The sequence below is a fragment of the Populus trichocarpa genome, chromosome 3, assembly GCF_000002775.5.
Source record: "Populus trichocarpa isolate Nisqually-1 chromosome 3, P.trichocarpa_v4.1, whole genome shotgun sequence".
NCBI classification, from domain to species: domain Eukaryota; kingdom Viridiplantae; phylum Streptophyta; class Magnoliopsida; order Malpighiales; family Salicaceae; genus Populus; species Populus trichocarpa.
Genome location: NC_037287.2, coordinates 3,427,195 through 3,499,283, shown reverse-complemented (window position 1 = coordinate 3,499,283; position 72,089 = coordinate 3,427,195). Strand labels below are relative to the sequence as shown.

Genomic DNA, 72,089 nt, shown 5'->3' with positions numbered 1-72,089 from the left:
TTTTTTTGTTTTTTTACTTCAAATTAATTTTTTATGTGTGTTTTCAAATTATTTTGATATGCTGATATGAATTAGTTTTCAAATTTTTTTTAGTTTTTTATTTCAATATTGATATGAATTGGTAAGTTTTTTTAAATAATTATTTTACTCAATAAAAAATAAATAAAATATAAATATTATTAAACCTGAGTCAAAACTTTATTCAAAATTAACTCTGTGTATACACGTTACTATTTTATTTTATATTAAATAATTTCACAATTGATATGCCTTATTCCATTATTTTATGATGTGACTACTAACTTCTGATTTTTTTTCTCATTCATTTTGGATATAAATTTAAATTTTAAATGATATTGATATTATTGAAAAAACAAAACAAAATTTTGGTTATAAATACCATAAAATAACATTTATTATAACCCTAATCAAACTCAGTTAAGATAAGGTAGTGGCGAGAATGTTAAGTTAGACGGAGATCCAAGGGAGCAAATGTCAGCCCACAGCCCAAAAAATATTAATCATTAGTATTATTATTAGTGAAAACCTAAAAAAAAGCTAGGTGTTTTACTATTTATTCTACCATTCATTAACTATTTGCTTTTTTTTTTCCTTTGAGTTTTTTTATTAAATTAGTACTTTGACTTGATTAACATTGAATGGAGTTCTCGTGTCTCAATATTGGATTGATATTTATTTTTATAAAAAATAATTTGAATTTTTTTGATTTTCAAATGATTGAAAATAAAAGAACTAGAATGGAAATTAAAGAAAAAAAATGCAGCCTTTTGGTTAGGGATGACACTTTAATCCGAGCTCGATAAATATCAACATGAATGGATAGGTATTGTTTAGACCCAATAGATAATAAGTAAGGTATAAATATTGTTAAACCTGACTCGAAATCTATCTGAACCTAACTTAAAATATGTATTTATATTATATAAAAATATTTATAGAATATTTGGATTTTTTTAATACAATATGATATATACATACCTTAACATTGACATAAAACACACACACACACACACACACACACACACACACACATATATATATATATATATATATATATATATATATATATATATATATATATGTTAACTATTTTATTTTTTTATTGATTAATAAATAATAATAGATAATGAATACCCGAACCTTAATGGATAATTTATAAATATCTAAATTTTTTACCCAATGAATAATAAATAGGGTATAGATATCAAGAAATCCAACCCGCTGGTACCCATTGTCATCCATACTTTTGTTTTCCATATAAATAATTAGGTATAAAAATTAAGGAAAAAAGAGAAGAAGAAGAAGAAGAAAAATAATGAATCACATGAGCTACATTAGATCTACATAGTTATCACGCGTCATTGTAAAAGAAAGCCCACCATCAAGACTATTTCAACGACATTAAAAACAATTATCATTAAAGCTTGAAGAAAGTCGCATGCACCTCTATAATGTGTTGACTTTCCTCACTTGTCTGCACATGTGGTAAGTAGGAGTGTTCACGGTTCGGTTCGGTTTGGTTTAGACTCAAAAAACCAACCGAACCGAATTACAACATTTTTGTAAAAAATTAACCGAACCGGACCGGAAACCGGTTCAAACCGAACCGGTCTGGTTCGGTTAAATTCGGTTTTTTAAGGAAAAAACCGGGAAACCTAATCCCATGGGTTTTTTTTGGTTTTTTTTTAAATTGGCTTACGGTGGGCAGGAATTCACTTCAAAGAAAGACAACCATGGTATATAGCGATTGTTTATGCATGATCAGCAATGTTCTTTCCCCGGCCAATCTGGTCTACACATTGTGAACTCCAAGTTGGGGTTCTTGCAGTCCAAACTAGACCCCAAGTAGCTTTTCGGCATAGTCGAATCGCTTTCCTGCAGTATTAATTAAGAGAAGTGCATGTCACCTCTTGTAAGTAACCAGTCAAGCAAATCCATGTAATTAAACTATTATCCCCATATGTTAGATTTCTGGAAATTTTGAAAAATCTTTAAGGAATTCTAGACTTTGGGATGATACCTCCATTAGTTGTCCAGATCTTTGTTGTGACGGGAACGTTCCTTTTCTGTGCCCATCCATGTCGTTGGAGTTTGTTTGCGGCCATGCTTCCCTACCACTGAAATGTAACATATATAATTGAATTAGCTTGAAATTATATTGACACGGTGCACAACAATATCTTTACTTGTTGATGGATGCGGAGATGTGGGTTATTTACTTGTTGATCAGCTAAAGAAGAGATAGATGCAGAGAAGATGTTAAGTTTGGTGTGGGCGGCGGCTACAGAAAAGATAGAGCTAGAGAAAAGATATATGCGGAGATGTGGGTAAGAGGCAGAGAAGATGAAAAATTTAGGTTTGGTGTGGGCGGCGGCTGCAGAAGTAAATTGTAATGTTAGGTTTAGGTTTACACTTTATTGTACTAGTTAGTATTTATACTAGGTCAGTAGGTCGTTTCTTCTGGCTTTATTTTTATGGGTAGTCGGTTCAGTTCACCGGTTTTGGTGGTGAAACCGAAACCGAACCGAACCGGAAAGAGTTTTGGTTTTGGTAATCGATTTAATAGGTTTTTTATCTCGGTTCGGTTTTCTCGGTTAATTTTCCATCGGTTTTCTCGGTTACTCGGTTTTTTTGAACACCCCTAGTGGTAAGGTTTCTATGAAGTAAGATAATTAAATTCAATTATAGTCATGACATAGGATACAGATTTAGAGAGTTTACCTGGTTCGACCATGACACTAAAAGATATAGTCTTTTCAGAATTTTTATTATAAAAATATTAAATCAATGTTGTTTTTAAAATATTTTTTTAAAAAATAAATTAAATCAGGTTTTTACCAGATTAATTTATTTACAAACACACCTACCAAGTCGGTTGGCCCCATAAATTTTGTTTTGGAACTTAAGCAAGTACAGCATCCAAGTCGAAAAGTCACCATGATGACTTATCAAACTTGACTTAGTTTAATAATGTAGAAAATTTTAGATGTATAGCTCTAAGTAGAAAAGCAATTTATTATCTTTAGCTAGAAAAATATTGTTAAACCCGACTCGAAATCTGTTTGAACCTAACTTAAAATATATATTTATATTATATAAAAATATTTATAGAATATAGAATATTTAGATTTTTTTTAATACAATATGATATATACATACCTTAATATTGACATAAAACACACACACACACACACACACACACACACACACATATATATATATATATATATATATATATATATATATTAACTATTTTATTTTTTATTGATTAATAAATAATAATAGATGATGAATACCCGAACCTCAATGAATAATTTATGAACATCTAAATTTTTTATCAAATGGATAATAGGTAGGGTATGGATATCAAGAAATCCAACCCGCCAGTACCCATTGTCACCCATACTTTTGTTTTCCATAGAAATAATCAGGTATAAAAATTAAGGAAGGAAGAGAAAAAAAAAAGAAAAATGAATCATATGAGCCACATTAGATCTACATAGTTATAACACATCATTGTAAAAGAAAACCCCCCCAACAAGACTATTTCAACGACACCAAAAAAAATTATCATTAAAGCTTGAAGAAAATCACATGCACCTCTGTAATGTGTTGGCTTTCCTCGCTTGTCTACACATGTGGTAAGGTTTCTATGAAGTAAGATAATTAAATTTGACTAAAGCCATGACATAGGATACAGATTGGGTGGGTTTAGCTGGTTGACCATGACACTAAAATATATAGTCTTTTCAGAATTTTTTGTTATAAAAACATCAAATCAACATTGTTTTTAAAATACTTTTTTTCTAAATAAAATTAAATCAGATTTTTATCAAATCAATCTATTTATGAGCACACCAACCAAGTCGGCTGGCCCAATAAATTTTGCTTTGGAACTTAAGCAAGTCCAGCATCCAAGTCGAAAGGTCGCCATGATGACTTATTAAACTTGACTTAGTTTAATAACTAGTTGCTAAGGCCGTGTGTTGCCGTAGACTTACGACATGTTTGTACATTATCGTGGATTTGTAAAAAAAAATATAAATTTGAAGAAAAATTAAACTACAAAGCTAAATTTTCAACCAGTTTAATATTAAAAAAATAAAATAGACAAAGATAATTTGAAAAAAAATCATAAAAAAACAAAAGGAAAAAAATCATGTAGGGAAACACTGCAACAATCTATAATGTTTTGTGAGGAAATATACAATTGTAATTCTCAATCAACTCAATATTAAAAAAATAAAATCAATAAAGATAATTTTGGAAAAAAATCATAAAAAAACGAAAGGAAAAAACATTATGCAGGAAAACACTATAGCAATTTATAGTGTTTCATAAGAAAATCTATAGTTGTAATTTTTAACCAGCTCAATACTAAAAACAATAAAATTAATAAAGACAATTTTGAAAAAACTTATAACAAAAAAAAAATCATGTGGGGAAACACTTTAGCAATCAACGGTGTTTTAAAGAAAAAAACTACAAAGTTAAATTTTCAACCAGCTCAGTATGAAAAAAAAAAAAAATTCGACAAAGATAATTTTGGAAAAAAAATTGATAAAAAAACATGTGGGGAAACACTGTAGCAAGAAAAAATCATGTGGGGAGGCACTGTAGCAATCCACAATGTTTTTTTTTTTCAAGAAAAAAACTACAAAGCTAAATTATCAACCAACTCAATATGAAAAAAAACTAAAATTGACAAAGACAATTCTGGAAAAAAAAAAAACCACATGGAGAAACACTGTAGCAATCAACAATGTTTTAAAGACAAAACTACAAAGCTAAATTCTCAACCAGCTCAATATTAAAAAGATAAAATCGACAAAAATAATTCTGAAAAAAAACAAAAAAAAAACAGAGAAAAGAAGAAAATTTTGGGAAAAAGCAAAAAATAAAAAATAAAGGAAAAAACATGTGGTGAAAGCTAAAGTTAAATTCTCAACCAGCTCAATATTAAAAAAAATAAATTCAACAAAGATAATTTAAAAAAAACACGTGGAGAAATATTGTACCAAAACAAAAACCATATGGGGAAAATACTGTAGGAATCTACAATGTTTTTTTTATAAAAAAAACTATAAAGCTAAATTCTCAACTAGCTCAATATGAAAAAAAAAACCGAGAAGGACCATTTTGGAAAAAAAATCATTAAAAAAAAGAAAAAAAATCATATAGGGAAACATTGTTGCAATCCATAATGTTTTTTTTTTAAATAACAAAGTTAAATTCTCAACCAGTTCAATATTAGAAAAAAATAAAAAATAATAATTTTGAAAAAAGCATACAAATTTGTTTTAAAAAAGAAGTCAATTATGAGAAAAAAAAAACATATAAAAAAAACAAAAATATTAGTATAATGGAAATAAAAGGCGTGGGGAAAGCTACAGTACGTTCTCCATGCCTTTTAGAGTATTATTAATGTAGAAAAATTTTGTAAAAATGTTTTCCTCTAAACCAATAATAATAATGTAAAATCTTATAAAAGAATTTCCATCCATACCATTGAAAAGTTTTTTTTTTTTGTATTCACAAAGCTAATATATATATATATATATATATATATCTCGAAAAACCTAAATGGATCAACACAAAGATAGATTTTTTGTTTTTTTGGTATGAAATTTGTATTTTAAAATTTTACAGATATAAAAAAATATATTTTATGATGAGATTTTAATAATTATCCCTCTAAAATACCATACTATGTTTATTGAGTTTAAGTTTAAAATTATTCTTGTATATATATATATATATATATATATATATATATATATATATATATATATATATATATATATATATATATTAGCATGGGTATCCGGACCAACTTGCGCGTACGTCGACTAAAGTTAACGACCATGTAAGCCTCTAATGACCATCATATTAGCAACCACATAACTTAAACCTGATACCACAGGAGAAGTAAATCCCTTAATCCTAATTTCTTACCATTGGATCACCTACTGAATGGTTATTCTTGTGTTATATTGATTTGATTTATTGTGTTTTTATAATTTTATTTTTGTTTATTATGACCACCTCCAATATATTAGTCTCTGTTCGTGACCTTGGATCAAGGACCGACACTAGCATGTTTTTATGCTGATGAATGCCTTTGTTTTTTCAATTTGCTCTTCAAATCTCTCTCTCTCTCTCTCTCTCTCACACACCTTTTTCCTTTTTGTTTCTTAAATATCATTAAGGAACTGCACGCAACATTAAAAATAAATAATAAAAAAAATCACCATTTTCTTTCACTATCAGGTCGCATAGTGTGAGCTATTGCGTAGTCAACAGGTGAATAATTAATTCTTAATTATATTAAGATCCTCGTGTGTTTAACTATGATTACAGTCTAGATTAATTCCCCCACATTGATTGAATAATGCAGATATTTGTATGGGAGTTGGAAATTACATATTTTGAACGGTAATGATTTAACGATTGGTTTTTAAAATGTATTTAATTTTGAAATATATCAAAGTAATATTTTATATTTTTAAAATTTTATTTTTAACACCACCACGTCAAAATAATTTAAAAATATAATTTTTTTTTTAAAAAAAACATAAAAATAAACGGATTCTCAGGGGAACTTTTCTAACTTTCCCTTAATCAAATTTCTTCACGTTTCTTCTACAAATCTAAGGCCAAACATCAAGAGCCATAAAAATATATATCGAAGTTATATTTTTTATTTTTTAAACTTTATTTTTTATACTAGATTTCTATATGAAATTTAATTTTATATAGAGATCCTGCATAAGTTTATGCTACCATCCACGGCAGGCTAGGAAGTTTGAATTTTTCCCTCAAGAAACAGAATATGATTAGTTACATGACCCGCGCGATACCGCGGGTTAATTTTTTTTTGTATAAAAAATACCAAGAAAAAACTAAGATCTAAAAGTGTTAGATCTTTCTGCAAAGTTGTATCCAAGAATCTTGGATTTGGCTGTAACGTCTGACCCAAAAATAATATTTATAATATTAATAATAACATTAAACTTGCATGACCCAGTAGGTCTAGCTGCAATACCAGACCCAATAGGCAATAGCCTTGGATGCGGGTCTGGCTGCAAGGTCGTGTCATAAAAGTGTGATAATTAAATAAATAAATTAAAAAAAACCAATAGAAAGAAAAAAACTAATGAAGAAAAAGAAAAAAAATCTGAATTAACTGGGTTAACCCTTGAAATCAGGTTAACTCGTCAAACCTTGGATTTGTGTCGTGAAAGTTCGATAACTAAATAGAAAAAAAAATTGACGGATAACCCAGAATTAACTGGGCTAACCCGTCAAACCAAGTTACCTATGAAACCCGGGATCCGTGTCATGAAAGTTTGATAACTAAATAGAAAACAATTGAACATTAACAACCTAAATTAAACGAAAAAAATTAATTAAAAACAAAAAAACAAAAACAAACAAAAAACATAAGCATGTTAGTAATGAGGAAAAACAAAAAAAATCTAAATCAACTGAGTTAACCCGTCAAACCCGAGATTCGCGTCATGAAAGTTTGATAACTAAATAGAAAAAAAAATCGACGGGTTAAACGGAAAAAAATTAACAAACTAAACTAAACAAAAAAAATTGATTAAAAAGGAAAAAAGCAAAAAAAAAAATTCGGGTTAACTCGTCAAACCAGGTTAACCCGTCAAACCCGAGATCCGTGTCATGAAAGTCTGATAATTAAATAAAATTATTTTTTCACATTAACAAACTAAATTAAACAAAAAAAAATTCATTAAAAGAAAAAAAAAACACAAAGAAAAAAGCAAAAAAAAAACCCATAAAAGCATAAAAAAATAAAAACAAAAATTTTTTTTTAAAAAAAAGCCTTTCAATCACTGATGACCAACCTTATTAAATTTTAGTAAAAGCATGACCAACGGAAAATTAAATTTTAGTAAAAGCACAACCAACCTTATTACCAAATACATTCCTAGATGAGTCATTGATCCACCTAAATCCAAGCAAGCCTTTAATTCTAAAGCTTTTATTTTTTCTATGCTTTTCTTTTATTTTGTTTTTTTAAATGACATTATTTTTGCATTTTTAAAATAAAAAATTCAAAAAAAATTATTTTAATTGACTTGAGTTAACTCATAACAACCCATAAACGATGCTAAATTTAATTATTATATGTTGGCGCGGGTTACACTATTGGAAGAACACTACCTCTCTCTCTCTCTCTCTCTCTATATATATATATATATATATATATATATATATATATATATATATATATTATTTATTTTTTATTTTCTTGATCCGGTTTTCTATTAAAAAAAACTTCTCAAAATTCTTAGTTATCATTCTTTTTTTTTTCATTATTACTAATCAACCTATCAAGTTAAGAAAATTTAAATTGATTACAGCTAATCATTTTCATTGATAGTTATTATGATTATTAATTACCCTACTAAATTAAGAAATTCTATCGAAATTTAAAATAAAACGATGTTAATAAATTAATTGTTTTGATTTACAATATATTAGTAGTCTCTCTCTGTGACCTTCGATCAAGGACCGACACTATTGTTGTGGAAAATCTCCATTTTCTTTCACTCTCAGGTCGCATAGTGTGAGCTATTGTAATTCCAAGAGATATGAGGCCTAAAAATTTGTTGCTTAGTCAACAGGTGAATAATTAATTCTTAATTTTATTAAGATCCTCGTTTGTTTAACCTATGATTACAGTCTAGATTAATTCCCCCACATTGATTGAATAATGCAGATATTTGTAGAGTAGATTGGAATTTTAAGATTTTAAATCTCATTATTGTTTTTCAATGTATTTTTTACTTAAAAATATATCAAAATAATATTTTATATTTTTAAAAATTTATTTTTGATACAAACTATTAAACGATTTGAAAATATAAAAAAAATTAATTTAAAAAAAAAACCTTTTTTAAAACACAAAAGTAAATGGATTTTTTGGAAAATTTTTCTAACTTTCCCTCAATCAAATTTCTTCACGTTTTTTCTACAAATCTGAGGTCAAACAACAAGAGAGGTGTTGATTACTTCATAAAAAAAAATACATCAAAATAATATTTTTTATTTTTTAAAATTTACTTTTTACACCAATACATCAAAACAATTCAAAAATATAAAAAAAAAATCACTTTAAAGCTAGGAAAAATATAAAAATATTTTAAATTCTTTTTAAAACACAAAAATAAATGGATTCTTTGGAAAACTTTTCTAACTTTCCCTTAATCAAATTTCTTAACGTTTCTTCTACAAATCCGAGGCCAAACAACAAGAGAGGTGATGATTATTTCATGAAAAAAAATACAATGAAATAATATTTTTTATTTTTTAAAATTTATTTTTTATATTAGTACATTAAAATAATTCAAAATTAAAAAAAAAAATCACTTTAAAGCTAGGAAAGAGATACAAATATTTCAAATTCTTTTTAAAAACACTTAAAAAAACAAAAATAAACAGAAAAGTTTTCAAACTTTCCCCTAAATCAAATTTCTTGACGTTTCTTTTACAAATCGGAGGCCAAACAACAAGAGAGAGGCAAGCATGGTCCCACTCGTAAAATGGTGTCGTATAGGCCAAGCCATCTAATGCGACAGGCCATTGGAGAAGAGGACTTGTTTAATTAATGAAGGTTATTATTAGCGAAGTGGACTGGCCGGTGCTTCCTCTTTGCCTCCTTCTCTCCATGCCACGTGTCATTGCTTACGTCATTTATTTTGTTTTCTGTTTATATATGAAAAATATCTCAAAGTCATTCTTGAAATTAATTATTGAGAGGGTAAATTCATCATTAATTTCTTGAATCCCAGATATAGATATTTTTCTCCTTTTTTTTTTTTGGATTTAAAAATATTTCTATAGAGCTTGTGTATTTATCTCAATTTTGATGGTTTTTTTTCTTTAAACGAAAATAATGGGAAAAAATATATTAATTAAAATACACGTATTTTTTTTTAGTTTAACGTGGGTATCCGGGTCAGCTTGCGCGTACCTCGACTAATCCCACGGGCCCTGAAATTTACGACCATGTAAACCTCCAGTGACCATCATATGAGCAACCACAAGGCTCGAACCTGAGACCACAGAGGGAACAAACCACTTAGTCTCAAGCTCTTACCACTGGGCCACCACCTAGATAGCTAATACATGTATTTTTTAGTCATAGAGTATTCAATGTTTTTTTACTGTATTTTTTAAAATACATTTCGGTATGTAGAACATGGAGGAGTACATGGAGGCATACTCTTGTCTCTTTTTAAAGTGTTAAAAGAATCCTCTCTGCCTACAGAAGAATCTAGAAATTTAATTTCCTGCATAAGTCTATGCTACCATCCATATCAGGCTAGGAAGTTTGAATTTTTTTTCCCCAAGAAACAGAATACGGTAGTTTTCATGGTGGACCCAAAACATTAAGTGTTTTTTTTATTTAAAAATATATTAAAATATTATTTTATTTTTTTAAAAATAATTTTTAATATTAATATATTAAAATGATACAACAGCATAAAAAATAATTTAAAATAAAAACAAAACTTAAATTTTAACAAAAACACCATTAGATGAGTTATTGGTCCAACTAAATCGGAAGCCTTTAATTCTATAGTTTTTGTTTGAAGTAAAACATGTCAAAAAAAGAAGTTAGCAAAATAGGACGGTCAGAAGAAAACTAACGACATAAATAGCATATTGGTTCACAATTATTAAACGCAGGCCCGTTTGTTGCTGGAAAGTATTTTTTGTTGAAAAGTAAATTCTAAAAAAATAAATTATTTTTTGATATTTGATAGTATAATTAAAAATAAGTTGGAAAACACTTTCCAGTGTTTGATTATGTCATGGAAAATGAATTGGAAAATAACTTATTAATGTTTTATTTTTTTCAAGTTTATTAAAATAATAAGAAACAAATCTTACAAATTAAAAAGTTTAATGAGAATGAAATTGAAAAAAAATATAATTTCATCAATTATCTCAAATAAAATAAATAATAATCAAAATAATAGAGATCAAATCTAAAAAATAAAAAAATTCAAAGATGAAGAAATTAAAATAATAATAATAATTAACATTTTATAAATTATTTCAAATAAAATAAGTAACAGTCAAAAGAATAAGGACCAAATTTGATAGATACAAAATTTTATTTAAAAAATAATAAGGGAAAAGCAAATAACAATTATAAAAATGAGGACTAAAGTTAATATAAAAATTAAATTTTAAGGGATAAAATTAAAAAATAAATATTCAATACACACACACACACACATATATATAACAATCAAAAGTTTGAGGACCAAATTTGATATAATCAGCAAATAATATGATATTTCTAATTTTTTCACAACTTCTGGAAAATGTTTTCCGTCCAAAAATAAAAGGAAAACACTTTCCTGGAAATCAAGCCAAATTTTTATTTGACCGGAAAGTGTTTTCTGTTGACCAACTTTCCTAATGACAAACAAACACAGGAAAGTTTGGAAAGTGATTTCCCGAAAACCACTTTCTGGAAAACAAACACAGCCTCAATATGGTTTATTGGGTGAATTCAGAAACCAACTAACTCTTTATTTGGCCCATGTTGATGTCAAAGAGAAATCAACTTGGATTTGATTTGGTTTAACCCGGTCGACCTTATGAGCCAACCCATAACTCTAGGGGTGAGCATTTTCGGTTCGGTCCGGTTTTGGGCTAAAATAAGTAATCGAACCGAAATTATTTTTTTTAAGTGTTTGAACCGAACCGACCCGAAAACCGGTTCGAACCGACCATGTTCGGTTCGGTTCGGTCTGGTTTTTTTCTTTCCAAACCAATGTAAACCGAAAATTATTTCTGAGTTTTTTCACTGATTATATTTTTTCAGGGATTCTATTTTCGTTTTATTTCTAATTTTACAGATCTGTGCTTTCTGTGTGTTTTCTGAGAAATCTTTGCTTTCTCAACAGGTATGGTTCTTTTTTAAATTGGTTGGGCATGTATGATATCCAGAAATTCAACCCCGATTTTCTTTTTGTTAGATCTTTACCTAAAAATTAAACTTTGCAAAAAGATACACAAAACAAAAGAAAAGAACAGAAGTCATTTGACTGGAGAAAAAAAAACAAAGAAAATATCAAAAGATATCTGTTATTAAAATATAAAATCATCAAAACATTATTATTTGAAAAAGAGGAACAAATCAAAGAGGAAGGGCCAAACCCTTACACACTAGTTTAAAAAATCCCCTTTTTTCCTCCAATCTTCCCTCCACTTCGTTTTGGAGCCACCACCACACACCTGTAAAGAAAAAACCTTAAACTTGCTCTCAATGGCGACCGATCCAACCCAGTTGCACCATCTAAGTCTCCTTCTCCAATCAAAGAGGAGAGATGCATAGAGAAGAGGAGGGGAGAGATGCAGAGAGAAAGGGAGGGTGAGGGGAGAGATGCATAGATAAGGGGGCGGTGGCTGCTCTTGTGTGTAGGGAATGCAGCACCAACTCAGTCTCCTTCTCCAATCAAGAAGGAGGGATGCATATAGAAGGTGAGGGGAGAGATACATAGAGAAGGGGGGGCGACTGCTCTTATGTGCAGGGAATGTAGAGAGCAAAGTTTAAGTTTTAGGTTTAGGGTTAGAAAAAGTATCCTATTTATAGTTTTTTTTTAAGGGTTGATCTGGTTGAACCGGTTCGGTTTATCGGTTTCAGACTTTGGAAACCGAAACCGAACCGAACCGGAATTTTTTTGTAATTTTTTAATCGGTTAACTCGGTTTTTTTTCGGTTCGGTTTTTTCGGTTATTTTTTTCCGGTTTTCTCGGTTTAATCGGTTTATCGGTTTTTTTGCTCACCCCTACATAACTCGGTCAAAATCTTGTTTGACTTTTATTTTGTTTTTTGTTTTTTTTGCAAAACAACATCATTTTAGCATTTTTAAAATAAAAAAGTTGGAAAAATATTGTCTTGATTGACTTGGGTTGACCCATACCAACCTGCTCAACCTATAATCCGAATCTTGAACCATGCCAAATCTAATTACTATATATATTTGGGTTATATTGATGGGACTTGGGAACAACACAACCTATTGAAATATATATATAAAAAATTGTTTTTTTTATTATCAATATTTATCTTTTCTATTAAAAAAAACTTCTCAAAATTCTTAGTTATCAAAACAATTGGTTTACTAACATCATTTTATTCTTATTTGTTTCATTATTACTAATCAACCAAATAATTATAAATTCCTCAATTTCCCTCCTTAGAAAGATTGTGGAAATAATGATTAAAAAAAAAGCATAAGAATAAACAACCCATATATATCCTTTTTATTGGGATGTAAATTGATTTTTGGCAACGGAAGGGATCTCTTGGACTCTTAGTAGTAAAAGAATTGGAGATTTCATATTTTTGAGATCTGAATTTCAGTACCTTTGAACATTCCTTTGTAACCATCGTCTGCTTTTCATGTATATAAGGTATTGGCTTCCGAGCTTTAATGTCATCGTCTGCTTTTCAAGATAAAAATAAAATAAAATTATGTGCATCAAAAGAAAAAATTGGTGTCAAATATTATACTTATTTATTTTTTATTTTTATGGAAATAATTATTTTTGAATTTTTAAATTTCATTGCCATTAACATCTTTTTATCAGTTTATTGGTTCGTACATTTTAAGATTCATTTCTTTTATTGTTTAAAAAACATCTTTTACTTTTCTCGATTAAGAAAATCATGTTAGAGTGAAACACACTTACAATACTGTTTTATTTTTCTACTATTTTAAAAATTAACTTGTAATCCTACACGTCTTTATTAACGCATGTAATCCTAGCTTTATTTTATTATATGTAAATATTGATTTTTAAAAATTTTATCCTTCAAATCAAGTTTATGATTTTTTTCAATAATAGTAATAAAATTAATTTCATTTTAGTCCTTCTTCTTTTGATTTTTTATTTGTTTCCTTTTCCTTAAAGTTTCTTATGGTTTTTAATTTATCATTCAAATCAAATTCATGGTTTTTGCAACAACAGCAACAATAGTGGTAGTAATAATACTAATAATTTTAACTATTGTGATTTTAATAATAATAGCAGCAGTAGTAGTAGGAGTAATAATAGTAATAATGATACTAATAATGTTACTAATAATATTACTAATAGTGATAATAATGTTAATAATAGTGGTAATATTAATAGTTTATTATGACAGTAATAGTGGTGTGGTGGTGGTGGTGGTGGTGATGATGATGATGATATTAATAATAATAATTGTCACAACTTGAATCCCAGGTCTATGATTGACAATGTATATAGGAGCGGTACCAATAGGACACCACAACTACGCTAAGTCTCAGAACGAACATATCAAAAGAACAAGTTATTTAAAAAATTACAGCATTTCATGATCTTTCAAAATATTATATTATTCAAAACTAATGAAACCAAATGATAATTCAAAATTTCTTATCAGTAATTAAAAAAAAAACAATAATTCATAATACTCATTAAATTATCAAAATTCAAACTTAATTAAAACAAGGTAATAGTAGAACGTTTAAGACATCAAATCAAAACTAAAAAGAAAGCCTTGCGAAACAAGCAAAGCATATCGATCAAAACTGAAAAAGTAGGAACACTTAACAAAGTCCACCTGCTAATAGAAATTAAGAACCTGAAATAATATTAAAAATGAGGGGTGAGTTCAACTAATTTAGTGAGAAAATAACATTTAATATACATTTTAGATATTAATAGTTTGCAAGTTGATTTATCTTGATATGCATATACATATTAAGTATATTATCATAAAGCAGTGAAATACATGTAAGAGATTAGATGACACTCGAAGGTGACCAGATGACACCTGAAGGTGACCACTATGGGAGGATCGATCACCACAAGTTGGTGTCTATCTCACCAGCTAGATATACAGAATACTATATGCACATAGGCTAACTACTCTTCGTTAGCATGAAGTTATTGACAAGTCCTATATCAAGGCATAATTGACAAGTCCTATATCAAGGCATAATAGATATTCGTATAATTATCAAAGCAATGTATATTATATCGAATAAAATTTAGTTCAACAGAATGCGAATGCAAATTCAAGAATAGATGAGTACTCAGAAAAAAAGAGCAACATATATAAATATTTAAGAAATTAACTGGTCGTACTCATCATATAATCAACATACATATTTATTTATATTACATGCATATTAAAGATTATTCCACTCACTCAAAAAATATAGAACTAAAAGTAATATTAGATAAAAGACTCGAAAATCTTATTGAGAATCGTTAAGAGAACCTACAATAAATATACAAAATATACTAACGAAATAACACAAATAAAAGACTCCAATGCATAAAGGAAAAGGTATAGTCTCCTAAATGTTGGGACTAAAACGATAATTTTCCAAAAGCAAGGACCAAAATGTAATTTTACTAAAATTGGAGGACCAAATTGTAAATACTTAATCATATTGAAATTCCACCCATAAACCACCCTCAATTCTGTCCAGAAACATACCAGGGACCGAACTGTAATTGTTTTAAAGTTCAGGGACTAAAATGTAAATTCCTAAAATTAGGGGACCAAACTGAAATATTCCAAATAAATTATCAAAATAAGATTCATTACCCTTGACCTCACAAGAATACTGCCCAGAATTACAAAATACATTTTAGGGGTCAAATTCTAATTTTTCAAAGTTCAGGGACTAAACTGTAATTTTCATAAATCAAGGATCAAAATAAAATTCCATCATCTTCAACCTCAAGACCATTCTGTCTAGATTTTTGAGAAAAGTTTAAACAAATTTCTTAATCCATAACAAATCAATTAAATAAATCAATTAATAAATCCTTATTTCTAACAATACACCTAAAATCAATCACTTAACCTTAAACTCATAATAATTATGAATCAATCTTAATAACATAAACTTCAAATCATGTAACATATATTATTAAATATAAGTAAAATAAGGATAATGTAATTGATGATGCATTATCTGGGAGGTTTGTTCTTCTTTCTACTTTAAATGCAAAATTGTTAGGATTTGAGTATGTGAAATATTTGTATACCAATGATAATGATTTTGGTAACGTGTATAATGCTTGTGATAAGTCAACTCATGGATAGACTTGATGATTATTTGCTTAGAAAAAATAAACTTTATGTGCCTGATAATTTTATGCATGAATTACTCATACGTAAAGCTCATATGAGTGGTTTAATGAACACTTTGGTGTTAGGAAGACTCTATAGGTTTTGCATGAACACTTTTATTGGCCTAAAAAGGAAGTGTTGTCCAATACTCATTTACATGTACCCAAGAAATCTTGAGTCAATATTTTCATGGATTTTGTTTTAGATTTACCTAGGTAAATAAAGGGTATAAATTTTATTTTTATGGTTGTAGATAGGTTTTCTAATAATGAAACATTTTATATCATGTCATAAAACTGATGATACAACCAACATTGCTAATTTATTCTCTAGAAAGATGGTACAACTTTATAAGATTCCTAGAAGTATTATTTTTGATCGTGATGTCAAGTTTCTTAACTATTTTTAGAAGGTTTTGTGAGAAAAATTTAAAACTAAATTTTTGTTATCAATTCTTTGTCATCTATAAATGGATGGTCAAATAAAAATAGTAAATATAACTTTAATTGCTTTATTGTGTACTATCATTTAAAAGAATCTGAAAAATTAGAAGGATTGTTTGTTGTTTATTGAATTTACATATAATAAGAGTGTGCATTTTACTATAGATCATTCACTATTTGCAATTGTTTATGATTTTAATCCACCAATCTCTTTGGATTTGATTCCTTTACTTGTTGATGAAATGATTAGTTTTAATGACAATAAGAAAGCATATATGATAAGATAAAGACACTCCACAAGAGTGTTCGACAACACATAGAAAAAAAAATAAACAATATGCATCTAAAACTAACAAAGGTCGTATATGTGTTCCTTTTTAACCAGGTGATTGAGTTTTGGTGCGCATGAGAAAGGAAAGATTTCTAGCCAATGGGATATTTAAGTTGCAATCTAGAGAAGATGATTCATTCCAAGTTCTTGAATGAAATAACAATAATGCATATAAAGTGGATCTTTTATGAGAGAATGGTGTTAATGCTACTTTTAATATTTCTGATCTTTTTATATTCAATATAGATGATGATTTGAGATTGAATCATATTGAGGAGAGGAAAAATGATGAGAATCGATAAACATCATCAAAAGATCCATTAGAAGTTCAGATTGGGTCAATTATAAGGTCAAAAACCAAGAAGATTAAAATGACCTTCAATGAGATAATTCAAAATATTTAGGTCAAGTTAAGTTTCAAAACTTTAACAAAGGATGAAAAAACTTTAATTAATATGATTTATGCAAAGGAATGAGGTCTTTATTAAACTTAAACATGCGACAAAGCTTGGTAGCAAAGGGGGAGGCGATAATGTTAGTTTCTTTATGGTTTGTGGACTTCTTAAAAGGCAACCTCCTTATTCTATATGGAAAAATATTTTTGACAGCAAATGGTTTCTTTATTTGGCAAGAAATCCTAACTTTTCAAAGCTTCTTAGTTGGCAGTTTGGAATTAATTACTTCACAAGAATTCCTTATTTTATAGTAAGTCAAAGTCGACAATATTATCTTTTTTTTTCCAAAGACATTAGAGTAAACAATTAAGGAGTTTAACTTGCAAAGTTTTCCTAATTGTTTAAGGTCACAAAAGGTTAGTAATAATTTAATTTTACAAGTATTGTATTAAGTCGATAATCTAAGTTTTATACAAGGAAAGTTTAACAGCTTCTTTCTCTCCAAAGAAAATATATCGCAACATGTCATTTTACTTAGTTTTGGGGTTTTGTTATTTATTTTATAACTTTGGGTTATTTTTAATTAGGTCTTAATGTCACCTTATTAGTCCATTAGGGTTTGGTTATTTTGTAAACTTAAATACTCTATTTAAAGGGTCAAAATGATTTAGCTTGATTTTTTTTTCCAGAATAATATTGTATGTGCAAGGTTACTTATACTCTTAGTTTTTCATTGAATTGTTCAGAACTTGTCAAATATCAACTATATTTGTAGTGTTCATCCTTATACCTTGATTTTTCGGTAAAGTAATAATTGGGTTGGGTTTTTATGAATATGATTTTACCTTTCTTAGGTTTTTTTTTAATCTTGATCATGGGTTCTAGGGTTCCTACCCTCCAAGTTTGCATTACCCTAGTTAGAGGGAGGAGAGAGAGGGGATCACTAAATTCGATGGTAGAGAGAGAAAGTCATTGTTAAAACTGATTCCAGCCACATATAAGATCGATCATCATGTCAACGAGTTTCATTCAATGAAAGAAGTTTAACTTGGGTGTTATTTCACTTTAACATTACTTGAATGAGTAGATCTAACGTCGAAAATTTTTTGGGTTTCAGGTTGATTTTTTGTTATGGATTGAGTTTTGGGTTGTTTGAAGGCATAAATAAGTTTATCTAGGTTTTTATATTATTTTTAGGTGTTATTGAGTCAAACAAGGATTGAAATTTTTTTTTTATGGAAATCCACTGCCCTGATTTTTCGACGACTATTCATCACCAGATTCATGGCTTATAGATGACGTGTCATCTATAAGCTCTAAAAATGCGTTGTCTACATGAGCTAACAACATATCATTTGCATATATAGACGACACATCGTCCTCCTATGCAGATTGTACATTGTCTGTGTTGTCTTTTCAAAAATAAAAATAAAAATAAAAATAAAGGTGCATGATGCATCATCTATCCTCTATTATTTGGGAACAAAAGCCTCTTTACATGGATAGGCCCCTATGCCTGGCCTGATTTTTTTTATGTGTTCTTCATAGTTATTATTCCTAACTTAGGGCAAGGACTTAGGATGAGCCATGAGTTAGGCGGGTTAACTAAGAAAAAAATTCCATTTCCTTTTTTTTTTTTTATAATAAAAGATCAAAATGACATCGTTTTGTGTTTTTTAAAAGTCAACGGGTTTTAGACTAGGCTTTAACCAGATCAACCCTGGCTTTTGAATGAGTCATGCCATGTCAATTACTCCCTTTATTTTTTTTAAAACGTAACCTGACCTAGGCCCTGGGTCAACCGGGTTACGGGGTCAACTTGTCATACTAATACGAGTTTTATAAATATAGTATTTTCAATCCTTTAAACTTAAAAAAATATTATTTAATCCTTTTTTAATATAAGTCTGTTTTTTTTTTATTTGGTGTAGTAAAAACATCTTCTTTATCAAATTTTTTTTTTAAATAGGATTTTTTTTAGTCCTACGAGCTACCCATATTTTTTTTTTGAAAATCTCCTTTTTGGTTGTTTGGATATAAAAAAAATCTCATGCACCTAATTGGTGTATAATTGAATAAAACATAATTCCAGAAATAAAAAGTTGTTAGATCGTGTCGAATGCATAATCTAAATCATAGATTTGATAGATTAACCCGAGTTGATTTAGTCTTTTGTTTCCTTATTTTAATTCAATATTTTTGTTTTTTATTTCATTATTTAATGTTGAATTAATTAAGAATTTAAAATTATAATTTTTTACGGTTTTTTTCATGGTGTTAATATGTTTTATAATCCAAGTCATAAATTTAGTTGATTAATTGAGGTTTATCAATAATGTTTTCAATTATATTTTTTTTTTAACGTGAACAAATTCTCAGAACCCTTTTACCAATAATTAACTTATTCGCAGAACCAATTCTCTCCGGGCACAATGGGATCTCCTTCATAGCACATGCCACTCGAGCACTCCCTGCCGTGTCCTCCAACACACGACACAAACTTGTAGGCAAAACCGAAGGCGAGCCCCAACATCTGATAAAACAAAACAGATCGGCAGCATGCCACGTGGCAAAAAACAACGGCCAGATTCATTTGGACCCCCCACCGATTTATTATTTATTATTTATTTATTTCCCTCTTGGTGCATGGGTTTCTCCTGGCCTTAATAACGCGCTCTCTAGCCACGAGGAGACAGAGAGAGAGAGAGAGAGAGAGAGAGAGAAGGAAATCAAGGTTTAAGCAGGAAGGAGAGGTCAGGATTTCTCCCATATCTCCAAAAGGGAAAACCCAACAAAAACACTTATCCTATCCTTTCTTTTCATTGAAAAGCTACCTAATCTCACCAGATTTTCCCTGCTCTCCCCTCACTCGTCATCAATGGATATTCTTAATTTATATAGCTAGTTTGCTCTCTCTCCCTCTCCTCTACACGCTTCCTTTCTTGGGTTTTCTTTAGCACTGATAACAACACCTCCATCAGGTTCATTGTTTTCTGGGAAAAAAAAGGGGTATCTGAAATTGTGTGCTGCCAACACATACAGAGGTTTTTTCTTCATCTTTTTCCTCCTATTTCCAGTGCACAACACGCAGCTCTGGTTGAAGAGGAAGAAGAGAGACAATGGCGCCAAGGTCAGGGAGGGGGAAATCAAACAAAGCTAGAGCAGAGAGGAAAAGGAAGGAGGAGAAATGTGATTATACTCCCTGTTTTTTTCTTTTTTTTTAATTAATTATTCCGACATTGATATATGTTATTATTATAAATTAACTTGATTTGCAGCTGTTCCTAGTGTTGTTGATGTCACCGTAATCACCCCATATGAATCGCAAGTTGTGCTCAAGGTGGTGCCACTACTCCTGGTATTTTTAATCATTTAATTTCTTGAATATTTTAAGCCCTCTAAATTGATTATCTGGGCTCCTCTTGAAGGGCATCTCCACTGATAGGATACTTGATGTGAAGAAGTTATTGGCTGCAAGTGTGCAAACATGTCATCTCACAAACTATTCTTTATCTCACGAGGTGTTCTACCATTTCTGTCCTCTGTAAAGCATGTGTAGAGAGAGTTATTAGTAATATTATTTTTAATTTTTTTTTTTAATTTTTAGGTGAAAGGGCATGGGTTGCATGACAGAGTAGAAATCATCTCCTTGAAGCCCTGCCTGCTCAAAATCATCGAAGGTAGGTGAAGCTCCTTGCCAAACAACACCCTCTCTCTCTTTGTTTTTTCTTTTTGAAACAAATTTAATTTTAGAGGAATTTACAACTTTCTTTTTTTTAATAAATACATCCAAAAGAGCAAGGAACACTGAGCTCTAATTGTCGTATTCTCCATCCCATCATCCCAACCAACTGTATTAAAATAATTTGGACACAAAAAGACAGTTCTCAGCTCTCATTGGAGACTCCCAAGGGAGAGGTCACCATAGAAGTTGCAGGAAATGTAGGGACATGCACTGAGCTCATGTCACGTGAGGTGGGTCCATGATAAAAAGGATCTTGACAAAATCTCATGTCCTAAATCCTAATTAACTCAAGGGAAAACTCAAGGTTTTTTTTTTCTTAATCTTTTAGATATTGAACTCATAAATCTCAGATGATCTATCACTTACTACACGTTTAGATACTTAGATACCTTCAAGTTTTTGTTCTTGTTTTTTTTAAAGATTTTTTTGGGTATAAAGAGAGGATACTTCGAGACTTGGAATCTCTTTTTTTTTAAGTATTTTTTTATTTTAAAATAATTTGTTTTTGTGTTTTTAAATTTTTGTGTGTTAATATAAATTTGTTTTTTTAAATAAAAAAATATTATTTTAATATATTTTTAAATAAAAATTATTATTTAAAAAAAACTATAATCATATTCCTAAAATACAAACCCAAAAATATCTTTAATTTCGATTAGTGTCTTATGATTTTTTGTTCCTAAGAAGTGTAGTGTGATGATAAAGGGTTTGAGATCTGTATAGCAGGTCTCGAGTTATAGTTAGGGTGTGCATCTCTTATAAGAGCCTGAGACAGCCGGAGTTTTACTCGCTCATTTGGATCCATAAAATACGCTTTTCAGGGAGTGGGGTTTTCTTGAATTAAAAAAAAAAAAATCCTATAATTTTTGTTTACTTTATACACACACATTGGGATGAATTTAACTTAATTTGTTTTTTCAAATTAAGAATATATAAATTATTTCCATTTGCTCAGTGATTGTTGCAAAATAAGAGGAAAAAGGAGGTTTTGAGTTTGAATCCCATGTTTACCGATTCATGATTAATTTCAAAAAAGTAAGTAGGGAAAATTATATTTTCATCTCTATAGATTCCACTTTGTCTCCTATATTTAAATCTTAGAAAGGACTATATTGAAATTTTGTAAATACTGGTCTGGTTCTGAGAAAATTAAAAAATAGGGATAAAAAATAAATATACAGGGAATAAATATTAATTCCCACATGTTTTTTATTTTATTTCGTTTCATTTTACATGTTTGTTTTTTCTTGTTTTTTTTTAAATTGACTTTTTTTTTGTTTTTGTGTTTTTTTTTAAATTATCTTTGCTAAATTATTTTCCAGGAATTTAGCTATGTTTTTTTTTTAAAAAAATATTATGAATTGCTACAATATTTCCCTACATGATTTTTTTTTCTTTTTATGATTTTTTTCTTCTTTTGTTTTGTTTTTTTTTTTTCTAAAATGGTACTTGTTGATTTTATTTTTTTCATATTGAAGTGGTTGATACTTTAGCTTCATAGTTTTTCTAAAACAAAATACTGTGGACTGCTATAGTGTTTTCCCCACATGTTTTTTTTTTTAAATTATCTTTGTTTAATTTATTTTTTCAATATTGAGCTGGTTGAGAATTTAGCTTTACCTTTCCCCACATGTTTTTTTTCTCATTTTTTCTTATTTTTTTTTATTTTTGGTTTTTTATCCAAAATTGTCTTTTTTTTCCAGAATTGTTTTTGTTGATTTAATTTTTTAAATATTGAATTGGTTGAGAATTTAGTTTTATAGTTTTTTCTTCAAAACACTATGGATTGCTACAGTGTTCCCTATATGATTTTTTTATGTTTTTCAAAATTATCTTTATCGATTTTATTATTTTTAATATTAAGCTGGTTGAGAATTTAACTTTGTAGTTTTTTTCTTAAAAACATGATGAATTGTAATAGTTTTTTTCCATATAACTTTTTTTTATAAAAAATTTATAACAACATAAAAACAATGCCACAAGCCCACAACATCACATCTGGTAGGTTATTATAAAAGGTAGCAAGATTACATATTAGGGCAACGACAAAAAAAAGAAGAAGAAGGTTGTTACATGCAATGCATTTCACATGTCAAACCCTTGTTAGCATATGCTTCCCATTTTCCTTTTTTTTTTTTTAAAAAAAAAATCATGAATTTCACATGTTATGGTTTTGCAACTAAAATAATTTGTATAGAAATTATAATTTATTAGTGTAACTAGTGCTATACAATTATTAAAAAAAATGCAAGTAATTTAAACCAATTGAGTCAATAAATTTTTAAAATTTTAGAAAAAAACAATTAAGTAATTGAAAAAAAATAAAAATCTAAAATGACAAATCTCATACAAAACTGAACAATTAACTAGAAGACAAAAAAAATTAATTACCTAAAAACCAAAAAGACTTGAATATCATAATGAATTTAGATAATGAATTCTTAAAAATGTTTAATTTGAGTAAAAAAAAAATAGATAAAGTAAATCTGAGTAAATGTTTTTCCCCAATAATTATCTGACAATTTTATATCTGAATTTGTCCAGCGAGTGAAAGAAAAGAAAATGACTAAAACATTACCCGACACTGTGAGTTAATTTACACACCTTGCCACTGTGCTTTTGTAATTGCAGAGGACTACACAGAGGAGTCACAAGCCGTAGCTCATGTACGGAGGCTGCTGGACATCGTAGCCTGCACAACCAGGTTCTCCAACAAATCCAGGCGACCGTCACAGTCAATATCACAATCCAAACGGTCTAATAGTTCTAGGTCTCCACGGACCAGTACTCCTGCAACGCCACTGTCCGACGATGCAGCATCCGAAACGACGTCGGTGTCGGCGGCGATGTCGGAGAGTATGGACATGGCGGCGATTCACCCGACGCCGAAGCTGTCTGAGTTTTATGACTTCTTCTCCTTTTCTCACCTCCCGCCTCCTATTCTCGGTAATTAATTAATTGCATTTTTAGCTTATTTTCGTAGGCTTATCTTTTTTATCTCTCTCTCTCTCTCTTTTTGTGTTAATCAGTTGTTAATTTTATATTATTGATGATGTTGCAGATTTGAGACGATGCAGTGAGGTTAAGGATGGAGAGGAAAGGTCACGACCGGGTGATTATTTTGAATTTCAGGTTCATCGTCTTCTTTATTTTCACTTTTATCCTCAAGTTTTGAAATTCTGTAATGTTATCCTTATAGTTTCTAAAACGTTCCAACATGACCCCTGACCGTTAAATATCTTCCTTTTGAATTTAGTTTTTTAGTAGGGAATGAGCATTTTTGCATGATATTACAAGGTAATATGCGAATTTGAAATGAGAGAAATGTGATGAAAAATATGAAAGAAGGTTATATTTTTGTTAGTTATTTAATAGTAAAGGCTGACAAAGCTAAAGCTTTTTTAAAGTGCAGAAAATTTTAAATTATAGGGTAGAAGCATAACATTGATGAATCTACAATGGACTAAGATTTTCAAATAAGGACCAATTTGTAAATAAAAATAAATTAGGGACTAATATATATATTTTAAAAATTACAGACACTATAAGATAATTATAAAAGACTCCACTTCATTACTAATTTTTTACTAATTTTTTTGCAACTAAATAAATGAATATAATAAATCATCTCATCTCATTACATTACATTATATGATAACAAACATGTTGTGAGTGCGAAAAATGTAGATTACTTGCTTAGAAATTTAACTTTTCATGAGCTTATGGCTCATCAATCCTTTGTCTTGGCAACTGAAGCTGCATTAATGTGATTGATATATTCCAGGTTAAGATATGCAATGGAAAGCTAATAAAGGTGGTTGCTTCAGTAAAAGGCTTTTATGCAGTGGGAAAGCAATTTTCCCAAAGCCATTCCGTGGTGGATCTTCTTCAAAATCTCAGCCGAGCTTTTGCCAATGTTGGTTTGCTTTCTTCCAAGTTCCAGCCATTCTCTTTTGTTGCATTTGTTTTGAAATCAATTGGCTTGCTATTTGCCTTCGGTTTGTAATTGATGGATGTGTTGCTGTGGTTACTACAGGCATATGATTCCCTTATGAAGGCTTTTGTAGAGCATAATAAGGTCAACTTCTTATACTCATTTAATATAATATAGACTTTTGCCATAGACATCATTACTGTTTTGAAGGCAAAACATATGTGACATCTTGTGATTTTGCTTCTTCCTTTCCAGTTCGGTAATCTTCCTTACGGATTTCGTGCAAATACATGGCTTGTTCCTCCATCTGTTGCAGACTCTCCATCAAACTTTCCATCCCTTCCTGTAGAAGACGAGAGCTGGGGTGGCAATGGTGGAGGGCAAGGAAGATATGGTGGATATGATCTTCGACCTTGGGCCACTGATTTCGCGATATTGGCTAGCCTACCATGCAAGACAGAGGAGGAGAGAGTGGTGCGAGACCGGAAGGCCCTTTTGCTTCATAGTCAATTTGTTGATGTTTCAATTTTTAAAGCTGTTGGAGCGATACAAGGTGTTATTGATTCCAATCTTCAAGCAAGAGATACAATTTCAGGCTCTTTCTTGCTTGAAGATCATGTAGGAGACTTGTCCATAGTTGTAGAACGTGATGCAGCAGATGCAAGCTTGAAGACTGTGGTCAAAGTCAACGGCAATCACTTATCTGGTATCCCTGCTAAGGAAATTGCTCAAAGGAATTTGCTTAAAGGGGTAACCGCAGATGAGAGTGTAGTTGTTCATGTAAGTATAGCTTCGTTTCCTTCTTCACCCTTCAAAGCACTATCATTCCACATTTACTCGCATTGACATGCATGCTGTAGGACAACCTGCTATTACAAAATTGGATGTGTATCCATGGAAAAGCATCTCTGACAATAACAATTTTGGGTTCCATCTTATTTAAGGAAATAAGCTGTCTTCCATTTCTGATCTTATCACTCTCCCCCTCCCCTTCCTCTCGTCCTTGCTTGCACATTTCTATTTGTGCTGCACGACTGTCAGCATGAGGACTCATCTTTCCATTCTAAGTTCATCATTACCGCATTTTTTGCACAGTTGCATTATGCCAGGTGGCATTAAGTTTTCTTCCTGAATCGACATCCTCTTTAGCTTCACCTCCTTGTAGTGCTTCCAAACTGAAACTCCATGACCCCCCTTTAGTACAGCCAATTAATATTTGTTGCACATGACCAAATGATCATCTCAACTGGGTTAATGTCTTCATTTAGAACGGGAGAAGCAAAGTTATATGTTTTTATTTGTTCTGTATTTCAAAAGTACATAAATAGAGACTGCTGAAACAACAGCTTTAATTTCTGCAGGATACCTCTTCATTGAGCACTGTCATTGTAAGACTTTGTGGATACACTGCAACAGTGAAAGTTGTTGGCAATGTGAAGAAGAAAAAGTTTGATGCTCAAGATATTGAAATTGATGATCTACCAGATGGAGGAGCTAATGCTCTTAATATTAACAGGTTTGAACTACAAGCTAGATCTCTAGTCAACCTAATATCAGTGTTTGGAAGATTGAGCCCTGTTGGATGCACATAGGATACACATGCTAATACTCAGAAATTGTGGAATTAATGGGAACGTATTCTGGTAGCCCAGGTCTTAATCTGTTATGAGTCTCTTGTTTGAGTTGATTGTATTCAGAGTCAAAGTGTTAGTGTTGTTTCTGTAGATTATCGTGTAAAAGATATTTAAATGCTTAGGATCCCTGTTGAAAGGACAGCAAATTAGATTTATGATATTTGCTGCTCAGGATCCAATTGGAGAGCTGCATGCTCAGATTGCTTTCTAGTCCTAATTTGATGACCAAAGCAAACACATAAAAGCAAAAGCTTGAAACATCTCTTAAGAGCATGTTTTAAACTCCTGCTTAAGGAATGAGGAAAACATAACACTACAAAAGTGAGTTAGCTTTTCTTCCTTTAATATGTGAATATTTCCATGATATATAAGTGTCCATTCTTCTAGCACATGGTACTAGACCCCGCAAATTGCTAGGATATTCAAGAAAGAAACAAATGGCTATTATGTGTCCTTCACTTGTCGAAAAATTTTATATAGTTTCTTCTAGCACATGGCACTAGACCCTGTAAATTGCTAGGACAATCAAGAAAGAAACAAATGGCTATTATGTGTCCTTCACTTGTCAAAAAAATTTATTTAGTGTCCCATCCTTCGGTTTCCTTATCAGATCTGAAAATTTTCGTCAGACATTACAAAAATAAGTTTCAAGTAAAATAACTTGTTTTCAAAGACTATGAAAGTTGACATTAAAAGAAAAGATAATCATGCTATTACTTTATTTCAGGAGTCAATTCTACGTTTACTGAAATCTAAAATTATTTAAATGCATACTTAGAATACAAGATTTTTTAAAGCAAGTACTCTTGATTCATGTACATGTTTTCATCATGCACTATGGACTTAAAGGGATAAGCTATCCAAACCTTCTTGCAGTTTAAGGGTGCTGCTGCACAAGTGTTGCAGTGCTGAATCATCTCTAGGACAGTCTTCTCACTCTACTTTGGAAGAGTTAGAAGCATCTAGATGTCTTATTCGGAAAGTAATTAAAGAGAGTTTAACCAAGCAAGAGGAGAAGCCAATTGCTTCAGAAAGGTCTATTAGATGGGAACTTGGCTCGTGTTGGTTGCAACATCTGCAAAAGCATGAAGCCTCAAAAGATACCAATTCTAAAAGCCCTGAGGATAATAGTGAGAACGAACAAGCTGTGAAAGGTCTTGGAAAGGAATTCAAATTTTTGAAGAAGAGGGATATGAAGCTTACTGTGACTTCCACACATGATAGAGAAGAAATTGAATCTGGCCTGTGCAGCCAAGCTATGGGAATTAATGCCGGACAACATAGCAATGATGAGTCCAACATTGGGTGCGAATTGAGGAGATTGGTTTCTGAAGAAGCCTTCTTGCGTCTGAAAGAATCTGGAACTGGCCTTCATTTAAAGGTTGACTTGTTTTGTCATTTTCATTGTTGTTGTTGATGTTGTCTTTATTATGACCTAAGTTTTCTTTATTGTTATTTCTGGGTCCAACTGTATTTTCTTGCAACAGTCAGCAGATGAGCTTCTTCAAACAGCATACAGATATTATGATGAAGTTGCATTGCCTAAGCTGGTAATATTTAATTTATGCAGTTTCTTACTTTGCTGAGTTTTAACAGTTTATAATCCAGATCTTATAATTTATTAGGTAACGGATTTTGGCTCCCTTGAACTTTCGCCTGTTGATGGTCGCACGCTGACTGACTTCATGCATTTTAGGGGACTGCAGATGCGCTCTTTGGGACGGGTGGTGAGAAATCTGTGTGTGTGTGTGTGTGTGTGTGTGTGTAGATGCAAGTTTTGGGCAAAAGCCACAGTAATATCCTTGAAAAATTCTTCAGTCTTATGCTTAAGTAAGTCGTTTTGATTTTGTTGATTCTAAACTTCTTGCAATCAGGTTGAACTTGCAGAGAAGCTTCCTCACATACAATCACTTTGTGTTCATGAGATGGTTACTCGAGCTTTCAAGCACATACTTAAAGTGGTTATTGCATCTATCAACAATATATCAGACTTGTCTGCAGCCATAGCTTCATCCCTAAATTTCTTGCTTGGAAGTTGTGGGGTTGAAGGCAGTGATCAAACTATGAAGGATGACCATGCTCTCAAATTGCAGTGGTTGCGAACATTTCTTTCCCAGAGATTTGGTTGGACACTGAAAGATGAATTTCAGCATTTGAGAAAGCTTTCAATTCTTCGTGGACTTTGCCATAAGGTACCGATTGTTCTTACTGCTGTTGGCTGCTGCATATGTCCCAATCATGGTTTTTACAATAAATTCCCCTGCCAGGTTGGATTGGAGTTGGTTCCAAGAGATTATGACATGGAGTGCTCAAACCCCTTTAGGAAATGCGACATTATCAGTGTAGTTCCCGTGTGTAAGGTGTGAATTTGTGTTATAAATCTCTCAAAAATTCTGAGCACATAGAATTTCAACCTAAATTTGATATATGCACAATGCTTCACAGAATGTAGGATGCTCTTCAGCTGATGGACGGACTCTGTTGGAGTCGTCGAAGGTCGCTCTTGATAAAGGAAAGCTTGAGGATGCTGTTAATTATGGAACGAAGGTAATAATATCCCATTGAATCTGTATGTTAATGCTATATGAATTCCTTTATTCATTTAGACATCATTTCGTCTCAAAATATGTACTGCTTCCATTCAAGGCTCTAGCAAAGATGATAGCTGTATGTGGTCCCTATCATCGGACTACTGCCAGTGCTTACAGTCTTCTAGCTGTTGTTCTCTACCACACAGGAGACTTTAATCAGGTAACTAATATTCTCTTTAGCATTTTCTTTGGTTTTAGGGATTTGATTTGTTTCCTTTACGAAAAGGTATATCTATAATTAGAGTAGTGACTGAAAAAGATATAATAGAATGATGCTTCAAATTGGTTGAACTGCACATGAATGGTATTCTCGACTTCTATAGAATGGTTATTTGAAAAGGCTTCTATAGAATGGTTATTTGAAAAGGTGGGAAGTTGAACACGGAAGCAGCTGGAGTTTTGCTAGATTTTTATGAACATGTTTGGTACTTCAATTTTGAAGCGTTCATGCAATTCAGTAGAAAGTTCAATTGTTTTCACTTCTATGAAATTATTGTGAGCTTTAACCACATCAGACAGTTTTTTGGCATCTCTGTCTATCTTATTGAAATATTATATGAATCTAAAGAAAGCTACTTTTTGGTTGCTTTTATTTGTTAGGCTACTATATACCAGCAAAAGGCTTTGGATATCAATGAGAGGGAACTTGGTCTTGATCATCCAGATACAATGAAAAGCTATGGTGATCTTTCTGTGTTTTATTATCGTCTTCAACATGTTGAGTTAGCTTTGAAGTAAGTTCAAAGTGATTACCTTAAGAACTCATTTTGACTTGCTCACCTTTCATTATTGATGTAGTCATTCCAAATTAACGATATCATAACTACCAGAGATTTGCCAAATCTAAATTTATGGTGAAAGTGTCCCTTCACGTGTTTGTTGTAATTAACTGTTACCATGAAAACAGAGTTTCTGTAAATTTAAATTTTTAATGGAAATCTGCCTCCTCACCTGTGTGATCATAACGTATTCATTAAGTGATATGCACAATCTGTAGTTCTGTTGTTGGACTTCTTGGAGTCTCTGATTGAACTGGATAAATTTCAACAGATATGTGAACCGTGCTTTATTCCTTCTTCAATTTGCTTGTGGTCTGTCTCACCCTAATACCGCCGCTACATACATCAATGTGGCTATGATGGAAGAGGGTATGGGAAATGTTCATGTTGCTCTCAGATACCTGCATGAAGCTCTAAAGTGCAATCAAAGATTGTTAGGGGCAGATCATATACAGGTTCTTTTCACTCACTAAATAACACCATGCATGCTAATCTTGTCAAGAGGTGGACATTTTTATTTTGCACTTACCTAAAACTTATGAAAAAGGATAAGAATGAATAAACACTTCTATTTACCTTCCTTTTCTCGGCCTGACAGACAGCTGCAAGCTACCATGCTATAGCCATTGCTCTTTCTCTGATGGAGGCATATTCCTTAAGTGTTCAACATGAGCAAACGACACTCAAGATACTTCAGGCAAAACTTGGAACGGAGGATCTTCGTACTCAGGTAACGGAAAATATGTAGTCGTGATCTAATTTACATGACTTTCCTTATGGTAAAAATACATATAAATAATACTAATAAAATAAATAAATAAGTAGAAGGATATTTGTTTACACAGACTTGTTTTCCAATGGTCGGTGTGGGCATGCCTGGAAGTCCTTGATTCAGCTATCTTTAGGATTTTTGCAATTATTTTGGAGTGTTCAGCCTAGTTCCTGCATTTATGCCCAGATCTTAAGGGTCTAGAATCTGGATAACTTTGTTCATAATCATAATTTTTTGTTTTGTTTTGTTGTGTCAGTGCTGGTTGCTTATAATTTTCTGTTGTCAATCTGTGAAACTCATCATTAATATCTGCAAGTCTGTAACTCATCAAGGTGCTGTGTTTTTTAATGCAGGATGCTGCTGCATGGCTTGAATATTTTGAATCAAAAGCCCTAGAGCAGCAAGAAGCAGCACGAAATGGAACTCCAAAGCCAGATGCATCCATCGCAAGCAAAGGTCACCTTAGGTATTGATATGGTATTCTCCACATTACTTGTTTCTTCATTTGCATTTATATGTTGGGATACCAAAGCCTGTGACTCCCTGCTGCAGTGTATCAGATCTCCTGGATTACATTAGTCCTGATCAAGACTCTAGAGGAAGTGATGCACTCAGGAAACAGCGTCGTGCAAAGGTAGTTAATAATGCAAAGTTGTTTGATTAGAAGTTTTAAACTAACACATTTTTCTAATCTGCATCATTTTCAGATAGTAAACATGCTCCATATAGTTTTAAAAGCCAGAGAAATCCTGAAAATGTTATATTTCTGCTTCCTCTGAACATAATGTCACATCTCAAGTTCCTCTGGAATGTTACTGAATTACAAGTATCATCCACACCTGACAGCTCTCCAAAATCTGATTTAATTTATCTACTATATTATGAGGACATGACCCCTATCTTCCTTTAATCTAAAATCCACAGGTACTCCAGGTTAGTGATAAGTCCTATCAAGTCCATCAAGATGTAATGGTCAAAGATGGCTTGGGAAATGCAATGGTTATGACAGATGATGGCAACACTCAAGAACAAGGGGTGGATATGATTCATAATGAAGAAGCAGAGGAAAATGATGATATCACCAAGTACAGGCCCACAGTTGCGGGGGAAGTTGTTGAAGAAACAACTTCAGATGAAGGATGGCTAGAAGCCAATCCAAAAGGACGGTCATGGAAAGCTGCTGGCAGGAAATCTGGCCGTAGACGACCAGCTCTTGCAAAGCTAAACATAAATACTGCAGAATATTCGAGTAATAGAGAAAGAAGGTATAGGAGTCAAATCATTTCCCCGGCACAAAGAAAAACTCCAAGGACAATTACAATGGAGGTGTCACCTGCGAAGCAATCAATTGAACTGCAGGCAAAAGCTACTGTCTCCAAACCTTTTTGTGCTCCGGCAAATCTCACTGCTATGGCATCAAAATCGCTCTCTTACAAAGAAGTAGCTGTGGCACCCCCTGGTATGGCTTTGAAGCCATCTCAGGAGATAGTAGAAGAATCAAGTGGGGCAAAACCTGAAACTCAGATATGCGGCGTTGTACCTGAGACATTTAAGGAGGAGGAAAGCAATGATATCCCTGTTATTGATAATAAACCAGGTCCTGATGAAGCAGAAGGAACTCATGAAAGTGAAACTCAACCCGAAAAATCTGGCCCTGAAGTTGAGGAAATTTCTTCTTCTAATCAGGAAAAGTACATTGAGAAAAATGGAAGTAAGCTTTCAGCTGCAGCTGAACCATTCAATCCAGGAGTGTGCCCACTGGTTCACCCTTTAAACTCAGCTTCTGCACCAAGCATATATGATGCGACAGCTAGTCAAGGAATGCTTGTAGTCCCAGCAGTGGCACCTCCACTTGCAAGAGTTCCTCGTGGGCCTAGGTCACCGCTGTATTATAGAACTGCTCAATCTTACCACATGAGACAAGGTCTCCTGAAATACCGAACTCATTTGGCAACACAACCTAGAAGCATGAACCCACATGCACCTGAGTTTGTTCCCAGTAGAGCTTGGCAAACAAATCCTGAAAATGGAGATTCTGCTATTTCAACCGAGATGAAATCTTTGCTTGAGACAAGCAAGGCAAGAGAGGAAGAGGAGGACTTTGATGAGGAATCCGGTAATGAAGTTCAAGATTGTTCTACAAAAAGGACAACCTCTGAGACCGAGAAGGCAGAACTTGCAAGGCAGATATTGCTCAGTTTCATTGTGAAGTCAGTACAGAATAATATTGATGGTGGAAGCGAGACTCTAGGCAGTAAAAGGCTTGACAGTTCAGAAAGTTCTTCGGATGCAATAGCTAATGACACTGCAATTATAAAAATCCTCTATGGAAATGAAGGAAAGACAAAATTGGTTACTCAGTCCAGCGACGGTGAACAGCTGAAAACCCCAGATGCTAATAAAAACAATCACGGTGACGGTGAAGGATTTATAGTTGTGACAAAGCGGAGAAGAAACAAACAGCAGTTCACAAACGGGGTTGCTGGGTTGTACAACCAGCAATCACTCTGCGCACCTGTTCTTTGAAAGAGTGAATAACTCAAAGCAGACGACAGAAAAACGGGGGTGTTCCATTGTCTTGCTTTTTATGGACAAAATCTCTTTGCAATTGCATCTCTAACACTGTAGAAATGATTAGAGGACGATGTGGAAGAGAGCCTGTATTTCGAGTCTATTGATTTTAGCTGTTCTTTACTTTGTAGGTGCCAATAATCTTTGTATAAATTGCAAAGTTTTTCTTTAAAAGATTTTGTTTGATTAATAAAAAGGCCCTCAGATTTGGCAACTTCATCTGTATGATTTCCTCACATACCATCCCTCCTCCTGTTTGTTAACAGCAATTGAGAACACTGCAAAAAAGTAAAGACTATGTCTTGTCTTGTACAGAAACAGCTTGAAGCCCTCCGTTCCATGCCATTTACTCCATTGTTAGGGTTTGGCTCTCCATCCCATATTTTGTTGAATTGAAGGGGTACAGAGAATGGCACCATACTATCAGGCAGCCTCAGGGCAAGTTCACAAGTTCTTAAAGATCCAAAACATATGATTTCACCAGTCACAAGAAAACAATATGAACGTAGAGCAAGAACAGGTGTTTTTCGCGTCTGAGTTGAAAAAAACATCAAATTTTGATATACTGATTTCGAAACCATAAAAAAACACACTAAAAATGTACTCTGATAAACGCTGTCCATGCATTACCGAACTACCAAACACACCCCAAGGGATGATGATGAACCTTAGGGATACAGGACTTACACAGGTTACAGAGTTGCAGGCAACCAGCTGAACCCCATAATTTCCAGGATGGCCAGCTGATTTTAGCGTACAGAAATTGATCATATAATAGAAATTACAGATAGGATTAAACTGTCGGTTAAAATTATTAAGCTTGTGACAAGATAAGGATCGAAAGCGAATGAAAAGATAGGATGGAAGCGTAATTAATAAAAAGCGTCAAATGCGTCAAATGGAAAGATCAGCCAAGTCAAAAGTCCTTTCAACAGCTTTGAACCACGAATCCACCTTCTTCTTCCTCAGCTCCTCATTTAGTTTGGGACGGAAAGTGGTGTCAGACTTGGACTTTTCTCCAGAAGCAAAAATCTCTTCTTCTGTCCAAACCCCGACAGCTAAACCAGCAGCATAGGCTGCTCCGAGGGCTGTTGTCTCAATATCAGCAGGTCTCACCACAGGGCTCCCTAGCAAGTCAGCCTGCGAGGGGCAATCAAAATTGTTACATAACAGTAAATAAGAGCAAATATGACTGATACAGTAATAAGAAGAACGCTTTAAAGCTCAAACCTGAATCTGCATCAAGAGGTTGTTGACAGTAGCACCACCATCCACTCTAAGCAAGAATTCTTCCTCCTCAGTACCTGCGGCATCTTTATGCATTGAATCTAACACATCCTTCACTTGAAAACACATGCTCTCAAGCACAGCTCGAGCAATGTGAGCCTTGCTTGTAAACCTTGTGATCCCAATACAAACCCCACGAGCATCATCACGCCACCATGGAGCAAACAATCCATTGAAGGCAGGAACAAAATAAACCCCACCAGTTGTGTCAACCTGAGATGCCAGTTCCTCGATTTCACCCGCGCTTTTAATTACTCCAAGACTATCTCTGAGCCATTGAACTGCAGCCCCAGCAATAGCAATTGAGCCTTCAAGTGCATAGTTTGCTGGCGCTTTTGAGCCAAGCTTAAATGCCAAGGTGGTTAGAAGCCCATGCGTTGAATGTACCACCTCCTCACCCGTGTTGCGAAGTATGAAAGCACCAGTTCCATAAGTGCTCTTAGCCTCACCCTTTTTACAAGCTTGCCCAACCATCGCAGCGTGTTGGTCACCAAGACATCCAGCAATTGGGAAACCAACAAGCGGCCATCCCTCTGTGATCTTTCCAATAATCTCAGAATTACTGATAATTTTTGGAAGAATTTCAGCTGGGATTTTCAGGGTTTCTAATGTAGGTTTATCCCATTCAAGAGTCTTAAGATTCATGAGCATAGTTCGAGATGCATTAGAGACATCAGTCACATGCAAGCCACCCTTTACTCCGCCAGTTAAATTCCAGATCAACCAAGAATCTACCGTTCCAAACAAAGCATCTTTCTTCTTGATACCCTCTTTAACCGCATCCACATTTTCCATCAACCAGATTAACTTCATGGCACTGAAATAAGTGCTAATTGGCAATCCGCATGTCTCAACGAAATGAGTCCTTCCTCCTGGCATTTCTTTCTCCAGCCTCCTGTTAAAAGAAAACCCTTCAAAATATGCTTACAGTAATTCTTGGAAACACCGCAAATGATCAAATATTAAAAAAAAAAGTCTAAAATCTTTTGGTATCATAAATTTCCAGCAATAGAAATCAATCAAAAGGGATACATTAGATCCTTACAATAAATCTTGGAAACACAGCTAATGATCAATGATTTGAAAAGAAAAAAAGAGAGAGAGAAAAAGTCAAACCTTCTAGTATCACAAATTTCCAGCAATATCAATCAATCAAATGGGGGTAATATCAAAACCAAAGCAACAATAAAGAAATTCTGATAAAGAAAATCCTCAGTCATAGGAAAAAAAAAGAAAGAAATAATTTTGGAGTGAAAATGGAAGATAAGCGAAGTAAAGGAAACCTGCAAACAGAAGTGGTGCGAACATCCATCCAAACAATGGCATTATAGAGGGGACGACCAGTGGATTTGCTCCAAACAAGAGTAGTTTCTCTCTGATTGGTCAAACCAATAGCCTTCAAAGCAGCGTCCACATTATGCCCCTCTGCCGAAGCATTGTCCACTGCCTTTGCCATGCACACCTTCACACTCTCCAGTATTTCCATTGGGTCATGCTCCACCCATCTACAATCACCACCACCACCAACATCATCATCATCATCATCATCATCATCATCATCATCATCATAAAGAAAAAGAAAAGAAAGGGAAATAATTTAGAGTACCCGGCTTGAGGATAGAGCTGGGTGAACTCAACCTGGTGAGATCCAACACAGCGAGAGTTACGGTCATAGATGATGAATCTGGTGCTGCTTGTGCCTTGATCAATGGAGCCAATGAAGGCAGCCTCCTTTGTTTTCGCCATTTCTTGATTGAGAGACAGACAGGGAACAAACACAAGAAAAAACGCTGCCTACGAGCACCTCCTAAATGGAAAGCCAAGAATTAAAAAATATTATTTTGGCTTTTTTATATTTGTTTACATGATCCACAGACAGCGCTAAACAAGATAATCAAATGCTTTTTCTTTCTTTCTTTCAGACGAATGCCATTCTTATATATCTTCAAAAAAACTAAAATTAACAACGTAGATTCAACAAAAATTAATTAATTAATTAATTAAATACAGCCATATAAAAAACTATTTAAAAAACTATTTTATTAATTTATCTCCTCAAAATAGCATCTTTATTTATACTATTAATAAAAAAAATACTATTTTATTAATTTATCTCCTTAAAATAACATTTTTATTTATACTATTTTATCGATTTATCTCTTTAAAATAGCATCTTTATTTATACTATTTATAAAAAAAAATACTATTTTATCAATTTATCTCCTTAAAATAGCATTTTTATTTATACTATTTTATCGATTTATCTCTTCAAAATAGCATCTTTATTTATACTAATTATTTTTTTAAAATATTTTTTTACCTATTTAGCTTCTAAAATAACTATTTTATCAATTTAATTCCTTACAAGAAGGAGTAGTTGATGAAAACAAGGCCAGTTGCCTTGGGATTGTAAACTTAGTCGTTTATCGTTATCCATCCACCAAGTTTGGTCAATCTTGCTTGAGTCAATCTCCACGTATTTTGTATTTTACTTATTCAATGCTAAGAATTATTATTTCTTTATATATTTTTAAATCTTCAATGGACATATAATCTATGCACTATCATAGATTTTTCGTGACGTATAAAAGAGGTTGTTTGGAACATAATTTCACTTAATTTTAATTTTTTTTATTTTAAATTAGTTTATTATTTTTATGTTTTTAGATTGTTGTAAAGTGTTGATGTAAAAATAATTTTTTTAAATATATTTCGATGCAAAATATATCTAGAAAAACAATCGCTGACACCCTTTCAAACACTACACAAGTTGATGAATTTTTTTTAAAAAATGATAAGATATTCAATCCATTTTTCTATATAGTAGAAGTTGAGTGTTGTGGTGGTTGCGGTTACTTTTCAAAGTGCTTTTTATTTGAAAATATATCAAAATAATATATTTTTTTATTTTTTAAAAATTATTTTTAACATCAACGCATCAAAATGATCTAAAAAGACTAAAAAAATTAATTTAAAGTAAAGAAAAACATAAAAAAAATTTAAATTTTTTTAAATTTTTTTTTAAAACACAAAAATAAACAAAACATAAGAGGTAAAAATAAAAGAATTAATGTGAAGATCAAAGGATAAAATGAGTGGTGGAAATGGTGTGTGTGGCCCAAGACCACGAGGCATAGGAGATATCGTGACTTCTTTTGTTTCCTATCCTCAGGGAGGAGATGGTTGGATATAAACGCCATGCTTGTGCATCGTCACGAGGAGCTCAAAAGTCAACTTTTATTGGTTAGTCTATGATTGGATTTTATAAGATCAAACGATTCACATTCTAAATATGTTTAATAATGTTGATGGTAAATTATGCTCACCAAATAATTTTTGGTATACCAATTAAGCAATTACCATACTAATCCATCCAAAATAATCCTACTTCTTATGTTCTATTCGATAAAAATTAAATACAATGTAATGTAAACCTGAACAAATTTAGTTTTTTTTAGAGAATATGTTAAATAATAATACAAATCATGTTTTGGGGTCTCATCTAACAGTTTAAACTATTTAATTGAAATGATTCTTTAACACTGTTGAGCAAAAAAAAAAAAAAGAAGTGTTTAGATGAGCATTCACGAGTGCTCTGAATTGCTCTACACCCTTTTTCGTCGAGTGAAAACCATAGTTATATGACTCGTTTGAGGTTTGACCAAACTCAAATTTAATCAATTTTTTTCTTACTAGAGTGGTCTTACTTGCTTTAGGAATGCTAAGAAGGGCGTGTGGTTGTGTTTTTTTTTCAAAGTGCTTTTCACTTGGAAATATATCAAAATAATGTTTTTTTATTTTTTAAAAATTATTTTTGACATCAACACATCAAAATGATTTAAAAACATCAAAATAATATTATTTTAAAATAAAAAATTAAAAAAAATTAATTTTTTTTAAACATGAAAAAAGAGAGTAGGATTAGACATTTCCATCAACAAAGAGAATATAAGGGTGTCCCAATAGACACCGATGTCTATAACGACTCATTTATAGGACAAGGAAGTGTTGCTTGTCGTTTATCCATCCATGCTTGTTTTGTTTTGATGGTTGGATGGACGCGGCATGCTTGTGCATCGTCGCGAGGAGCTCAAAAGTCAACATACTTAATTATAATTTAATCCTTCTTCTTCTTCTTCTTTTTTGAAGATGTAATCATCATAAAAATGTATATAAATTCATCTGTAGCTAATTAGAAGAGGTCGAGAATGTAATAACGGTTGTTTTTTAAAGTATTTTTTATTTTTAAAAAATTATTTTTGACATCAACGTATCAAAATTATATGAAAATATAAAAAAATAATTTTAAAAAAAATAAAAAATAAATAAAATTAAAATGTTTTTAAGATAAAAAGATTCACATTCAAAATATGTTTTAATAATTTATAAAAATCTTATTGGTCAGTCTATGATGGTTGATGGTAAATCATGCTTACCAAATAATTTCTCGTATACCAATTAAGCAATTACCATAGTAATCTAATATTTTGTTGCTACTCTAGCTAGGATCTCATGACCTTTAACACTTTGGTATGCTCTCAACATGCTTATATAACTTAACATCGCGATGGTAACTTCTATTTTTAGAGAATAATATAAATTATATTTTAAAATTATATTTAATAATTTGAAATATTAAATTGAAATAATTTTTTGATATGGTATCTGAGTTTTTTTGATCAAACAGTCACGAATTTAAATCTTATATCTTTCATTCTATTTGAAAAACTTAAGTACGAGGTAGTATGAGTATAATGAAAATTCTTTTGTCTTTGCAATGATGATATTTTTTTAGTGACTTGTTTGAGAGTGTGGTTGCGGTTGCTTTTCAAAGTGTTTTTTATGCCGAAATGCATCAAAATAATGTTTTTTTATTTTTTAAAAATTTATTTTTAAGATCAGCGCATCAAAACGATCCAAAACATATAAAAAAATTAATTTTTTTTTAAATTAAATTTTTTGAAAACATGGGTTAGCCCGCGTTTCCAAATAACTAAGTTTTTGATAAATAAGTTAATCTGTTAAGTTTTATAATTACGGTGGAGTCTCATAAATTACTGGGAACAGAGAGGAATTAAATTTAGTAGAGTGGTCTTGCTTTCTTTAGGAAATGCCATGGAAAAAAGAAAAAAGAAAAAAGAAAAATAAAAAATAATTGAGCTTTAGGAATGCTAAGAAATTTCGGACATTTCCATCTAGCAATAGCAGACAAGGTTGTTCCTATAGACACCGATGTCTTGCCATTATTATTACCATTAATATTATTATTACAAGTCTACCATCATAAGTATATATCACCTTCACTATCACCGTTATTTTTATTATAAATATTGCAATTTTTATTTTATTTTATTATCATTATTTAAAAACCATGAAAGATAATTTACTTTATAATAAAATATTTTTCTTGATACATCTAAACGATTATTTTTCCCACGAAAACAAGCATACCCCTTTATACGAAGCTAATTATTGATCCGAACATAAAATCAATACTTATGCTTGATGTATTATTAGTATTGATACATCTAAACGATAAAAAATAAATTATTTTATAGAAAAATATTTTTTATTTTTCTCACGAAACAAGCGTACCTTTTATAACACAAAATCAACAGTTATGCCAACACAAATTCAACTCTCTATTATTTGAAACTATATATCATCGCCAATTTAATTATAAACCCTACCCAAGTTCGATTGTAAGATATTAGATTTTGAAGTAAACTTCTTAGGTTTGATTTCAAAACATCCGAAATCTTAACACATGGTGTGAATGAGCTTGGTGGTGCTCACTATGTTCTTTTTTGATACAAAACGACAACGCAAGACTCAAGGGACTTAGTCGTTTATCCACCCACCATGTTTGGTGTTGCTGTTATCATGGATCTTCCTTGAGTCAATCTCCACGTATTTTGCATTTTACTTATTCAATGCTAGGAATTATTATTATTCTTGAAATAGTTTATGAGTTGGTGAAAACAAGATATCTTCTTTATATATTTTTGAATCTTCAATGCAATATCATGGACTTTTCTCATAATGAGACGGTTTGTAATGACGTTTCACTAAATTTTGATTTTTTTCTTTAAAATTAGTTTTTTTTATGTTTTTAAATTATTTTGATATACTGATTTAAAAATATTTTTTTAAAAATAAAATAAAGATATGATTTTAATATATTTCTAAACAAAAAATTACCTAAAAAAACAACTGCTCATACTCTCAATCATAGTTTTTAAACCCGGCCCGGTCCAAGGCCCGGTTCCGGGTTTTGACCGGGTCAATCCCTATTTTTAAAAAAATTCAAAACGGCGTCGTTTTAGTAAAAAAAACAAAAGTCAACGAGTTGCAACCGAGTTTTTGACCGGGTTTTGCTGGGTTGGCCTAGTCACACCGGGTCATGATTTTTTATATTTTTTTATCAACCCAACCCGATTCTAGCTCTGGATTAGCCGAATCCCAGATCAACCTGTCAAGTCAGGTCAAATTTCAAAACTATGCTCTCAATCGCTTATACCCTCTCAAACCCGTCAAGTCAGGTTAAATTTCAAAACTATGATCTCAATCGCTTACACCCTCTCAAACACTAGAGAAGAAGTTAAATCCATCTTTTTTACATAGTAGAAGTAGACAAATAGGAGAAAAGGGTAAAAACTAAAGAATAAGTAGTGATGTGAAATCAAAGGATAAAATGAGCGGTGGAGATGGTGTGTGTGGCCCAAGACCACGGGTCATAGGAGACATCGTGACTTTTAGGTTTCCTATCCACAGGGAGGGGATGGTTGGATGGACAGGCCATGCTGGTGCGTCGTCACGAGGAGCTCAAAAGTCAACATACTTAATTTATGAAAGTTTTATTCGTTAGTCTATGATTGGATTTCTTAAGATAAAAACATTAACAGCCTAAATATGTTTAATAATTTATAAAAATCTTATTGGTCAGTCAATGATCGTTGATGGTTAATTATGGTTACCAAATCATTTTTCTTTCGTCTACCAATTAAGAATTAACATCCTAATCCATCCCAACTATTTTCGTCTTTCTTATTCTATTTGATAAAAGTTAAATATAAGATACTATGAACCTGAACAAATATAACTTTTATTTAAAAAAATATATTAAAAAAATAATATAAATCATGTTTTAGAATCTTGCTTAACAATTTAAACTATTTGATTAATAAGGTTCTTTGAGATAAAAATAAAAGAAAGGAGTTGTTAGAAAAGTATTCACAAGTGCTCAGAATTGCAGTACTCCCTCTTCCATCGAGTGAAGACCATAGTTATAGGGCTTGTTCAAGGTTTGACCTAATTCAAATTCACACTACCAGAAAATTGATAAATACAAATGGAAATATCGAAGGAATATTTTTGTCGGTAAATTTCTGAGGGTTTTACTGACGGAAATATTCCACCGAATGAATAAATTACAGTTGGAAAAAAAAATTAAAACAAAGCAAAAAAATTGATGACGTGTCATTTTTACCAAATGAATAAATTCCTATCTTCTTCTTCTTTTTCACTATATGTAAAAAACATCAATATCTATTTCTTCTCTTCTCTTCTCTCCTCATCTTCTTCTCTTCTTCTCCATGCTCGAGTATGTCTTCTTCTTCTTTCTTCTTTTATCCTCTTAGTGTTTTTTTAATTAATATGTTTTACAAAATTTTTTTTCTCTTCTTAACTTCACTTGCAACTACATTAAGGTAAAATTTTTTTTCTTCTTCTTTTTTCATGCTTTTTTTCACTATATTTGTTATTTTATTTTATTTTTAATTGTTTTTGTTCTTAATAATTGTATAAATGTTGTTGTGAGATTTGTTTTTCATATGAGATCAATTTTTAGTTGATTTATTTATAGAATTTTTAAATTTTTAGCAATTGTAACTTTATTTTTTTCATATGAATTTTTTTAGTTGAATTTATTTTTTCGTTTTATTTATTTGTTGCAAATTTGTTTGAGTTGATTTTCTTATTCTTTTTTCCAAGCATTTTGAGTATATATTATAGAGTGTTGATTTATATTAATTTAATTATTTTATAATTTTATAAAATGGATTTTTTAAAAATGTTTTTAAATAATTACCGACGAAATTACCGATTGTATTTTTCGAGGATATACCGACGGAATGAAATGAGTAATTTTTTTTACGTGTCTGTTCCGTCAGTAAATCCATCGGTAATAATATTTTTTTATTACCAACGGATTTACCGACGAACAAAAAATTACCGATGAAAGATTCATAGACAGAGCATTTCCATCGGGATTTCGTTGGTAAATTAATTACTGACGAAATACGTGTCTTACACAAAATGAAAAATTCCGTTGGTAAAACTGTTAAATGTTGTAGTGTCAATCTATTTTTTTTTTAATTACTAAAATGATGGTTTTTTTTATTTGTTTTCAAATAAAATGATGCTTTTAGATAAATAAGTTAATCTGTTAAGTTTTATAATTATAGTGGAGTCTCGTAAATTACTGGGAATGGAGAGGAATTAAAATGAGCTTTCTTTATGAAATGTCATGGAAAAAAAAAAAAACAATTTAGCTTTAGGAATGCTAAGAAATTCTGGACAATCCCATCTACCAATAGCAGAAAAAGGTTGTTCCCATAGACACCGATGTCTATAGCGACTCATAATTTTATTATTATCATATTATTTTTTTAATAATATTATTATAAATCATTATCATTTTCATCATCACCATTATCTTCATTATAAATATTACAATTCTTCTCATTTTATTATCATTATTTAAAAACCATGAAAGAAAGATAATTTACTTTATAATAAAATATTTTCCTTAATACATCTAAAAACAATAGTTTTTATTTTATCTTACTCAGCCTTGAGATTATGGTTCAACTTATTAGGTTAATGAATTGACCCAATAGATTAATTAACTTAATAAATTCAATTTTCTATTATTTAAAACTATATATATAATGTTAAAACTAAATTAAATTAGTTATGTTGATCTTGGTGAATTGATAAAATCTTTTGAGTTAACAAGAGAGGTTCAAGATTTAAATCATACTTTAAATAATTTGGGTTTTTTTTAATAATTATATAAATCAAATTTAATCACATCAATTTAATTATAAACCTTACCCAAGTTGGATGGTAAGATATTAGATTTTGAAGTAAACTTGTTAGGTTTGATTCCATCGTAAGAAAAAAAAATAGAGTAAATTCAAATCATCCGAAATCTTAACACATTACTTCGTTTTTTTTTTTATATATATATATAAAACGACATCCAAGGACGATCCAAGTTGTTGGGTTGGCTAACATCTTATCGAGGCATTTATTATTCTGTCATGTTAGGCTAACGTCCCGACAACTATAATAATGACAAGAAATTATAATTCAACTAGTCATATATATATATATATATATATATATATATATATATAAATTTATTTTTAAAAATCATCAATTTAAATATTATAAATTTTAGAGTCATTGAAACTTACATGGTTATTAACTTTAAAACTCGTGAGATTAGTCGAGGTGCACGCAAGCTGACCCGGACATCCACGTTAATAATAAAAAAAAAAACATGAGAAGTAGCTTAATGATCAGGTTTTGAGTTTGCTCCCTAATAATCACGAGTTCGAATGCTCTCAGAGTCACTGGAAGTTTATATGGTCATTAACTTCAGGATCCGTGAGATTAATTAAGGTGCGTGCAAGCTGGTCTGGACACCCATATTAATTAAAAAATAAAATAAAAAAGAGAGTAAGGATACAATTTAATAAAATAAAAATAAATATCAATTAGTTTAACTTCTATATTTATATCTATGAATTAGTTTGCACGACAAAAAAGATTAAATTTTATTTTTAAAGCACTAAATAATACACTTAAATATCCATGTAACAACAAAAAGTCATATCAGGCAAGAAAACCTGCCAACCACCATCTTCGCCCTTACCACATATTTTTTTCTCGTTTAATGTCTTCATCATAGCCCCACTTCTGCATTTTCATGAAGCACTTGGTATTCTGCATTGGAATCCCCGTCCGGCGGAGCTGGCGAAGAACCTCGCTCCCCCTCCTCCCTGTAGTAAATAAATCAACAAATTCATTAGTTTTCAATGGTGAATATACTAAGAAAATATTCTCTGCCAAATTTTATTTTCAATTATATATATATATATATATATATATATATTGTGTGTGTGTGTGTTTTTCTCTAAATTTTGGTATAAAAACAAACTGGACTCTGATTAATCTGGTCAAGCCGGGTCAATTTATTAAAAAATTTAATTTTTTTTTATGAAATTTGAACTTAAAATTTTATTTTAAAAAATAAACATCAAATTACTTGAAGCAATAACCTATTTACGTGTGTGATTTACACTCATGGAGTTAAAATTGATGAAGATAAAAAAAAAAAGTGGCTAAAATTATTAATATTCTTATAAGCATAATTAATAGAGGATGAGAACATACGTTAAGGAGTAAATGATTAATCCAATCGCTACAATTGCAAAAGAAAGAAAGTATAACCAATCAACCTGCAATTAAAGTAGTTTGTTCATCATGATTAGTTAAATACATTAATTTATTAAAAGAAAATAATATATATATATATTAATTGTATTTTAGTAGTTATTACCTGTTGGTGGTAGAAAAAGACACGGAAAACGACAGCCCACATGTCGGCTGTGAGAATAGACAGGTTGAACATTGTGGCTCCACTTAACTGTATATATTATATTTTCATCACATAATTTTTTCAATAAATACTTTATCATTATTATCAATATCTCGATGCTAAATGCATGAATGGATTTCTGTTTTCTATAATATCTTTGTGTTTTAAAGATAAATGTAAAACAATTCTTCAAATCTTGGAATGATTACATGTGTTTGGAAGTATAGTTGTAATTATTTTTTAAAGTGTTTTTTATTTGGAAATATATTAAAATATTACATTTTTTATTTTTTAAAAATTATTTTTGACATCAGTGTATCAAAATAATCTAAAAACACCAAAAAAATAGTAATTTCAAGCAAAGAAAAAACAAAAATTTTTTAATTTTTTTAAAAGTATCTTTAAAATATAAAAACAAACAGGGTACCAATTCAATTCTTTAAATTATTTTATTTTAGCAAATACCTATTTAATTATGGAACTTGAGGTCATGCATATAATTTATTTTTTAACCGTTATTCATGATTTCTAATTAGAAAACCTATATTAATTAGAATGAAAAACCAATTTAATCTAGAAATTTAAATTGTTAAGGCATCTTCAAAAATAACTTTATATTTTTAGTATATTCTCTCAAGTAAATATTCTCCTAGTTGTGATATACACTACTCTCAATATAATTTTTTTTTATACCGTTATTCATGATTTCTAGTTAGAAAATCTATATTAATAAGATTAAAAAAACAACTTAATCCAGAAATTTAAAACTTAATTCTTCAAAAATAACTTTATAGTTTTAGTAATCTCCCTCGAGTAAAAGCTAAAGCTTCTTGGACTTGCAAACTTACAAACAACAAAGGGAGATTTTACCTTTAGAACGAAGGGAGCGAGAGAATAGAATAAGAACATGGATAGAGTGTAGCCAGCAATGGCAAATACCTGAAACCAAAATAAATATAAATGTCTAGGTCTATATATATCATTCTTATAGTTCTTAGCACAGATATAAATTACTTACAATATCTTTAGACCAGGCGACTGCTTCCAAACTCTTTAGCTCCACTATAGATCTAAAATGAAGTTATGGAATATTGAAGATAACGTACTTCATATATATACACTCCAGCTTATAATTATATTCGAAATCTTTGAAATTCAAAATAAAAATCAAGGAAGAGGGACACTACTGATGTTTTTTCATATTTTTTTTATATAAAAAAATCAAGTTGACCTGAACCGGGCTGAAATTTATAAACATGTTCATGGGTTAGCTTTGACGTGTGGAAACTCGGTCTCTTCCTCCTCAGTTATTAAACAGTCTTTATATATTGTCAAAGAATCAATTCAACCCAAAAGCTTAAGCTATTAGATGAGGTTTCAAGATATGATTTATATTATTCTTTAACACACCCTCTCAAGTGAAAGCTATTTGAGCTTGAAATTTGCACAGACCCACATTATCTTGTGCTTCATTTTTATCAAATAAATGAGGATGTTGAGATTCGAACTCGTGATCGCTTGGTCATCAAGACTCTGATACCACGTCAAAAAACTAATTCAACTCAAAAGCTTAAGTTATTAGATATGTTTTATTTATATTATTCTCTAACACATTTATTCAAGTATTTTCTTAATTTTTATCAGCATATATTATTGTTGAAAAGGATACAACTCAACTGCACTCACTAGGAATCCATAAACACCGATCATTGCCACCACTTCAACACGACCTTTTTTCTTCACGCAGAATTCCTGGCATTAATTTCATAGAAGAATTAGGTAACTGACAATTTACAAGATGAAGATGCGTAAATATTAAGATTTAGTGTTTCAACTTTTAGTTGACGAATTAAAATTCATATTATTTGCATGCAAACAGGATTTACTAACCTCACCAACATTGCTCAAGGCAAAGAAAATTGTCCCAGCAATAACAAGGAAATCACCTAAAACGGGCTTTGAACCACCTGTAATATGTGCTTGCAATAATGATATTGCGTTCATAAGTACGTATTTTTACATTAAAAAAACTGAGTATACGAAAAGTGTCCCAGCAATAACAAGGAAAAGAGTGTATTTATTGATCATCTGGATGCTAATTATCTCTAGTTTGCGAGTAAATACCTGCACAGTAACATGTTTAATTATACTATTTATACACGCACACCATGTAGGCGTCAAGGAAGCCGATTTTGTTCATCCCAAAGTATCTCTAAAATGAGTTAATCTGTGTGATAAAATGATTGATATTATTCAAAAAATAATTCGGATCAGTGAATATGTTTAAATGAATACATATCATTAATTATTTCTTTAAAAAAATGGATCTAGTAACATGATCTTCAGAAATCTACAAGGATCTATATATCATTTTTTCTTATTTTTTCAAGAAACAAGGTAGATAGATCTTACTTTTAATGGGTTTTGACCATGATTATCTATAATCTTTCCATTTATAGACACGCGAGTTATAAATCCCAAGAAGAAATCAAAATAAAGCAAGGACAAGATCAGTGATCACGAGCATAGAAATATAATGAACAAGGAAAATTAAGTAGTTGCTAGACAAGGAAATAATGTCACCTCCTCCACCCACCCCGGCATCGGAGAGGAGCACTAAACCAAGCCCTAATACGCAGACGGCAGCACCAAGCAGCTGCCATAAGGTATAGCGAGTTCCCAGAAAGAACCAAGTGAGAGCTATAACCCATGCTACTGTCCAGCAGTCCAATAATGTCACGCTAGTTATTGATGAGAACTGGTATGCTTTGTTAACTACATGATCAAAGAAATCAATCAAGAAGAAGCTAATAATTTTATTTAAAAATAAAAAAAATACTTAGTTCTATTTTCAGAATGCAAATTTCAATCTTCAAATAAATTTAATAGTAGCAGTGAGATGAGTTTGGAGTGGCTAATTATACCTCATCCGTCCATGCTCTATATTAAGCAGGAAGGGGCAGGAGAGGATTTTTTCCCCCCATCGTTTTTGGTGTGGGTTTGGAGATTTTATTAATATGAAAGAAATACATAATTTTCCTCAATACAATTGATATCAAAGTTAATATCCAATGAGAGAAATTAATGTTAAGCACAAATAAATATTGAATATAACCATTATCACTACCAGAAAGTTAACAAATACAAATGGACACACCGACAAAGTATTTCCGTTGGTAGATTGTGATGGATTTTTTCGACTGATTATGCTATCACAGTATCCATCAGTAAACACCGATGAAATAATCTTTCGGTATATATCAAGAGAATTAAATAGGAAAAAGAAAAAATGAAAAAAAAAACTAAGAAGTATGATCTATGACATGTTATTTTTACAGACAAAATTACCGACGAATATAAATTCATCGGTTAAATCTGTTTGTAATATTTAATTTATGACTTGACTAGCAACCCTCCTCTCCCCTCTCATCTCTTATTTCTTCCTCTATTTTTCTCTTCAACAAACAACACCCTCCTTAATTTTATCATAAATCAATCTCCCGCTACAAATTAAGTCACCTTAATACTTAGTTTGTTAGCATCCCTGTTATGATTCAAATTTTATTGACGATTCGTAAGCACAACTACCCATTTTTTTTATTTGAATTGAATTTTAAAATGTTAAATTTTATTGCATATTTTTGTAGTATATGTATTTTGTTTGGGTGTTGTTTTATAGCTTTTTCTCATTGAAATTTGTTATATGAATATATGATTTGTACATGTTAGAGTTTGTTTGAGATTATATAAAATTGTATTTGTTTGTAAATTGATGAAATTTAATTTGGATTTGTGACTTAGATGTTTTGTGATAAAATAAATAATGGCTAGTTTAACGGGTTCGTTTTATATTTTGTCAATTTTATTGTCGAGTTGAAATTTTTGGTAAATGTATAAAAATTAAAATTTATATAGATAATTGATAATGCATTAGTTGTACTATTAAAATAGTTTGAGTAAGTTTGAGTTAAACCAATGTTCTTTTATTTATTTAGTTTATGTAATTAATTAATACATGTTGTCATTAATATTCTATATAGGTTTGACATAAGTAATGGACGATCGTTCATGTATGTATCGAGATTCATCTGAAGAGTTGCGTATGATGAATTATTGTAATGAAGTTCAAGGTTTTATTAATTACTTACTATCTAATATGATAAATATTAGTGGAGACGATATTAAATGTTCATGTAAGAAGTGCAAAAATAAAAAATTTCTCGATCTAGATGTTGTAACGATACATCTTCTCTAAAACAAAGTTCATGGAGAGATACCTGTGTTGGTTTGCACATGAAAAACCATATATTCCTCATGATACCATGGTAGAAATGATGGTTGGGTCAACTTCTAATTCTAGCAACGTGTATGAAGTTGTATATAACAATAGTAGTTCTTATATCAATATGATTATGGATGTGATGAGAATGAATCAGGGTTATGCTGATCAATATCCAATAATAGATAAAGAACCTAATGCAAATGCGATAAGGTTTTTTGATCTTTTAAAATACTTAGACGAACCATGGGTGTCCAATAGTAGATGAGTGCACAAATTATAGTAAATTATTGACCATTACACAGGTGTTCACTATCAAGTCAAATCATAGGTTGAGTGAGGCCGATTATGCAGAATTATTGAATGAGCGAAAAACATTTTACCTAAAGGGAATAGGCTGAAAGTGAACTTTTATGCTGCTAAATCCATGTTGAAACCCCTCGACCTAGGATGCTAGAAAATTGACATGCGTCCAAACTTTTGCATGTTGTACTATCTTGAAAATGCAGAGTTGATTGGGTACAAAACATGTGAGCATGCTCGTTATAACCCATAACTGGCATAGGAAGGACTCTTGTCCCACATATAAAACTTAGATACTTCCCAATCACACCTGGATTGTAAAAGTTATTCATGTCACTAAAAATTACTAAGTACATGACATAACATCATTCATATGATGCAGTGAATGGAGTGATGATGCACATTTCTAATGGCGAAGCCTGTAAACATTTTAATAGGGTGAATCCTAAGTTTTCAGTGGAATCAAAGAACATGTGTCTAGGGTTATATATAGACAAATTCAATCCATTCAAGTTATTTGTCTAGAGTTTTGAAGAATCACACTACAACTAAGTAAGATTGAAATCAAGATAAATTTTTTTAATCCTTTTATTCGATTTTATTATTCATTTACTAATAGATAATTCATTTGTACCATATAAGTTACATGATTTTTGGTATGAGATGAAAAAGAAAACTAAAAAATGTACAGAAAAAAAGAACTTACAAGTTAGAAGGAGGTGGCGGTTTGGAAGGATTTTAGACTGCTGTATATCTTGGATGCCGTGTGGGCAGAATCTATTCAGCATGTGATGCCTGATCATTTTGTGTGACGATCACACTCCGATACAAAGAGCCAGAACCAGCATGTTCACGGTTCCGTTACCATGCACACCAACAACTTCATTTCGTTCACTTCACATGCGAAACAATTACATCCGTTTTTTTATTTGTTGTTTTTTTATAAATATATTTAATTAACAACAATGTTCTCTTGCTGGTTATAGTTCTTGAACATGAACCAATCATGATGGAGCTTTTTGTGGAAATGCATGTGCGGATTGATGATCGCCAAAAAGGGTGCAACAACTCGTGAATAGCTGAGCTCAACACTTTGTGGTATGTTGTTTTCAACCATTTTTTTTTCTTAAGTTATTATTTTTTTGAATTTGCTGAATTTGTTTTTCCATGATACATATAACACCTGGTTGAAGGAGAGATACAATGACGATCTTTCAACCCACCTAAATCTCGATTCAGATTTGTGGTTGGAGGCAGTATCGTTCGTTGGACCTGATAAAAATCAAGTGTATGGTCTCTTTAACATTATGACTGAGGACTTGCGGACGACTTATAGTGTTTCAACGTCGGATGCTCGCAATCAGTTCCGCGCACTCAAACTCCAGTGTTTGAGGCGATTTTATACCAGTGAGTTTAAGCTCGAACGATCCATCTTGCTACTAATTATGAATGACTCAATGGTGAGACGACCAAACTCCGCCAATTGGTACTGAAGATGAGATCAAGAATGAGTGGTATATGTGCTCCTTCTTATTCGACCCACAATCTAGACCCTACTCCTTCAACACCTCTATTCTAGATTGATTCCATTTGAACTTATAAATGTTTAAATTTATAATAAATATTTGAAATTTATATTAATTTGTTTTTTAATTATTTTCTATTTCTTTTTAATAGATTTTTTTAATATATATTTTTAAATTATTACTGACGAGATTACCGATGGATTTAGTCCGTTAATATATTCTAGAGAGTTGAAAAAACATTACTGCATATATCACTACCACTATTTAAAATTATTATCAACGAACTCACCGACAAACTTCAAATCACCGACGGGAGTTTTTCCGACGGATTATTTCTATTCGTGAGCTTGTCAGTAGGTTTCGTGTAGATGGATTGTGAGTATAAATAAATACTCACAAGAAATTCTATCGATAAATCTAAAAATTCTAGTACTATATTGTCATGTGTAGTTAAATATACATAATTAAAATATAAATCTAACAATACATTTATTTTAAAAAATCAATTATTCAAGAAAAAAAAAACACAATGTATAAATCCTCAAACACAATGTATCCCCATTTTGTTATCGCGCCGCGTATGGCTGGGTTTGTTTTGAGTACCCAATACCCATCATGAGATGTGATTTTGCCAATGATGCCTTAAAGAGTAGAAGGCAGAAGGTAGGGCAGTAAGGTCATGTTTGGTAGTAAGATTTATTGACGAGTTGAATTCTTAAGAGGAAAGAGGGTGGTGTTACATTTACCTTTCAAATGGGTGTTTTTGGTGGGTAATTACTATTATCCTGCAAGCATGGATCGATGGTATTAATATTATTGTTTTTCTATTTTAAATTACATATCAAATTAACCCTTTATCTATAATTATTTTTTGAAAGTGTTTAAGAGTGTAATAGCAATTGTTTTTAAAAGTATTTTTCGTTTAGAAATACATTAAAATATAATTTTTTTTAAAAAAATTTAACATCAAGAATAATCTAAAAATACTAAAAAAAATTAATTTAAAATAAAATAAAAAAATTTAAATCTTTTTAAAAATATTTTGCTAAAAACAAACATTGTCTCCGAGAGCAAAAATGGCCATGTGGTTTGGACCTATGACTCTAACCAGCAAACAGCACTCACTCAAGCTTCGGTATCAACGACAACACAAGTCATTCTTTTTCTTTAGGATAATAAAATGATTGAAAGGCAATTGGTATTAAATTAAACATCCAATATCCAAAGCATTAATCTCGAAGGTGTCTTGATGTTCACCCACATAATGAAATGCAAGCATGATTAATTATGCAGAGTGAAAGGAGATAGAGTTTAGAGAAATAAGCCACCATTAATGAAATGCAAGCATGATTAATTATGCAGGGCGAAAGGAGAGAGAGCTTAGAGAAATAAGCCACCATTACTTACCAAGATAATTTCCTTGAACATCAACGAAGCCTAGAAGGAGATACCAGTACCAAGAAACCTGCAGAATATCCCAACACAAACATGTTAATCATAGCCTCCTTCCCCCCAGAAGAAAAGGAAGAAGAGCAAGGTACCTGTAGTTTTTGGCGCCTGTACAGCAATATGCTGCCATAAATCAAAGCTAAGGCCAAGTAATTGAAGGATGATTGTGTAAGGGGCGCGTCAACACCTGCAGCCAGATGCCCACAACATGCAATATCTTGAAATCATATATAAAGCTAAAGCTAACAAGAACAGCAGCAGAGCAGCAGTGAAGAGGTTACCAAGACTGGCTACTAGAGAAGAAGTGATGCTGCCCATTGCAAGCACAAAAGACACCATCTGACCTAGGAACAGTAAGTACAGTGTCCACAGATTTACGTGGCTTCTCCACCACCTGTTAATTTCATACAAGCAGCTCATTCTGAATCTACACAAAACCAAAACAGAAAGCAGAGCTAAGACTAATACATAGAACTCTCTCCCTCCCTCTCCCTCTCTCTCTGTGAATCAATCATCTTTGTAAGGTTTCTTCGAGGCTGTTTGGTTCATTTCAAGTTTTCATCTACCGTTCTTTCTCTGGAAGGGAAGACTTGTGGTGGTTGGGAAAGTTGTCATGTGCAACCTTCCCTATTGCTATTTATTTATTTCCATTGGAAAAGATAGAAAAGTAATTTACTGCTGCTGCAGCAGCAAGTTTTGGATCTAACTAATTATGTTATCTGTGATTGCCGTGGGTTAATTTTTTTTAAAAAAATTATATATATAACGTTTTTATAATTTAAAAAATTTAGTTTGAATATTGTTTTTATAAATATATGGAATTAAATAAATTAAAAACCATATCTGCTAATAAATAAATAAAAAGTCATAACAATACTTAAAAAATTAAGAGACAAGTGTATATCAAGATATTTAATTTTAAAAGACAGGATATTTACCTGGTTATATTTGCTAAATTTATTTATTAAAATAATTTTTTATTCAAGCAAATGATAATAGAAATAGAGATACAAATTAAATTGATTGAATAGAATAAAAAGAGAAAAAACACCATGCAAGATTGCACATATTAGAAATATTATCTGAAAATATTTTTTTTTATTTTTAAAAATAAAGTTCATCCATACAAAATATAAAAAAAAATTATAGATAGATAAGAAAAAATCTTCAAATTTAAATGCATAACAAAAAAAATAATTATCATTTAAAAGATGATCTCTAAACAAAATAAAAGAGATAAAGGGGTATTAATCTAAATATAAATTAAAATTTTTTAGAAAAAAAACCACAAAAAAATATTAATTAAAAAAAAAATTAGAAAAAAGAAAAAGTAAAGGCTAGGTGTTGCTGCCCAGTTGGCCTATTTTATGAAGGCTTGCACGGCTGAGCACCTAATTTTTTATTGCAAAATCTATTTGAAAAAAAATATTAGACGATCGGTTTCGGTTTTGGTTTTTGATGCCTAAAATCAAAAAAACCTATATACTTTTTCGGTTTGGTTTTTTCCCGATCCTAACTGCTGGGAAAACATACACACACATACACAAATAGGAAGAGGGTTTGAGATCCATTGAATCATAATGCCTTTTCTTTTCACAAGGAAAACTTCGAAGTAATACTGAATCACTGATGAATTGTTATAAAACAGAATAATCAGCAAGTCCAACACCTAATTTCCTATACCCTAAATCTAATGATTAAACAAAATCAACAAAAAGCTGAACAATAATTGAGGCAACAGTAGAATCACAAAGCATATGTCAAAGGGAGGGAGTGGTTGTGCGAACGAGGACTGAGGCCTGAGGCCTGAGGGAGGGGGCGGCTGTGAGAACGAGGACGAGGTTACTCTGCTAGGGTTAATTATTAAGTCTTAATGCCTTATTGTAGAAAGTAGAAACTAGAAAGCTTTTTAGCCTTTTATTTATTTATTTCTGAACCGAATCGGTTCAATTCAGTTTACCCGATTCAAGCAATACAAAACCGGAAACTGAACCGAACTGGATATTTTCCTAAATATTCTAATCGGTTTAATCGATTTTTTTCACAATTCGATTTTTTTGGTTAATTTTTTTTCAGTTTTCTCGGTTTTCTTGGTTTTTCGGATTTTTTGCTCATCCCTAGTAATTATGTTTGAATAAACATACAACCATAAACTAATTTAAGGTAGTCAAATGCCTTACTTACATTTTCCATAATTAAGTAAGTTAAGCAATATGATTTTTTTGATACAAAAGGATATTACAACAAAATATTGGTTCTTCCCCCAACGAAGATGATACTTCCCTAGAAAAGCTAAAAATCAAGTTTGAGAAGTGTGACACAATGGAAACCTATCCTAAGGCATCAACTAAGGGTGGCCAAAAAAACCAAAAAACCGATTAAACCGAGAAAACAAAAAAAAAATAACCGAAAAAACTGAACAAAAAAAAACCAATTAAACCGATTAAAATTTTGAAAAAATCAAACCGAACCGAACCGAAAAAAAACCGGGAAAAAAACCGAGCCAAACCGAAAAAACCGAGCCAAAACAGTTTGAACCGGTTTTTGTCCTAAAAAAACTGAACCGAACCGAACCGAAACCGGTCGGTTTGAACCGGTTTCGGTTTTTTTTTAAATTTCGGTTTGGTTACTATTTTTTGATAAAAACGAACCGAACCGAAAATGATCACCCCTAGCATGAACACTATTGAAATTGAATCGAATGATACCACAAGGTCAATTATACATCGATAAGTCAGATTTTATCTTTGTCCCAGCAAATATAACATGTTGCATCATGCAAAACATAAGTTTATTTTATAAATCCATGGCTACATGCTTTTCAGCATACAAAAACTTATATAATGCTTCAAATAACCCTAATGGATCCCCATATGTGGGCTGGATTGAATACACTTATAAAATTGATCCAAATAAGTAATAATAAACCAAAGACTAAGAAGAAAATAATAAAAATATTAAAAATCTGAAATTAATATCCTAGATATGATAGAATCATATTTTCCACTTTTAAGAAGTCCCAAATAGACTAAGAAATCTGATTTGAATGTGGAATTAATTCTGAAGTTTTCTTGCCGTGTTGTGTTTATTTTCATTGTTTCACATGGACAATTAATAAAGAAAATCTTCCTTTTTTATACCTGTCAATTTAGTTTCCTTTCTAGCTTAGGAAATTAGATCTGGGAGCCCCCTAACATCCTTTGTTGACTGGGAAACTTCCTCATTTGTTGATAAATTCTCCTAAATAATTGGGAAAATAATGAACAAAATTTCCTTGAATTTTAGGAGAATATTTTGATGATTTAAGTCTTTATAGAATTAGAAAATCAACCCCAAACAAATCTGATCTAATCCTAATAACTTAATTAACCCAAGCTAACTTTGGACCTCTTGTGGCCCAAACTCATATTCATTAATAGGGACCAAATCAGACCAAAAATAAACTCTAAATAAACTTTCTTTGCTGTCTCAAAACATTTTATGCATAGCCTGTCCTGATTTGGATGAATTACCCACAAAAAGAATTGGGCCGAACTTGTCATCCATAAGAACCTCAATATAACCGAATGCATCCTTGGGTAAAAACCCATCATGAAAAACCCAAGGCTAAACCACATACCGAACCATATCAACAACCAATCTTAAACACATAACTGAATACTTACTATAAGGAATTCAAGGTTGAACCTAAACCGTATCATTCCCTCCCTCTTCAAGAAGATTCGCCTTCGAATCTTGAATATGATTAGTAGCGACTTCATTAGCCTCTTGTTTAATCCTTCAGAATGCCTTTATTGCTAACAGCTTTCTCCAACAACATTGTATGGAAGTAGTAACTGATAAGAATTTCAAATACACACGTCATACTAACCACTTGCGTATATATTTTTGAATGATAACCACAACGGCTATCCTTCATCTTTCATTCTTTTGGCCTTATACCTCATTTTTCCATGAAGCTTGAAGTTCATAGAATAATCTTCTACACTTATCAATTTCTCATTCTAAAACCCTTAAACCATGACTTAGTTTGTCGCATCCTTGAGCTAGAATCCTCTTTTGTTCCCTCTCCCTTGCTGAATACATGACACAAATAGAAAAAAAAAAGAAGAAAAAAGAATAAGAAGATCAAGACACAACAAGAATAGAGTTTACGATAGGAAGAACACCAATTTAGTAGGGGTGATCATTTTCGGTTCGGTTAGGTTTTTATAAAAAAAAAGTAACCAAACCGAATTTTTTTTTTATAAAAAAACCGAAACCGGTTCAAACCGACCGGTTTTGGTTCGATTTTTTAGGACAAAAACTAGTTCAAACCGGTTTGGCTAAGTTTTTGCTTGATTTTTTTCAGGTTTTTTTCGGTTTAGGTTCGGTTCGGTTTTTCAGTTTCAGGCTTATAAAATCGAAACCGAACCGAACCGGTCGGTTTTTTCAAAATTTTAATCGATTTTTTTCACGGTTCGGTTTTTTGAGTTATTTTTTTTCCGGGTTTCTCAGTTTAATCAGTTTTTTGATTTTTTTGCTCACCCCTACAATTTAGACTCGAAATTACAAATCTGACTTTTGTTTGGACCAGAACTGATCGAAAACAAATATATGTGAAAGTGATGAAAATGACTCAAAAAACAACCAAATATCCCAAATATGATTATAATATATTGGCAAGAATGAAATCAACAGAAACAAAACAAGTTTTGAAAGCTAATGCAAAATAGACCCGTTACGGCAAGACAAAACTCGATTTTGGAACCTAAAGAAAACTATATCCAAATGACCTTAAATTTAATATATTTTATGATTAGGACCCTTGTAAATAGAATATAAATTTTGAGCTGATTCCAAGTTGATTTGATATATGGACACGAAACAACCCCTTTAAAACCTAAATTTATAACCTAGGCCCAACGATGTCCAAATGACTTGAAACTTGATATTTAGTACGATTTCACACTTAATAACCATAATATAAATTTTGAGTGAATTATGATAAGTTTTGATATGATGTCTTGCAGTGGCGGAGCCAGAGTTTTTTCAATGAGGGGGCAAATTATTAACAAATACTATATTATATAGATATGCATTAGAAATCAATTCAAAACATATATACTAATTCATATCAAGTAAAATTAATTTAAAAATACTTTTAAACTGAAAAAACTTACATTATAATTGTTCTCTTCGAGTTTTCATATTTTGAAACTGCTTCATAATAGCTTCATTATCAATCTTATCGAAGATATCTTTCTCAATCTATACAACCAAACTATCATTCATCCACTTATCTCCCATCCTATTCCGAAATCTACTCTTGACAATACACATAGCAGAAAAAACTCTCTCCACTGTAGCAGTTGCAACTGGTAGAAGTAATGACAATTTGATAAGCATATATACTAATGGAAATATAAAACTCTTCTTTGTTTTTACCATTTTCTCTGCAAGACTAGCAATATCTTCAATACCAGAGAACTCATCATCACCACATAGATCAATAATATACGTATCAAGTTGGTCACTAAGTACCATAAGGTCCATTATAGAGAATTCACTAGGATAAAAAAGAGCAAGAAGAATAAGCTTTTCTTTGTTGAAAGCAGAGAAAGAGTCACTTGGGTTTAAACATGCCACACAAAGAAGTAACTATGTACTCGTCTCAGTAAAACGATCATCCAACTCAGTAAGTTCCATGTCAATGATATTGTTAAACAATTCATAACGGAAATGGTGTAGGTTTGTAATCCTTTGAGATTTTTGCCTTGAACGCCCACTAAGCTTGTACTCATATCCATGTTTAGACTATCAATATCATGTTTGATGCAAAAAGATGACACTTTTTCTAGTAAAGATTCCCAATCATTCTCTCTCATTATTTTGAATCGTTCCTTTGATGTTTTCAATAAACTCATAGCATTTTCTATGTCTTGATCTTTTCTTTGTAATGCTTATGAGAACTCATTAGTAACTGCTAGTATCCTTCTCAAACAATGAAGCATGAACACAAAATTAAATGAAATTAAATGATTTCATAATATCTGTTAAAATGACTGCTTCTGTTCTCTGTTCTGAGTTCATCCCATCCTTCCTTATAATCTAAAGCACATCAAGAACTGATGAAAACATTGCAAGTAGAAGAATAATTGTAACATAATGGGAGCTCCAACGGGTATCATCATACCTTCTAAAAGAAGTTTCTTGATTCAAGCCTCATCCACTAGAAATTTCTCCATTTTCAAGTCGTTCAATAATTCTAGCATATTGTTTTTCTCTAATCACCTCCATCCTTTTGCATGATGCTCCAACTATGTTTATAATGCTAGAAATAAAATTGAAGACATCTCCAACTTCATTATGCTTCTTTGTAACAGCCACAAGAGTCAATTGAAGTTTGTGAGCAAAACAATGTACATAATATGCACTTGGATTGCTATTTAGAATAAGTGCTTTCAAGCCATTGAATTCACCTCGCATGTTACTAGCTCCATCATATCCTTGACCACGTAATCTTGTTATGCTTAACCAATGTTTAGAAAACAAAGCTTCAATAGCTGCCTTGAGTGAACTAGCAGTTGTATCTCATACATGTTGAATGCCAAGAAAATGTTCAATTATATGTCCATTATTGTCTACATATCGTAGAACAACTGCCATTTATTCCTTGATTGATATGTCACGTGACTCATCAATTAAAATTGAAAATAATGAGTCACCTAGATATTTGATAATCACATTTGTAATCTCCTCTGTAGCAGCTTGAATAATGTCTTTTTGAATATCTGGAGAAGTCAATTTGTTATGTTTACGAGCTTTACTGAAAGTAACTCTTTTAATAGCTTCATTATTTTTGGAAAGGAAATGCAAGAGCTCTAGATAATTTCCTTGGTTGCTTGAACATTCACATTCATCATGGCCACGAAATGGAAGTCCTTGATGCAACAAAAAATGAGCACACTCTATTGAAGCATTCAAGGTTGTCAAAAATGCTTTTTTGATACGACATGAAATATACAATATAAACTCGGATCGTAAAATCGAAAAATTACAAGACAAATATTTTAACTAATTATATATTGACAATTTCAGTCAAGTAGTAAATAATAATATAACACAATTAAAATAAAAGTGAAATAAATAATACAAATGTCCAAACACCTTAAAATACATAATTCAAATAAAAATTCATATATGGTTTAAATAACTTAAAAATACAAAAAGAAAAAAAATAAGATTGAACAACTATGTTTTATTGATAGAGTTTCAGAATATTTTCTAGATGACAGGTCTTGAAACACATTGTAGGCAATTAGTGACATGATACAATATTCTAAGGTATATCACGAACTTAAAAAAAAAAATTAACAGAGACCAATATAGTGAACCCGTGACAACGAGAACAAAAACGTACAAAATGACATCAATTTAATCTCATGCCACCTCACCCTCCACCTTTTTTATGTTAGTAACAAGTCCTAGAAATAATGTCCGAATATCCCACCAAGCAAGACATGTATTTCAAGTTCTCTCTGAGTCTTTGTTGTCTCTCTTTGTAGTTAACAAATGGTTAGTCTAAAACACAATATTTCTCTCTATATAAGTATTCCTATTTCTTATTTTACTCCTTTGATTCCTCACCATCTACCTCTGTCTTCCCATGGTTTCGATCCTTCGATCATGCCTTCCCGGCATAGTTTTGAAACCCGACCCGGTAGTCGACCCGGTCTAATGATCGGGTCACGGGTCAGATGGGTTGACCCGGGTCAACTCGGGTGAACCCAAAAAAAAATATCATACTTTAAAAGTTATGACTGGTCGTCGGGGAAATTCTAAAGGTGTGTTTTAAAGGTGAGGTAGAAATACTGTTTTCTTCTTCCTTTATTTGGATTTTGTGGACTATAAAAAGACACGTTGCTTCTCGATAGAGATTTTTTCTTCTAATAATCAATATAAGAGGGCAGCTCCTGGAAGATTTGAATGGGACAAGCTAGCTCCTGTCTTTCCTTGATTCAAGTCGTTGTAAGCGGCTGGGGTTGAAGCTGGATATATATTGCATACTTGAAGCTTTTGATCATATATGAGAAGTTTCTGTTGGAGGATTTTGGAGAATATTTGAAAACTTTTGTTGAGATATTAAAGTACAGATCGGAGATATCTAGCTGTTGAAGGAGGGTTGTCTTCTTGTTTTGGTAAGTTAACTGAATTGCTATGATCTAGCTTGTAGTGTATCTTTTCTTGGTCCCAAAATTCTGGTAGCATCTGCTTGCCCCAGTCATTAAAAACGAAGGAGATGATGTCTTTTGTATCCCTTTCTCTTCTGTTTCGAGATGATGTCTTTTCTGTTTCGACCGACAGCCACTTGAATACAAAAAAAAGAAGGTAGTCGGGTCTCAGCCGGGTTCTGGGTCGACCCGCCGGGTCGACCGGGTTTCGCCGGGCCAACTCCCCGGCTGGTTTTTACTTAGACCCGGACCGGTCCCAGGCCCAGGTCGGCCGGGTCCCGGGTCGACCCGTCGAGCCGGTCCGGGTTTCAAAACTATGCTTCCCGGCCTAAAATACAGCATAAGGCTTTCCCATACCCAAGATCATCTAATGCTGGTGTTAGTCTGCTAAGATTGAAAATTTGAGATTTGAGCAACGGGGAAAGGGGAGACTGGGAGTGGGGACTATGTAGTGGAGTGTCAGGGGACTCGGACAGAGAGACAGTAAAATTTTTAACTTTTACAGGTTAAAACTTGAAATCGGTCAAACTCGTAAAATCGGTCCAATTTTAACCGATTTTACAAGTTTGACCGAGTTTGACCGATTTCGAGTTTTAACCCGATTTGACACGTTATATACATGTTGACTCGTAAAATCATAAGATTTTAAGAGTCAACTCGCGATTTTAACAACCTTGAAAGCATTTAATCGAGTTCGATAATCACTTTGACTTTTTACTGTCTGCTCAGATAACAAAGTCATGATACGTTGTTTTTCATTCATAAAATTCTCACATTTTATCCGAGCTGCATTGTGACTACTATTAGACTTTCCAATATGAAGATCAAATCTTTCCTTTTTTTTTTTTCAATTTGAAAACCCATCGCCCACAAACGAATCATGATGGGGACACCAAACCCGAAATATTATTTATGCGCGCGAATGATCATAGACGATGGAGGATAGCCCAAACAATTGAGAGATTGGGTTTTACCTTATGTTTTGGGTTTAATTTATATGAACTTTTAGTTGAGTTTTATTAGTTTGGCTTTATTTGTTGGGTTTGATTTAATTATTGTTGGATATTTTATTTAGTGGGCCATAAGCCCAATCGTTTATTCTAGTTAGGGTTTTAGTATAAATACCCTACTTTTCTAAATGTTAAGGAACTTTTGATGATTAATGAAAATTTACAGATTTTGCATATCTCCAATCCCCTTTCTTCTCTCTCTTTGCTTTCTCTTCTTCAACTTCTTTCTTTTCTAAAAGCTTCTTTCTTTTCCCGGCTTTAATTCTTTTGTTTGTTGTCCCGCGTCAAATTTGGTATCAGAGCCAGGGTTTTAATTATTCTTACAATTAAACGATCCACATGTTTATGCTAAACCCTAGATCCAGTTTGATCTAAAAAAAAAAAATTCCCTGTTCAAAAACCTACTGTTCTGATTACAAGAACCTACTGTTCACTGTTCACCGTCTCCATCATCAAACCAGACGTCGCTAGCCACAACACCCATCACAGCCAACATCAATTCGGGTTTACAGCAGCAAAGGCAGCGCCTCCGCCAGTGTCGTCCTTAACGCCGATCACAACCATTGATCGCAAGCCCACGCTGAGTTACTGCCTTCAACAACCCGCAGCGCCGCAGCCACCGCAGCTCTCTGTCGTCGGTCCCAGATTTGCTAACCATCAGTGCCAGCAACCGCACTTTAGCAGTAGCACAAGCCGTAACGCCTCCACAACAGACCTGTCAGTGACAACAGCCGCAACTAACCGCCTGTAGCGTCCGAGTTCACTGGCAATAGAGCGACACTGTAGCAGCAAGATCTTCATCTTCAGCTACAGACCGCAACCACCACCTCTAGGGGCCGCAATAGTCTTCGCCCCGCAGCAAAAGATCTTTATCTTCAACTGTTACGCCCCGCCGCTAGCAACAGCAACCAAGAAATCGTCGAAGACAAGGAGACTTCAGAAAGCTTGCAGGGCAAATTAATTAACCCATGCCACGTCACCAGTCAAGCCACCTCATGGGTGCACATCAGCGCCACGTCATGCGCAACTCAGAGCCACGTCAGCCAGTGAAGCCACGCCAGCAGACCAGTCATCCAGTCTGCCATGTCAGCAACAGGAAGCTTCCACCCCTTAATCTAGTCAGTGAATCTCTTCCTTTTTTATTTTGTTGATTTTTTACCTTTTGGTAGTGCAATTGTCATTTAAAGTGTTATTAATATTACTTTTGTGCCAAAAAAAATAAAAAAAATAAAAATTAATAATAAAAAAAAAATCCCATTTTGCATTTTATATGTTAACTTTTACTTATCAACCTCTTTTTTTTCATTGGTATTTAGTAACTAGTTGTTAAGTTTGCTGAAGCTAGTAAAAGTTGTGACTATTATTTGATTAATCATTTACACTTAAAAGGTCTAGCATTACATGCTTATAATTTTCCTTGCATAATCTGTTCTTGATTAATCTTCACATTAAAAAAAGAAAAGAGGATTAGCTTTAGTTTTGTATTGTGATTTTACTTGCAAGAACCATTTGTGATCTCAATTTCATTTATAAGTGAGTTTTGCATGCATTTGTGTCATGATGATCTAGTGTCCAAGCTTAAGTTTACATTTACCGTAGACTCAACCCTTAGTGATACTCTTATGACAATTTAAAGGAACTGCAAACTTAGGTGATCAACATGTTTAAAAGAATTGAGCCCCAAGAGAGTTTTCGAATAAGGCACTCAAAGACCAATAAATATCACAAGAATAATCATTATGGACAAGTTCACTTTGAGCGCCACCAATATGACTATCATTTAGGTTACTCTGAACACGAAGACTTTGATAAGCGAGCCTTGAGTCCTAACAAAATAGAAGCCCCCACTTTTGACGGTCGTCATGACCCTTGGATATTTGATAAGTGGATTCGTGATATGGATAGATTCTTCAAGTGGTATAACTTGTCTTATAATAGAAAAGTTAGATTTGCTAAGATGAAACTCATTGATGGAGCCAAAATTTATTGGAGAGATGTCGAGGATTGTTTAGAGATGAGAGATAAACCTCCTATAACTGATTGGATCAAAATGAAACAAAAACTTCAGGAGAAGTATCTACCCCAATCTTATAGGAATAAACTCTTAGACCAATGGAACAATCTAAGACAAGGGAATAAGTCTATCAATGAGTATATAACGCAGTTTAACGATTACATGATTAGATGTGCCATAATAGAGAATGAAGCCATGACTTTGCGTAGATTTTGTAGAGGCTTAAATGATGATCTTAGAAGAGAAGTTGTATTTCAAGGTGTATCTACCCTTGACCAGGCTTATACCTTAGTTAAAGACTACAAGTTGGTCACAAAGAATCAGTGGAAGAATCGTCAGGACTCTTATAGTATCCCTACTAGGTCCCAATTCAGAAGTAATGATTCTTTGTTAGGTGCTCCACCCCACAGACCTAATCATAGTAGCGCCCAACTTTGTAAGAAAGATAAGGGCAAACGAGTTGTCAATGAAGTGTCTAAGGTGAGTTCAAAGGTTAAGTGTACTAATTGTTTAGGTTTAGGTCATATCTCTTTAGATTGCACCTCTAAACCCTTAGTCATCCAAAAACATAAGGATATAGGTAAAGAGGAATATTGTAGTGTTGAAGTGTATGAGCCTAATCTTGAGGATTTTAGTGACCTAGATGTTGCGATGTCGCGGTCGCACAAATTAATTACCCTAGCTTCAAACACAACACACAAGATAGTATAGAGCAAGCAAGGGGTCGATCCCACGAGGAAGTTTCAAGTCAGATTTTTATGTTGTACGTTATGTAATTGGGGGGATTTGGTTTGTGATTAACTAAACTATGGCAGCAATTAAACTAGCAAACAAAATCAATTAAAACCGAAACTTATCAAGAAAACAAACCTTGGTCGCAAGCACACATCCACCAACGGAAATTAGAACCGATCCTTGAAACGAAAATTACAGTTTATGTTCTGAAATTTTATCTTTTCTTAACGTTGATTAATTAACGGATCCGCCGTATAACTAATCCTAACCAACAAACAATCAAAGTGTCCGCACTAATGATTCAATTTAATGGTAGCTTTAAGAACTAGATAATTTCATCAAGATTAACATACAAGCTGTCCGCAGCTTGTGTCACTTTGTTCAAATGTTCTCCCTAAGTTCAATAACGTAGTTCCCCCATAATTATCAAGCTTAGTTGGTTCACAAGTTCATATATCACAACTCCGGTTTTGATATTAAACTTAGCAATAGATTGTTCACAACAATAACTTAGAGTCCGCTCTAGCAATCATCAACAACAATCATAGGAAATATGCATAGGAAAACAATCATACTCATTCATAACATAAACTGAAAATAAAAGGAAGAATAAATCTCACGGTTCTTGAAATCCGAAGGTTTGTTGTGTCCTTGCAACCAAGAAAAGAGCTTAGCCTTGCATAACGATTGAACAACTACTTCTAAAGAATGAAAAGAGCATGATTTTTGGGTTTGTAGAGGAGAGAATTTGTGTTTATTCTCTGCTGGCTGCTGCCTCCTTCTGCTCTCCCTCTTTTCTGCTGGCTGCTGCCTCCTTCTCTCTTTCTTTTTATATGCTAAGAAACCCTAGTCTCTATTTTACAAAATAGTCCTTCCTTGAGTTGGCAGTTTACATTTAAGTACTTCAATAACTATTTTTCCTAAAAGGAGAAATAGCCTTGCATGAAATCTTCAAGCTCTGACTTAGAGGAGCTAAATTGCTAATATAAAAACTTGGATGTCGGTTTAGATGCTTCGGAATGTAATTTGGACTTGTTTCTTCACGAAACCTGTTTGCTGGCAGAATTCAGTTGTCATCTTTGCAAAATCATATCTCCCTCATATGACATCATTTGTGGCTGAAATTTGGAGAGTTGATAGGTCTTTAAGTCAGGAATCCACGCAAATTGAGTTTGCATTAATTGGACTTCTGTAGCTCCAGATATTAAATTTTGAATGGCCAAAGGTCAACACTGGTAGAATGCGAGATTTGACTTTGCAGGATGTGATTTCCATGATCTTTCTCTTTTTATTTTTCTTGCATTACATTTCCAGAAAGGTATGGATGTTAGCTTTTTAGTGCCACTAGAATCACTTCATTTCGATCTCTAGAACTCACGCTCTGCACAAAACATTGACTGAACGTCAAATCTGCCAATTATCTCCAATTTACTCCCTTTTGCATCTTTCATCCAAAAGTGCCTTCAAAACATAAAACAAAGAATATCAAGGCATTTTATATATAAAACATGGACAAAACATTAGGTAGATGTGGGTGAAACTATCGAATAATATGGTTACATCAAATACCCCCACACTTAGCTCTTGCTCGTCCTCGAGAAAGGATAAATAAAATAAAATTGAAAATAACTATGATCAATCTCTTAATCTCCCATCAATGTCCAAGAATATATGCATTATAAACAGGAATACAATCAAGAAGGATAAAGGGTATAAATTTTCATGAATTTATTTACATGCAAACTTCAAAACTCAATTAATCGTCGGGATTTAAATGAAATCTATGCCATGCCAAAGTGATAGGTCCTCTCATTGATATACACTCCAACACTCATGTGTTTAGGGCTTATGTGTTTAAATCTCTCAAATTCAATCAATGAATATGTTCTACCATAAGCTTGCTCTTCAATCTCATCTTCATTACTAACATATTTACAAGCAATGCATGAATCAAAAAGTCTTATTTTCCGGTTGTAATGGGGCTAAGGTTAAGGTGAGGTAAAAGAGAGTAAAAGAAAAGGTTCAAACCAAAGAAAGTAGAGCATTCTGAAAAATGATATTTCAAACAAGATATTTCATCAAAGTACATAAATTTTCCATCTTTAATCACCAATGCTTAGCTTCTTTTGATTTCAAGCTTTTTCAACATAAAATCTTAAGAACATAAAGGAACACTTTTTTTTTTCTTTTTCTTTGTTCTTCTTCTTTTTTTTCTTTCTTTTTTTTTTTTTTTTTTTTTACCTTTGGCAACTTTGCCCATCTTTTCATCAAGCATCACTTCTTCTTTCCTTTCACATAATTTCCAACCATAATTCCATGAGATATCATAAGTATATGCTCTACTAATCCTTGGCCAAGGGAAAAGGAAAACATATAAAAAGTTAAGGCTTATACATGGATAAAGCAAAGAAAAGATAAACAAGCTCAAAAGGGGCTCACTAAGGATAATATGCTTTAGGTTGGCATTTTGGCTCAAGTGGTTAAAATTTCTAATGCCTTTATCATCTTCATGTATATATGTAATGCGAATGTAATCTCAACAAGATATGAAGCAAGTTCTAGAGATACATATCATTGAAAGAATGCACAATCAAAGAATATAATGTTGAAGGCTCAAAAGCTTGCATTGATATAACACTATAAAGTCAACATGACATATTCTCAAAGTCAATCCCTAAACCAATTAAACCTTAAAATTTACATGCATACTCCTTCATTTGATTTATATCTTCATCTATCTCAACTAATTCTCATACATAATACTCATATTCTCAAAAACCAATGGGAGTTCAAAAGATCAAACATAATTTTTTTTTTAAAAAATAACAAAGAAAACCAAAATTAGAAAACCAACATTCTCCCAATACCCCCACACTTAAAACACAACATTGTCCTCAATGTTGAAATAAAAGCAAAGGAATAAAAGAGAATGACAGAAAATAAATTAAAATGCGAAAAAATAAAAGATAAGGAAAAAGAAAGCAAATCTGATTATTTTTTTGTGCTGGGTTGCCTCCCAGTAAGCGCTTTTGTTTTATGTCATTGGCTTGACATGTGGCATGCTCATTCTTCATAGATTGGTTCAGCTAACTCTACAGAAGCGGTGAGTTCTGCCGTCCAACCTTCATAAAAAGGTTTTAAACGATGCCCATTGACCTTGAGTACTTTGTTGGTTTCTAAACTTGTAATTTCAACTGCACCATAAGGAAAAACATTAGAAACAACAAAGGGTCCAATCCAACGAGAGCGCAATTTTCCAGGAAAAAGTTTCAAACACGAATGATAAAGAAGGACTTTGTCTCCAACATGAAACTCCTTTCTTGTAAGCATTCGGTCATGAAGATTCTTAGTCTTTTCTTTGTAAATCCTTGCATTCTCGTAAGCATCATTTTGAATTTCTTCCAACTCTTGCAGTTGTAGTTTTCTTGTAATCCCAGCAGCATCATAATCCATGTTACATTGTTTAATGGCCCAAAAAGCTTTGTGTTCAAGCTCCACCGGTAGATGACATGCTTTCCCATAAATCATTCTATAAGGTGACATTCCTATAGGTGATTTATAAGCAGTTCGATAAGCCCAAAGTGCATCTCCAAGACGTAGACTCCAATCTCGCCGGTTAGGTTGCACTGTTTTCTCCAAAATGGACTTGATTTCTCGATTTGAAATTTCAGCTTGGCCATTCATTTGAGGATGATATGCTGTGGAAGTTCGATGAGTCACATGATATTTGCGTAGCAATGCTTCCATGGAACGATTACAGAAATGAGTGCCACGATCACTAATGATAGCTTTAGGGATTCCAAACCTGTCAAATATGTGAGTCCTGACAAAATCTAAAACAACCTTAGCATCGTTAGTTCGTGTGGCTTTCGCCTCAATCCATTTGGACACATAATCAACAGCAAGAAGAATATAAAGATTGCCAAATGAAGAAGGAAATGGACCCATAAAGTCAATACCCCAAACATCAAAAATTTCACTTACAAGAATATTCGTTAAAGGCATTTGAATCTTATGAGTGATATTACCTATTCTTTGGCATTTTTCACATGATTTGCAGAAGTGATATGCATCTTTAAAAATAGAAGGCCAATAGAAACCACTTTCAAGTACCTTGTGGGCTGTTCTTTTTGCTCCAAAATGCCCACCACAAGAATGAGAATGACAAAAAGTGAGAATGGAATGAAATTCATCTTGTGGTACACACCTCCTAACTACTTGATCCACACAAAATTTCCAAAGCTAAGGATCGTCCCAAAAATAATATTTAGCATCAGCTCGTAACTTATCTTTTTGGGGTTTAGACAAACCTGGAGGGAATTCTTTGGTGACTAAATAGTTTACCAAATCAGCATACCATGGTCTTGTAGAGGAATGCAACATATACAACTGCTCATCAGGGAATGTCTCTCTTATTGTTTCGATCTGTATATACTCGGTCCTCAGTCGGCTCAAGTGATCAGCCACATGGTTTTCAGCACCTTTTTTTTATCTTTGATCTCAAGATCGAATTCTTGTAAAAGCAAGATCCACCTAATCAGTCTTGGTTTGGACTTCTTCTTCTTCAAAAGATACCTGAGAGCTGCATGGTCAGTAAAAACAATGACTTTTGTACCAAGTAGATATGACCTAAATTTTTCAAGAGCAAACACCACTGCAAAAAGTTCCTTTTCAGTTGTATGGTAATTGCATTGTGCTCCATCCAACATGCGAGAAGCATAGGCGATAACATGCAAATTCTTCCCAATTCTTTGCCCAAGCACAGCTCCTACCGCATAGTCACTCGCATCACACATTATCTCAAAAGGTTCATCCCAATTTGGTGGTTGGATGATAGGGGCAGATGTGACACGTCTCTTAAGCTCATCATGGGCATCTTTACATGCTTGATCAAACACAAAATCCACTTCTTTGGCTAATAGTTTGCACAAAGGTGCTGTAATCTTCGAGAAATCTTTGATAAAGCGTCGATAGAAACCTGCATGGCCTAGAAAAGAACGAACTTCCCTCACGCATGAGGGGTAAGGCAATGATGAAATAACATCTATCTTAGCTTTATCAACCTCTAATCCACGTGAAGACACAACATGCCCAAGAACTATTCCTTGTTCTACCATAAAATAACACTTTTCATAGTTCAAGACAAGGTTAGTTTCAATGCACCTTTTCAAGATTAAAGATAAATTTTCTAGACATTTATCAAAAGAATCACCATACACCGTGAAATCATCCATAAAAACCTCGATTATTCTTTCAACATAGTCAGAAAAAATACTCATCATGCATCTTTGAAAAGTTGCAGGAGCATTACAGAGACCAAAAGGCATTCTCCTATATGCATATGTACCAAATGGACATGTAAATGTAGTCTTTTCTTGATCCTCAGGATTAATAACAATCTGATTGTATCCACTATATCCATCAAGAAAGCAATAAAAAGACTTACCTGCTAGGCGTTCAAGCATTTGATCCATGAATGGTAATGGGAAATGATCTTTGCGTGTAGAAAGATTGAGCTTTCTGTAATCAACACACATTCTCCATCCACTCGAGATGCGAGTAGGAATGAGCTCATCATTTTTGTTTTTCACCAATGTGATTCCGGTCTTTTTGGGCACCACATGGATTGGCGCGACCCATTTACTGTCAGTGATGGGGTAAATGACTCCTGCATCTAACAGTTTTAAAATTTCAGCTTTCACTACCTCCATCATAGGCGGGTTCAACCTCCTTTGCATTTCCCTTGTTGGTTTTGCATTGTCCTCCAATAGTATATGATGCATACACATTGAGGGACTAATGCCCTTGATGTTGGCTAAAGTCCATCCAATGGCCGTCTTGTGATCACACAACAACTTCACAAGTTTTTCCTCTTGCATACTTGTCAAACCTTTTGCTATGATAACGGGAAGTGTATTGTTGTCGCCAATGAATACATATTTCAAATTATCGGGCAAAGGTTTTAATTCTAACTCGGGGGCCTGTAAAATAGATGGCAAAAGCTTTTTATGTGAGAGTACTAAATCAACAAAGACATTACCATGGGGAACGGTTTGCAAAGCTTGTAAGGCCAATACTGATTCGTGCACGTTTTGGGGAACACACACGTGCCTCTCCATCTCTTCTATCTTGGTGAAATCATAGCCATAGCTCAAAGATATGCTTAATCCGTCTTCGCAATCAAAATCACAAACTTGCTGCACACACTTATCAATTTGGTCATAGCATGTGATATAATAAACATTGCTATAAGGATATTTCATTGCATCATGAAAATTGAATTCAATTTTTTCATCTCCTACCTCCATAGATAAGGTATCCTTACCACAATCAATCTTTGCGTCGGCGGTTTTCAAGAATGGTCTCCCAAACAATATAGGAGTACTGGTTGATGAATCACAAGAATCATGTTCCATATCAAGAATATAAAAATCACATGGAATAACCAAACTATCATTCTTGACTAGGACATCTTCTATCACACCAAGTGGATAAACAAAACTACGATTCGCAAGTTGTATTACAATGCTAGTTTTATTCAAAGGCTCAAGACTAAGAGAATCATAAACATGTTTGGGCATAACACTAATGGATGCACCTAAATCGCATAAAGCTCTTTTAAAACTATCATTACCAATAACACATGGGATAGTAAACGCACCTGGGTCCTTTTGTTTCAAAGGCAGATTCTTTTGAACAACGGCAGATACAACTTCACCCATACTTACCGTTTCATGACCTTTTAGTTTGAAAGCTCTCTTGGTAGTACACAACTCCTTCAAGAATTTGGCATACTTGGGAATTTGCTTGATAGCATCAAGCAAAGGAATGTTGAGTTCTACTTTCTTCAAAACCTCTAAAATCTCTTTTTCTTTGTCTTCTTTCTTTGACCTAGAAGAACTCACAGGAAAGGGTGGAATTGTTTTAAAACTGGAATTAATTGAGTGAGGAGTTACCTTTGGAGTGTTGGTCTTTATTTCAGTTTGTGGAGGAGGAGGATGTTCCTTCTTTGTACTCAATTTAGTTTCTATCTCTTCTTCTTCCTCCATCTCAATTTGTTTCAACCTTTTCTCTTCAAGTTCTTTCCCACTTCGCAGCATGATTGCACTAACATTCTCTTTTGGATTTAATGCTTGGGAGGGCAACTTTCCATTCATTTGTGCTTCCAATTTCCCTACACTTGAAGCTACTTGCCCCATTTGCTTTTCCAAGTTGTGA

General features: G+C 32.2%; 3 protein-coding genes across 5 annotated transcripts; 1 reads left to right on the top strand and 2 right to left on the bottom strand.

The window, feature by feature from the left end:
• Window positions 1-20,041: 20,041 nt before the first annotated feature.
• Window positions 20,042-33,600, top strand: LOC18096693 (protein REDUCED CHLOROPLAST COVERAGE 3). Its single transcript, XM_024597369.2, has 24 exons — window positions 20,042-20,341; window positions 20,438-20,549; window positions 20,639-20,700; window positions 20,789-20,881; window positions 20,968-21,040; window positions 23,737-24,051; window positions 24,167-24,237; window positions 24,890-25,021; window positions 25,142-25,183; window positions 25,295-25,819; window positions 26,401-26,555; window positions 27,550-28,054; window positions 28,161-28,223; window positions 28,299-28,400; window positions 28,548-28,865; window positions 28,941-29,033; window positions 29,119-29,220; window positions 29,320-29,424; window positions 29,865-29,998; window positions 30,315-30,498; window positions 30,642-30,773; window positions 31,169-31,281; window positions 31,368-31,449; window positions 31,740-33,600. Exons 2-24 carry the CDS (start codon window positions 20,480-20,482, stop codon window positions 33,339-33,341), a joined length of 5,073 nt encoding a protein of 1,690 aa, XP_024453137.2. The 5' UTR covers window positions 20,042-20,341; window positions 20,438-20,479; the 3' UTR covers window positions 33,342-33,600.
• Window positions 33,601-33,987: 387 nt separating this feature from the next.
• Window positions 33,988-36,588, bottom strand: LOC18096692 (glycerol kinase). The gene is made up of 4 exons (XM_006385229.3): window positions 36,280-36,588; window positions 35,957-36,178; window positions 34,617-35,568; window positions 33,988-34,526 (listed from the first exon to the last, which is right to left on the bottom strand). The coding sequence occupies exons 1-4, from the start codon at window positions 36,417-36,419 to the stop codon at window positions 34,281-34,283; spliced, it is 1,560 nt and encodes a 519-aa protein (XP_006385291.3). The 5' UTR covers window positions 36,420-36,588; the 3' UTR covers window positions 33,988-34,280.
• A 7,804-nt stretch (window positions 36,589-44,392) lies between these two features.
• On the bottom strand, window positions 44,393-53,526 carry LOC18096691 (uncharacterized). Of its 3 annotated transcripts, XM_024596826.2 has the most exons (11): window positions 53,181-53,526; window positions 52,992-53,086; window positions 52,858-52,915; window positions 47,926-48,117; window positions 47,233-47,309; window positions 47,012-47,094; window positions 46,361-46,412; window positions 46,213-46,281; window positions 45,304-45,390; window positions 45,138-45,202; window positions 44,393-44,743 (listed from the first exon to the last, which is right to left on the bottom strand). In XM_024596826.2, exons 1-11 carry the CDS (start codon window positions 53,317-53,319, stop codon window positions 44,647-44,649), a joined length of 1,014 nt encoding a protein of 337 aa, XP_024452594.2. In that variant the 5' UTR covers window positions 53,320-53,526; the 3' UTR covers window positions 44,393-44,646. The 3 variants fall into 3 exon arrangements, with proteins under 3 accessions (XP_024452594.2, XP_052306936.1, XP_052306937.1); XM_052450976.1 differs by lacking the exon at window positions 47,926-48,117; XM_052450977.1 differs by lacking the exons at window positions 52,858-52,915; window positions 52,992-53,086; window positions 53,181-53,526 and adding an exon at window positions 50,631-50,801.
• Window positions 53,527-72,089: the final 18,563 nt, after the last annotated feature.

What these genes read in the sequence shown, in the direction of transcription:
- LOC18096693 (XM_024597369.2), top strand. Translation starts at nt 20,480, where the DNA reads ATGGCGCCAAGGTCAGGGAGGGGGAAATCAAACAAAGCTAGAGCAGAG. An exon ending in TGCGCTCTTTGGGACGGGTG is followed by an intron (nt 28,401 to 28,547) that starts GTGAGAAATCTG and finishes TCTTGCAATCAG; the next exon opens with GTTGAACTTGCAGAGAAGCT. An exon ending in GTGTAGTTCCCGTGTGTAAG is followed by an intron (nt 29,034 to 29,118) that starts GTGTGAATTTGT and finishes AATGCTTCACAG; the next exon opens with AATGTAGGATGCTCTTCAGC.
- LOC18096692 (XM_006385229.3), bottom strand. Translation starts at nt 36,419, where the DNA reads ATGGCGAAAACAAAGGAGGCTGCCTTCATTGGCTCCATTGATCAAGGC. An exon ending in CAGCTCTATCCTCAAGCCGG is followed by an intron (nt 36,179 to 36,279) that starts GTACTCTAAATT and finishes TGGTGATTGTAG; the next exon opens with ATGGGTGGAGCATGACCCAA. An exon ending in CGCACCACTTCTGTTTGCAG is followed by an intron (nt 35,569 to 35,956) that starts GTTTCCTTTACT and finishes TTCTTTTAACAG; the next exon opens with GAGGCTGGAGAAAGAAATGC.
- LOC18096691 (XM_024596826.2), bottom strand. Translation starts at nt 53,319, where the DNA reads ATGAGCTGCTTGTATGAAATTAACAGGTGGTGGAGAAGCCACGTAAAT. An exon ending in TGCCGGGGTGGGTGGAGGAG is followed by an intron (nt 47,310 to 47,925) that starts GTGACATTATTT and finishes CACATATTACAG; the next exon opens with GTGGTTCAAAGCCCGTTTTA. An exon ending in CTAGTGAGTGCAGTTGAGTT is followed by an intron (nt 46,413 to 47,011) that starts GTATCCTTTTCA and finishes ACTTCATTTTAG; the next exon opens with ATCTATAGTGGAGCTAAAGA.